Below are 72,089 nucleotides of genomic sequence, written 5' to 3' on the forward strand. Positions count from 1 at the left end.
GCGTGTGTGTGTGTGTGTGCGCCTTACCTTGTTAATGAGGGACCCCCTCCTCCCTCCCTCCCTCTCTCTCTCTCTCTCTCTCTCTCTCTCTCTCTCTCTCTCTCTCTCTCTCCCCTCCATACATCGGAGACTGTGAGCTGCAGCGGCGGCAGAACGCGGTGCGAATCCCGGTGTGTGTGTCGATCTCCGTAGGGGGAACAGGATAATCCTGGTCGGACCTGCAGTGGACTGGATCTCCGCTGTCTGCACACTCAGAGCCAAGGCGCTTCTCCCGTTTCCACCAGGGGATATTTCTCATCTACCCGCCACAGGTATGGTGTTTTTGCACAAGTGTGCATCGCTGCGGGGCTCTCCGCACCTCTGATCAGCCATGGATATAAAAACCTGTACGGGTCCATGGCACAGCTCGTGGCTCTCAGACTAAACCCACGTTGATTCATGTTGCTTTTTTTAATTATGGATGACAGGATAAAGGAAAAAGCTGCCATAGATTAACTTGGGAGTCACGTCTTTAGCAGCAGACACTCATATATTTCGGGTCTTTTCTTCACGTGTCAGAGAGCGGGACTAGAAGTTTTTATGGTCAGTAATGAGACGCGTCTGTCGGCCAGCTGTCACTAAAAGAGAGAAATAAATGATTAAATTGGACGTGTGGATGCTGAGCCGGTCTGTCGGTCTGGATGTGACTGAAATTGACTGCTGAGTTAATAACTGTTCACTTTAAAGTGGATGAAGTGTCCCGATTGAGAGTGCGTGGATTTATGTGGATGTATTATGTTGCAGCTTCTATAAAGCTTGTTTGCGTCGTTGGTGATGATTCGACAGATAAAACGTATCTAACACCACTGCAATTCATTATAATTTAGCAAAAACTAAATATTAAAATATGCGTAAAAGCACATTTTCTTTATTTTGCACACCAGCAGCAGCCTGGTCTGCGTCTTTACGCACCACGAGTTTTTGCCCCAAAAAGTTTGAAATCATACCAGTCGCGCTCTATGAGCCCTGACACACGATACTACTTGTATACAGCAGTTTCAACTGCTCCGTCCACCGCCAGTCACGCGCTTTTCCCCCTCATACTGAACTCCTATTGTTTAAAGATCATGATTTAAAACCGTATGCATGCACGTTTATACTTAATACACAGCGAGGTTGGCTATCTAAAGGTGTTGAGGACTCCTAACGGTTGAGTAGAGAGATATTATCAGCGCAATGAGATACAAATCCCAATAATCTGATCGTAGTGTGGCAGAGCCTGCTGCTCTATCAGGAGGAGGAGTTTGGTAAGTCATTAAGGTGAATAGAGTTATGTCAGCGCCTTATACCTGTGTGTGTGTGTGTGTGCGTGTGCGTGTGTGTGTGTGTGTGTGTGTGTGTGTGTGTGTGTGTGTGTGTGTGTGTGTGTGTAGGGGAGTGTTCTTCAAGTGACTCAAACTCTTTTAATAATGAAATAGAATTAAAGAGCCCATTGTGCTCATTAATTTTTTTATATTTCTGAAGGGCAACATCTCCCACATAGGCTGCACAACATTAAAAAAGTTTTAATGGCACCACAAAGGGGCCCCTCTGCCCTGGTAGAAGCCTAAAGAAGCATCTCCTGGTTTTATATATAGGACTCCTGAGCTGTGTGTCCAAATCTGTAGCCCATACAAACGCACCGTAGCACTCTACTGCAGCCTCTGGCGACCGGCGATAAGGCTGGAGGGGGGCCGGCTCCCACGCTGAACCCTTTGAGCGACCGTGCAGCTTTTTTTTGGGGTGGGGGGGGACAGGCTCTGTGACCACTTTGATTAGGGGATAATAAACCCATTTATAGAGGGCTTTCAGGTGACGTAGAGTTCCCCGCGTAAGCTCTTATTTCTTGTCCACCACCAAATATCATCACAAACTGCAGTGGAGGGACAAAAAAGAAAGAGTTAGCGCTCCGTGAATTTATGTTAATCGTAAAGTTAAGTCTGACTGCGAGTTCAACAAACACTGTGAAAAGTTTTGAGGACGATCAGTTGCTAATTGCATTTTGCTTCCTGTGTCGTTGGGCAGGTTATGTGTTTGGCAACAGACCAGAAGGTGGAATCTTTTTATTTTTTCTTACTATAGTATCGATTCAACAGTAAATTATACTGACAGAGTAAATATAAAAAAAATATGCTCCTTTATGGCCTCTTTAAATGTGCCCTCCGGCGATCGTTGGGCGACTTTGCAATTCTGTTGCCTGTCGATGTCGACCGCAGGTGACTTTACATCTCACCATCAACAAATCCGACAGCTTCCTCCAACCACAGGGAACAATTTTAATGTGTTGATGTGTTAACTCCCCGAGCAATAAAGCCTGTAATTCCAAAAAAGCACTGACAAGTCTCAGTGCAGCTCGTGCTGATACACATATAGCTGTCGTTTTGCAATGAGCAGGCAACTTTCAACTTGAGTTCTTTATGGAAACAAATCTCCACCGGTAGAATATTCACATGTAACTTGACTGAATCCATCAGCTCACACCACTGTGCAGTTACATTGAGCCATTTATGAACGGAGCACTGCGATCCATCTGCAGAGTCTCCTTAATCTGCCCCATCAGAGGCCGCCGCTTATTGATTATCCATTGATCTCCTCTGAGGATTTATTATCATTGGTTAGAGACGCAAGAGGAAGGTTCATCCAGCTGTAGAGTGCAGTTTGCTACACGTGCCCTCTTTGAAAGTTATCTGTATCTCTCGCCCCGTAAAGCGATGCGTTTCAGCCGTCTAGATATGATCTTACTTTTCATGTTTTAATTCAAGCTTTTCTTACTGACCGGTAGGTTTACACGTATTGGTGAACGTGGGCGAAGTGTCCCAAGAAACGCAGATTTTTCACAGAAGTTTTTGGCGTCTAGAAGACACAATTACGAGATTTCCTCTGGAAATAGGAATTTAATTTCTGTTGCAATAAAGTACATGTGATTTAATGGATAGAAAGTGTTCGGTCCCTTTTGGAGATCGCTTTTGTGGTTCATTTGGATTCAATAGAACTTTCTGTCTGTTTGCCATCTGCAGGACCCCTGAAAGTGCCCCGGACCGCACTTTGAGAACCCCCTGCCTTAAGTGAACACGAGATTGTCTGTTGCTGGAAAGATGTATGGGAAATGCTTGACAATTGACAAGTCGCTATGCTTCACCAGGGGTGTTTTTGATGCGTTTAATGTGTATGTGCAGTGAGAGAGAGAAACAGTGTGTGTGTGTGTGTGTGTGTGTGTGTGTGTGTGTGTGTGTGTGTGTGTGTGTGTGTGTGTGTGTGTGTGTGTGTGTGTGTGCAGCAGTATTAGTATGACTCTAAGATATTAGACCTGTCATGTTCGGTAAATAGCCATTCATCACGCATTCCTCTCCCTGTGATGGTACCCGCAAGATCCAATCCATTAGCCATACGCTGAGTGTCCACTCAGTGTGTGTGTGGGTGTGTGTGTGTGTGTGTGTGTGTGTGTGTGTGGGTGTGTGTGTGTGTGTGTGTGTGCATGCATGCATCATAATTCATTATAATGCCTAAGGAGTTGTGACATATGTGAAAGTGCACCTGCATTTGAAAGAGAGAGGGACAGATGTTGCAAAGAGAGAATAGTTCTGTAATATTCACGTTATAAGAAATGATCTGCGCCATAGATGTGTCTATTGTGTGTGTGTGTGTGTGTGTGTGTGTGTGTGTGTGTGTGTGTGTGTGTGTGTGTGTGTGTGTGTGTGTAACAAGGCAGAGGATTGATGGATGATAAGCTGAATTGATAACGACACGGCACAGCAACACACCTATTGTCGACCACTATGAGATGCCCAGTCTCCTCCTCTGCTGCTGCTGCTGCTGCTGCTGCTGCTGTGGGCAGAGTGTCGGCAGCTTCTTTTTCACGCGCTAGATGTGAAGACGCGGACGCTTCGCGCCGTCCCATCCGGTTACCTCCGACCACTCTTAATGCAAAAAAGTAGAAGTCGCAAGAGAGGTGACACAGCAGCTCTGTCAGCAGACAGGATGTTGATATTGGATGCTTCTGCAAAAAACGCTGAATTGTGTATAATAACAACAGGTTTTATTTGACCATTAAATGCCAACATATTCTCAATCCTTTACTTCTAGAGTATCCAGTGCACCACAGGATACAGTGGACAGTTATGTCATTCCAATATAAAACAATACAATCAAAAAGATTTTGTTGCCTTAAGTTAGGACATTATTCTACCTGCACACCCGGTCACGGTTTTGGGTTTTGTTTAGTTGGTTTCCTGTTTTATTTTGACTTTCCCTGCCTCTTGTGTCCCGTGTTCACTTCACTTCCTGCCTTTGTATGTTTTCCCGCCTGTGTGATTGTCTGCCCCTCATTGAATCCTCCTGTGTCTAATCACCTGCACCTCCCAGTGTATTTAAAACCTGTGTGTCTCTGTGTCAGTTCGTCTGGTCTGGTCTGGTCTGTTCTGATTCGATTCCCCTATATGTTCCCTGTTAAGCATTTTTGACTCCCCTGCTCTTTAAGTTTTGTTTTGAACATTGTCTTGATAAAGTCACCGTTATTCATCCCTCTGTTCCCTCGTGTCTCTCTGCGTTTGGGTCCATCCCTTGCTTCCATTTGTGCCTTAACCGTGACACACCCTATCAGCAAACACGCCGGTCTCTACACCAATCGGATATCATGTTTTCTCACTGCACAGGAACAAAGATACTTGCTGCACTTTTTGGCGAGAAACTTGAGTTTTCACAGCAATATTATTGTGTATTTTTAATGTGCTGGTATCAGATCGGTACGGTATCGGGAAGGAAAAAAATGGTATTGGGACCAGGCGGCAACCTCCGGTTCTACCGAATGAAGACGATTAGGAAGTATCTTAAAGCTGCATTCTCTCTAGTGTCCACCAGGGGGCGACTCCTCTGGTTGTATAGAAGTCTATGAGAAAATGACTCTACTTCTCTCTTGATTTATTACCTCAGTAAACATTGTAAACATGAGTTTATGGTCTCAATCTCTAGTTTCAAGTCTTCTTCAATACAGCATGATGTTCATTTAGTAAATGATGGTCCATTTATAGTAAAAAATCTCACTTACAACATGAACACACGTCTTTTCCTTAGCTTGTTGAAGAAGCCACCAAACAAACATTCAGCGGGTAAAGTGCACTTCTAACATCTGTTTGCAGGCTAAATAGCTAAAACGCTGCTCAGTTGCAGCACATCAAAAAACCACATGAATGAACCGGCGAATGTCACTCTGTTGGATGCTTACCTCGCGTTGCAAGATCGCCTGAAAATCCATCAGGTTTTAAGTAAAGCGTTCGTGGTTTTGACCGATCAGCCTTCTGTTAGGAGCATTCTACAAAAGCGTCGGTTATATCAGGACTGGAGGGTATTTATTCATTGAAAGAAGAGCAAAGAACGCCACTGAAGGATCTGTCTCGATGGAAAACATGTTTTCGCTCCCAACTGGCTTTTGGCAAGAGTTTGATAAACCAACTGGCTCTGATTGTTTGGATTGGTTGAAGTCAGCCCTTGATAGACGGTGATACACTTTCAATCGCCTGCCAAGTGTTTTTTTTGCCGGGTTAGTTAGATGCTGGTGCGTTCTTCACTCTTGAGGACCTCTAACAACGCCCATCACACGTATAGGCTACGGCCTTCTGTTTACTTTGTCTCTTGTTCCCCTGTCGGGGCTCAGCCCGCCAGCTGCTGTTGACCGAGCACAGACATCGACACGCCCCCTCCGGCTGCCTGAGGCGATGGATGTTTGCAGTGTTGCAAAAAAAAAAAATGCATCACACTTCTAAATGCTAAATATAACAGATTTAATGTGAGGATTGTCCACGCTATCATTAAGCGCCGACCGTCGCAGAAATGACCAGACGACAAACTTTATGTCGCGCAGAATCTCGCGGCTTCATGGAAAAGTTAAACTCTGGGTTTCTTTCTCTACCTTGTGGGGGTTCAATACTTCTTGCATTGACATTGAATGCTCGTACACTTCAGCATTATCCAAGAGAAACATTTTTGTTTCTTCGGACCGTTGCGAGGAGAACCCCTGGTTGGCTTCCCACCAAACAAACAGTGTTATTGCCACCGGGACTTGAACTTCAGATCGTCTGCAGTGGTAGAAAATAATTGTATCTCTTCACCACTGATGCACTGTATTCTTTCTGTCGTTCTTCCCCCTAAAACGTAATAAACCCTTCACCACCCATTTTCCATTACACTCATGATTTGTATTACGACCTCTCACAGAACGAGGCTACTCCTCTCTCTGTACCTGTAAACACTAAACTTCTTATTTCTTTCTTTCCTATTTTCTCCCTTCTTATCTACATACAGCACTCCCATAAGGCGAAGGAAAGCTTGTTAAAGACATCAGTGCTGAAGTTTGCTATTCTCAGAGGAGATAACGGGGATCAATTTTCACAGATCGCCTTCACAGCTTTCAGCAAGTTCACTGCATATAGCCTCTGAAAACACACATACACACACACACACACACAAAAAGGGCTTATAAACTCACACTGGGGCGGCGTCCAAATAATCTCTCTGTCTAAAGGCTTGTGATATTGCCTCCAGGCTTTATGTAGAGTGCATCCGCAGAAGCAAAAAGAAAAAATTGTCCGAGTCTGCATTTGTTCAGTTGTTTTTTGCGGGCACCACATAAATGCATATACATGGTATAAATCCAGTGTATTGTTGGTTCCAAATGAAAACACTTTGGGATGCATGAGTGATATTTTGTCCTCTGCTTTAGCTTGTTATTGCTTTAAAAAAAAAAAACACTGCAGAAGATCAGCTGATGCCTGCTGTGCTGTTTTGGTGAGACAGAGGACATCAATTCTTCCCCCGTCCTGTAAGACACAAAGCTAAGCTATGGTGATTGCCACCCTCTCCGTGCCCAGCTGATGATGCTCAAGTCCCTGCTCTGCTCTCCATTGATCCATCCACCCGGGCACATCGTCTCCCCCCCCCCCCCCAGCAGGGTGACTATCACCAATCAATCCAACAGCTTTCAGCCGACAAAGTGGAGCGCACGAGAATATGCTACTTTGTCACACTCTGCTGTTTGTAATCATGGGTTTTGTTGAAGGAAATCATCATATCACCTTGGATTGAACCGAACACAGTTGGTTTCATAAAAACATTCTTAAGAGAGTGATAAAGGCGGCGCCAGACAAACTGTAATATATCACTCCAATTGATTCCAAACATTTCCCGTATACATGAATCCTGTGGGCTGCCAAAAAGGTTATCACGAGCCAGATGAGAGCGTGACATAGTGAGGAGACCAGATGTACTTTGTTTGTGGTTCAACTGACCGGTTTGATTGGTGGAAAGCGACATAGGGGGGATGAATTTAGACTCTTAAGAGTGAGCTGTAACAACTAATACATTGGACTTGTTGGATGTTGGTAAAACACGTCCCGCTGGCTGCTACAACCACAACCTAACGGTAGTGTTTCTGCCACGACAGGATTCGGTTTTACCATCTCTGTCGACTTACAGCCCTCTTCCTTTCTCATTTTCTATTTTCATCGACAGGTCACCTGTAACTGGTTGGAGAGAGGAGAACAAATGGAGAGGCAGCGGAGAGACAGAGGATGAGAGAGCGAGAGCAGGACCCATGAGATTCCTCCTGCACAATGGGAGCCCTTCGCTTTGCTGGCTTTTGATTTGAAAAGAATAAAGGAGACTTTGCTTAAAGAGGGCCGACGGGATTTTTGACATCACTTCAGTGTTTTGCCCTTTGGTGGAAGTAATCATGGCTGCACACTCGACATAAAAACAACTTTCATCCCTTTGTCTGTCTACGCCCGGCTCCCACAGTACTTCTCGCCTGGTGTCAGCCCATTGCCATGGAGAAGACGTACTCACTAACTGCCCACTACGATGAGTTCCAGGAAGTGAAATATGGCGGCCGCTACAGCAGCGACATCCTCAGCAACGGCATGACCCTTCACCTGGGGGGCAGCCTGGACCGACACATGGGACGGACCCGGGGAGGGACGACGTCAAACGGCCGAAACCGAGACCTGAGCAGCACCAGCAGCGGCGGGGGGCTTCCCCGGTGGAGCCGGAGGGAGATCTGCCTCCTCTCCGCGCTGGTCTTCGCGGCGGGCATGTGCGTCATCTTGGGCAGCATGCTGGCGCTCAAGTACATTTCCCTGGACGCCCAGCAGGACCCGCAGTGCCGGCAGGACTGCCAACGCAAGCGATCCCTGCTGCGGGCGGCGCGCTTCGTTCAGGCCAATATTGACCCGACCATCCAACCCTGCCAGGACTTCTACTCCTTCGCGTGCGGCGGCTGGCTGAGGCGCCACGGCATCCCGGACGACAAGCTCAGCTACGGCATCATCACCGCCATCGGGGAGCACAACGAGGAGAAGCTGCAGCGCCTCCTGCTGGAGCCGATACGGCGGCGCGGCGCGGACTCGGCCGAGCGCAAGGTCAAGGAGTTCTATCGGTCCTGCGTGAGCATCCAGGAGATCGACAAGTTGGGATCTGACCCCATGACGGAGGTGATAGACAGCTGCGGCGGGTGGGACCTGGTCGGGGCTCCTCCCGGTGCCGCCGGGTGGGAGAGGGAGGACGCCCCGCTGAGGCCGGACTTCAACGAGCTTCTGTACAGGACCCAGGGTGTTTACAGCACCGCCGTCTTCTTCTCCCTCACTGTCAATGTGGACGACAAAAACTCCTCCAGGAACGCAATCAGGGTGAGAAAAGTTTGAGTTTCTGAGTGTGTTATTCTAGTAGCGTCACATGACACGTATTGGCTAGAAGCAGAGAGAACTAAAACATGTCTTTACTGCAGAATAACACAGTTATAATGCCATAAATCATAAAAAAGAACGCAAGTTGAATTTCTTTGATAATTTATTTTACAAAAATTGGAAAACAATGGAATCTGTGTGTCCAACATGTATCCAAGTTGCCACAAGTGTCATCACTGACTCTTTGTCGTGTAACTGTTGGTCTCATCCAAATCAATCTTGGCTTCCTCGTTACGCTGAGGAACTCAGAATTTAATATTTTTTACAGGATCTGGCTACTACGGAATTTTAAATGAGTCATGTAGAATAAAATGTTTTTGATGAAATATCACAATTGTAAGCTTAGATTCGGTTAAGTTTTCTGAGGGAAGCGTTGTCACACACGATGTGTTCAAGGACCGTCGGAAAGATGAAAAGCTGACGATTATGAGAGTTTTTACAGCGGTTGTGATGAACGGTGCAGGTTTGGCGAACATGCTTTTCTATCCCGCCGGCGGGTTTTGGGGTTCAGCCTTGAACTTAATATTTTAACTTTGGTTTCGTTTAAGTTTTTATAGACGGACATCCAGAGGTTTGTAACATCTGGTTTGATGCACAGTTTGAAAAAAGTCATTTTAACAGACTATTATCAGGGGGAACAACCAATACTGGATCTGGCCTTTGAAAACCATAAATCTCCAAGATATAAAAAAGAAAAGACCGTTTATCAAATGGACTTTAGAAGTCAGTGAGGCTCATAAAATAATAATTAATCATATAGTTTATATCAAACATTCAAACATTGTGCCGAACAGCAACCATATTAAAGTTAAAATAATATAAGATTTAATAAAAGATGACAGTTCGACACAGATATTGACTGATACAGATTTACAGATATACGGATTATTGAAATATTAACCGATCATCTGAGTGTACATCTGTTGAGAGCTGAGCGACACACATGTGACAACAGACCAGAATGAATGTGCTGACTGTGTGTGTGTGCAGGTGGATCAGGAGGGCCTCACGCTGCCCGAGAGGAGCCTCTACCTGGGAGAGGACGAGGACAGTATGAAGGTAAACATGCTCATCTTCAACGCCATCCCATCATCTCCCTCTTTCTGTCATCACCCTTCAATCTCTCCTTTTTTCCTTTCCTTTCTTCACAACTTTTCTTTTCCATTTTAGTTATCCCTCCCAAATGCTCTACTTCCAATCATCTTATTTTCTCCCTGAATTCTTCTTTATTTCCTCACTTCCTGTTTCCCTCAATCCCAGACGGCAACCTCCGGTTCTGAAAAGTGAAGCCGATGCTTCATGTGTTAAAGCTGCATTCTCTCTAGTGTCCACCAGGGGGCGACTCCTCTGGTTGTATAGAAGTCTATGAGAAAATGACTCTACTTCTCTCTTGATTTATTACCTCAGTAAACATTGTAAACATGAGTTTATGGTCTCAATCTCTAGTTTCAAGTCTTCTTCAATACAGCATGATGTTCATTTAGTAAATGATTGTCCATTTAGAGCAGGGGTGTCAAACATACGGCCCGCGGGCCGGATCCGGCCCGCCACGTCATTTTATGTGGCCCGCGAATCTACCAGCAAAAAAAAAAAAAATGGAAATCGCGCACGGCGGAGCTCCTCCCCGATCCGCGCGCACACACCTCCACCAGCGTATGTGGCGGCAGCACCCCCCCCCCCCCCCCCCGACGACGACGACGACGAAGGAGCAGCAGCACCCCCCCCCCCCCGGCGAAAACCGGCCCTTTGGGGGCAACCATGATGCCGATGCGGCCCCAGAGCAACAATGAGTTTGACACCCCTGATTTAGAGTCAAACAGACCATAAAGCAGGGGATGCTTTAGGGGCGGGGCTACACAGTGATTGACAGGTTTCTACCAGTGACATATACGGCGTCTCTATGTCAATCCTCCACATTCCAAATATGGTCACTTTCACTGTTCACCGGTTGCAAAAATTCAAGATGGCGCCGAACTCGAGGCTTCAAAACATCAGCCTACAAACCAATGAGTGGCGTCACGACGAGAACGTCCACTTCTTATCTACAGTCTATGCTCAACCCACACTCTTCCTCCCACCTTCTCTCCCTCCTTCCTTCATCTTTTCCTTCCTTTCCCTTATACTTGACTTCCTCTTATCTTCTTATCTCCTCCCCTCCTACCTCCCTCCTTTTCTTTTCTTTTTCCCCTCCTCCAGCTGTCCTCCGGACTCTCTCTCTTCCTCATCAATCCACCTGTTTTCCTCTGTCGCCCCGCTGTGCTTTTGTTATCCCGTCCACTTTGCCACATGTCACCCCGTCACCGGCCATTACCGGTGATGTCGCAGCTCCTCTCGTCTATTAGCGCTGATGTCATTGTGCCTCTCAGATCCTGGCGGCGTACAAGGCCCTGATGGAGCGCTTGCTGAGCATGCTGGGGGCTCACAACGCCACGCAGAAGTCCAAGGAGATCATACAGCTGGAGACGCGTCTGGCCAATGTGAGCTGATTTGCGTGTTGCTTGTTCATGCACATGCATGAGCGTGTGCGTGTGTGTGTGTGTGTGTGTGTGTGTGTGTGTGTGTGTGTGTGTGTGTGTGTGTGTGTGTGTGTGTGTTTGAGCAGTGTTGAGTAAAAATCTCCTCTCTCTCTCCAGATCACTGTGTCAGAATATGATGACCAAAGAAAGGACATCAGCACCATGTATAACCGCATCACCCTCCGGCAGTTACAGCGCCTCGCTCCCAGTGTGAGTGCTGCACACACACACACACACACACACACACATAAAAAAAACATCATCTATACGTGTGTGTGTGTGTGTGTATGTGTGTGTGCCGTGCATTTTGTGTAGAAGCAGACGTGATGGATTAAGACTTGAACTCCAACTGAGCATTTTAAGAAGTGTGGCGAATGTGTGTGTGTGTGTGTGTGTGTGTTTGGGTGAGGGAGGGAGTGGTGAAGCGCTACACACACACACACACACACACACACACACACAGAGGCCAAAGCGACTCACAAAAAGCTGTCCGCCCTGCGGGGATAGACGTGGAGGTTGAGCGATGGAATGAAAGGAGTAAGTAAAGAGAAAAGGAGGAAATGGTAAATGTTGGAAATGATGGAGGGAGGAGAGAGGAGAGGGGGAGACACTGGAGACCCAGGCAGGGGGGAGGAGAGGAGGGGGAGGAGGCTCTCCTCTGAAGCAGCGGGAACACTGACATGAAATCCTCAAGATGTTTCATGTTCGAGGGAGGGGAGGATGAGGAAAGGAGGGAAGGAGGGAAGGAGGAGAGATGGGAACTGGGCTTCTTGTGAGACGAAGATAAAGAGTTTGATTTTTAGGTCGTCGGACAGAAAAAACGACACGATGCTGACAAGACAAAGGAGAAGCAGATTAGAGGACAGAGATTCCAGCAGATGAATGGCTTCAGTGTTTTGCTGCAATTTATTTGCTTTTACTGTAAAAAAAAAAAAAAAAAATGTAATTAGAGTTACAAGGATGCTGGCAAGCAAACAGCTAACAACCAAAAACAACATTGTTCCCAAGAAGCAAAGTAAATAGAAAAAGTAAAACGATGGAATTTAAAGTAGATCGCTGTTGAGGATTTGAGGAAGTTCGTGCCGATCGCAATTAGTCTAGAATTGACCGGTTTCATGCATACAGTCTGTTTCAAATAAATATCCGTCTTCATCCGTCAGGTTTAGGCAACAGAAATACGTAGTTAGGTTTTAGAAAAGATCGTCGTTTGGGTTCAAATAGCCACCGAAGTGACGATACTTAAGTTGGCGAGTTACGTGTCAAAAACATGGACGGATCGAACATCAGCCTCCTGTCTGAACCATCGCTGGTTGTTGGAACGAGATGAAGGAGGTTTTTTTTTTTGATTGATTTAAATTTAAAGCCATCCATTTCGTCATTAAACCATGGGGCTTCTAATCGGGAGGCCGGGGTTCGTGTCCCATTTGAAACAAACATGACGACATGTTACGAGCCTGCAAACCATTTTTTTCTAAACTTCACGAACTTAACCGCGACCGTTTCACAACGTTAACCAAGCGCAAACCTTTAAGCGTCAAGATATGCAAAAGGCTGGCAAGAAAAAAAAAGACAATTCACATATATTTGTTTAATAACTGTTCCAAATCTCATAAATTCAACTTGGATGAAGTGACGTGGAAAAGGTCTCGGTGACGGACGTGACCACCGTCGAGCAGAGCCGAACTTCTAAAGACTTCTTCAAAGACAACAGACTAGAAAGCGAGATTATCAAGCAAATTGTTTGTTTTTAGTGTATGAAAGCAAATGACGTAATTACTAATATGTGCACGTATTATAAAGTTGGACACGATCTGTTTGATGTAGTGAACAAGTCAAATGAAGTCCATTTCACTTGTTGCATGTTTCTTTGTTCAGAGCTTGTGAATTTTAATTGAAGCAAACGAGAATCTTTCAGTCTCATTTATGAGAAGTGAGGCGGCGCTTTGATGAATTAATTCAATCTGTGGATTGATTACTTCTCCATAATTTAAAACCGATCAGACTGAATGTACTCAATGGGGTCAATATTTAAAAAAATGATTTATGACTCGACCTAAACTAAAACTTTGTTCCTCTTTTCTCTCCACAGCTTCACTGGAAACGCCTGCTGGACAAAATCTTCCACGACAACTTCTCAGAAGACGAGGAGATCGTGGTGCTCGCCACCGACTACATACAGAAGGTCTCTGACATCATCAAGACCACCTCGAAGAGGTAAAGAGAGAGAGGACGGGTGTGCTGGGGGGGGGGGGGGGGAGGCTGGGGGAGGCTGGGGGTGAGGGGGCAGAAGGTACGTGAAAAAAAATCAATGAAATTAGACGCAGGCATTTTTTGATGCTGTACTTTTTGAGCGTGAGTAAGCGCTTTTGTTTGAGTTGTTTTGTGTGTGTGTGTGTGTGTGTGTGTGTGTGTGTGTGTGTGTGTTGGTGTGTGTGGGTGTGTGTGTTGGTGTGTGGGTGTGTGTTTCCTTTGGTTCAGTGCTGCCACTTTAGTTTTGGGCTACGATGCAATGTCACGAGGTGTATGGATTGTTTTTTGAGTGCTGCTGCTGTGCATGTATTTGTGTGTGTGTGTGTGTGTGTGTGTGTGTGTGTGTGTGTGTGTGTGTGTGTGTGTGAGTGTGTGTGAGGTGAGTCTGTTGGGTGAACTTCCACTTCTACTGCAGCTGATTATTATTGATCTACACCCACACCGATCTACCACCTGCAGACGCAGACCAGACGCACATGGATGGACACACACACACACACACACACACACACAGACTTTCTCTCCCCCGTCTTGTTCTTGACAGCCTCCCGGGGAGGCCTCACGGCGCTGCTGCACGTCAGGATGTGTGTCACAGCGACTGACAGCTCGCCAATAGTCGCTGTGCTCGACACAAATACACAACGGCACTCGGCCCTCTCGCAGCGGCCGACCGGCCGGATGACTGGCGGCTGGATTACTCGCTTGTCATTTGCGTCTGAGACTTGATGCACGTCGTCCGTCCGTCCGTCCGTCCGTCCGTCCGAACATTCAGACATTTTGGTAATTTCATGAGTCACCAGCCATCGCGGCACCCTGAGTGTCGGTTCGTTTTTATTACCTCGTCTCACCATTTTTCAGATTTACAACCTGTGATTGATTTAATGCAGCGACTGGTGTCGTGTTGATCAATCATACGCTGGGATGTGTAATAAACTAATCAATTAAAGGAACAGTGTGGAGCATTTAGGGGGATTAATTGGCAGAAATGGAATATATTATTTATGACTATGTTTTAATTAAACACCTGAAACTAAGAATGAACGTGTGTTTGTTAGCTTAGAGACGTAGCTTTGTATCGACGTAGGGAGCCGAGCGACCAGCAGACTTCTGATTGTTATTTTTTAGGACTTAATTTGTTCTTATTATACGATGTTTTTATGAATTTCTTTAGACACGCTATGCTATGATTCATGTTTTTATTTCTTCTACATACTGTATCATAACTTTTTTGACGTACTATACTGTGACTTTTTATGAAGTTCTCGACCAAAAAATACTTTTTATTTTAAATTTTGAAATTTTTAGCTTTTTTTACTTTTTCCGAAATGCTATAATCTGACATTTTTGTTGCATATCAAATGCATTCTGAACTATGATATGTGAAATCCTGACTTTCTTATATTGTCATGAATTATATCGCCCTACAAAGGCCTTCGGTTACAAGTGACCCGAGTATTGAAAATGTGTTTAAAGTTGTTTAAGCTAAATGAGTTGTAAGCTTAGTTATGCTTAGTTAACTTCTGCTCGATCATTCACTTTGTCTTTGATCACAGTGAGCCATATATTATATAATAATCATTGATAATTAGAGATGATTTACGATCATTACCTGGTTGCTTTGAGCTCAGTTCTGATTGCTGGGAGCAGTTTTCCAGTTCTGTCTCTTTGCTAACATTAATGCTATTCATTTCTACATTAATGATAATCAACAGTCCCGTTCCTGTGTCTTAGTATCTGCATCCAAAATCATTTCCAACAAAGTTTGACCCCCAGGAGTCGGCTATTTTGATGAATGGCTATAGTTAGATTAACAACAAGAACAAACAATACTTTAATCAGTTTTAATCAGATATGACATTTGTGTACTGAACGACCTAAAACACTGAGTCAAAAACACCGAAACTTATGTGCAGGAAGACGATCAGTTCATGAGTGGGAAAAAAAGCATGATATGTTCATAGTTAAGGCAAACACAGCCCACTATGTTCTCAGTGTTTGTCCACATGGTACAGCAGGTCTTACAGTTCCAAAAATGATAAAACGTCATTTTTGACCAAAATGAAGTTTCTTTTGCCTTTTAAAAGACATTTTAATGTCAAACTATACGATGACTCTTTAATGACCTTTGTTCTATTTAAATTGCGTGATTAATTTCTGACTTTTTTTCCTTAACATACTCAGACTCTTTTGATATACAATGACATTCAAACAACATATTATACAGTGACATTTCATGACATACTTTAATATGAGTTTTTATATCTTAATGACAGATTATACTGCCTCAGAGTATCCTAACTCACCGAGATGTAGCGCTGAGAATTCTAGTAATGACGTAACTATACTTTCATTCTTTTATTACGTTTTCATGACATATTATAGAATGACTTGTTTTCTACATACGACACAGTAACTTTAAAGGATATTCAGCGGCATCATGCAACATGTTTGGCTTATTTCTGTCCTTTCACAGTTTTACAGGATACAAATAAAGATTATTCTTTAGCTCACGTGTGACAGCTGTGGTGTTCCTGATCTCTTCTATCTGGTCTCCTGCAGTTCTCCCTTTTTTTTTTTTTTGGTAAATTGAACTTTTTAATAAACACAACACTCCAACACACTGTACGCATTGAGTCACCGCCGTCGCGTCCATCTGCTCATTCACTCCTCAGGTTGTAGAAGCCGGACCGATGCTCCATCTCTCTCCTCCTTGTTTACCAATCTTCTCTTTGAGTTGTCCGTTCATCCATCCCCCCTCTGATGGCTTTAGAAATAGATTCTACACTAAACTTCAATCATCCTCTTGTCTTTGCCTTTTTTGTTCCCTTCATGATCGGACATCCTTTCTTCTCTCCCCTTTTATCGCGCTTTCACTCACTCAGCTGATCGTCCCGGAAGTTTAAATTGACCTCATTTTCCCTCGGTTGTATTTAGCGCTCCTCTGTTCAGGAATCAAATGAGTCACATTTGTAAAGCGAGTGATTACAAAAGATGCTGTGTTTATCTCTAAACATGTCTCGGTTCACCATTATCGGTTTTAATTGCTTTCGACAAATTTGTGTTTTAAATTGTGTAGAAGAGGTCAAAATAATCTTCTGAACTGCAGAAGCTCATTCTGCTCTTTGGTGATTAAATGTTGGTGAATAATACAGTTAGGAATAATAAACATAACAATAGTAAATAAAAACAACCACCAAAAGTGAATCACAATAATGACAATGTTAAAATCATATTTAAACATTGAAATGTATTATAAAAGCTCTCTGGTTGTTACACCTGCATTCTCTCTAATGTCCACCAGGGGGCGACTCCTCTGGTTGTATAGAAGTCTATGAGAAAATGACTCTACTTCTCTCTTGATTTATTACCTCAGTAAACATTGTAAACATGAGTTTATGGTCTCAATCTCTAGTTTCAAGTCTTCTTCAATACAGCATGATGTTCATTTAGTAAATGATGGTCCATTTAGAGTCAAACAGACCATAAAGCAGGGGATGCTTTAGGGGCGGGGCTACACAGTGATTGACAGGTCTCTACGTCACTCCTCGTCAGTCCAGATATGGTCACTTCCTGTTCACTGGTTGCGAAAAAAAAAACATGATTAGCAGACAGCCCCTTTTTAAAATCATACATTTTCGAGACTTTATATTTCCTAACATGAAATCTTTTTTTCCTCGTGGGTGTGGGCTGCTGTACAAAGACAGTGGGAGGTAGTTTTGGCAGTTTGAAGACATCGTCTCTGACTCCGTAACTTCTGTGACTCAGTGTTTCTCTTCACCAAACTCTTTTCTCTTCCGGCTGCAGCTCCCCAGCTCTCTCCATCTGTCTCCCTCTCAACTCTCTTTCCACCAATTCTGCCTCAAATCCTCCTCAACGCCGCTCTCCCTCATCTCCATCTGCCCCTCTTCCATTGTTTTCCATCCCTCCTCCTCATCTTCGCCTCTGTCACCTCTCCACCTCCCGTCATCCTCCTCTTCACCTGCTCCCCGTCTTTCACTTTCTCACTCTCCATCTTCCTCCCACCTCCAGACCGTCTCCAGGTTCCGTCTCCCAGGAAGTGCTTTATTGGGGTTTAAACACAGGTTTACACACACACACACACACACACACACACACACAAATGAAGGAATAGAGGTATTGGATTTCCTGAGGGGTGTTGCTCATTAGCATAGCTCATGAGAGCTAGAAAATGCCCCGGTTCCTCACATCAAGGGGTCTCTCCACCGCAGCGAGCAACAAGCCTTCGTGCAAGCAAATAAATACAGACACTGGGAAACTGAAGTTAGCACTCACAGTGGGATAACACCGGGAATCTGAACCCTGACGGTGCAGAAATCCTGTCGGAAATTTAAAAACAACACAATCCACTTCCTTCTCTAGCTGCTTCCTCTGTCAGGTGTATTATAGTTATATGTTTACTATTCTATTTATTTAATGAAACACAATTTCAATATCAGTAAGGAGTCTGTATAGAAAGTGAAAAACAAAACGTTCTTTCATCGGTATCGTCTATAAATGACATCATGGCAACGACGTTGCAACAACCAACGTTTACAAAAAGACGATTTTTTCCATTTTGAATTAGTGCAGAAAATAATCTCTGTGGCAAACAAACGTGTACGATACTTGTTTTGTTCATCGAGATAATCTTCACAAATGAAACCCATTCTCATGATGTTTGAAGTGTAAAGTAAAAAGCTCACGTTAGGCTATAAAGGAGCTCCACCGCGGTCACATGACTTCACGTCTCCACCACTAAGCTACAGGAGGACGAGCGTTCCAGTGTCGCCTCATTTATGCTCTTTTTTTAAGACACGTAGAAGCTAATATTTCCATCCCTAAAAACAGAACGACATAATGGCAACCAAGGCAAGTGCTCATATTTGGCTGTTTGTGTTCAAGGTCAATCATCCTCAGAAATGAGGATTTCCTTAAACACACCACTGTCTGCTGTGACTTCGGGTCCACATATTGGTATATTTGAACATGACAAAACAAGAACGATTAAAGAACGATTAAGCCATCCGCATAATTAGCCAAAGCGGCTAAGAACACGCGCAACAAGCCACGTCTGTGTTTATATGAACCTCCTGCACGTCTGAACCACAAAGAACGTAGAAAGAGTCCTGCAAACACACACACACACACACACACACACACACAGAAGCCATTGTTTGGCTTCATGCGGTGGGAGTCGGGGGGGTCGTGGCAGAGGTGTTGGCCCGTTGCATCATTGTCCAGTGGAGCAGATGGAGAGGAGGTTTGGTTCCTCTCAAGGCCACTAATGGACCACAGAAAGAACTCTCACACACGCTTTCCGAGAGTACACTTGAAGAGGTAACAAAGTTGAGAAATAACAGGAGAGGAAAAGTTTGGATTATTGTTAAATTGGAGGAACGGAGAGAATTTGCGCTGTGAGAGGTGAGAAGGTGACGGACAGTTGTGTGTTTCAGGATGACATGATGGACGGTTAAAAATCAATGGATCTTCCTTCCTTCTGCTATCCTGCTTGGCTTCTTTTTTACCCCTATTTCTTGCCACCTTATCTCCTTTCCTTCATCCATTCTTCTCTCTTTCGCGTCCCTCCTTTTTCTCCTGCTTCATGTTTTTGTCCACATTATTCTTCGCTTTGTTGCGTCCGTCTTTCACCCGTTTTTCTCCTCAGCCATCTCCATCATCCTCCCTTCCTTTTACTACCCTTCATTCTCCTTCTACACATCATTTCTTTTCTCTCCTCTTCATTCTTAGGTTGACAATTCGACCCATCCATCCTACTCCCATTTTCCCATCCGTCCCTTCCTCAATCAGTGGGAACACACACTCTCCTTCTTTACGGGTGCATCTATTGACCTCCTCCTCCTCCTCATTGTCCTCTCCCTCCACCCCTCACATGTTCTCCCATTGATGGGTTTCCTCATCATACGAGTCTACTGACAAGAGCAGTCACACCTCCATCTCCTCATCTGCCATCCATCTTTTCTTTTCTTCTCTCTGCCTCCTGTGTCTGTTTGTGTGTGTGTGTGTGTGTGTGTGTGTGTGTGTTTGTGTGCGCGCAGTCCCACACGCTCTGCAATGTCTGCAGCCAATCCCATTAGCCAGATGAGCAGGCCTCCAATGAAGGAGAAAGCATAATGACAACACCAGCGTCACACACACACACACACACACACACACATCCTCCCTCGCCTCTCTGGCTCTCCGTCTGCTAACTCCATCACTCTCGACGGAGTGTGTGTTTGTGTGTGGGTGAAGATTCAGTGTGTGTTTTTTTTCCTTAGTGGTTTGAAGGCCAGCAAAAGAGTGTGTTTATTCTGGTGTTTTTCAGGGTACATTATGTGTGTTCATGAGTGAAACCGCCGAGGATTCACCTTCTGCTGAGTCCGCCGCTTTGAAAAACACACACTAATGGTAGATTTAGAGCATTTGTCAGGTGAAGCGGCTCGACAAATGTTTGATTTCATGGAACTATAACGTTAAGCTGTCGAGGTTTGATTCCCAAGCGGGCAACGTATCCTCATAAGACAGTTCGTATGATATCTTGTGAAAAAGTTACTCATTTTCCTACAAAAGTCCAGCAGCACGTGTCAATCTCCACTCGTTACATGAATACAGGCTTGGGTATAGGAAAAGATCGTGAAATACTTAGTTAGGTTTAGGAAAAGATCGTGAAATACTTAGTTAGGTTTAGGAAAAGATCGTGAAATACTGAGTTAGGTTCAGGAAAAGATCGTGAAATACTTAGTTTAGGAAAAGATCGTGAAATACTTAGTTTAGAAAAAGATCGTGAAATACTTAGTTTAGAAAAAGATCGTGAAATACTTGGTTAGCTTTAGGAAAAGATCGTGAAATACTTAGTTTAGGAAAAGATCGTGAAATACTTAGTTAGGTTTAGGAAAAGATCGTGAAATACTTGGTTAGCTTTAGGAAAAGATTGCGAAAAATACTTAGTTCAGGAAAAGATTGTAGTTTGGTTTAAAATAACAGAAGTGGAGCTACTTCCGTACAGAAGTTACGTGATGAATAAATCAACGGTTTCTCGTTTCACACGGGGCACGAACAGCTGTCTCCTTTTGGTGAAAGACCGTTTTTAGTTTGACTCATCCTCCTCCAACTCCGTTTTCTCAGGTATAGCTACGTGCAGTCTGCAGCATTAAGTCTTCTCCGAAATAATAAATAAATAATACGGTTTTCTGCCTCTGTGCTGCTTGTGGGTGTAGATTTAACATATTCAAGTTTCTCCTTGCCGTCAGCCGGAAACTACCAAGTGAAGTTTGGAATAGAGGAGTCCCTCCCTCCTCCATTACCTACAGGGTCATTACCTGTGGTAATGTGTTGATGCAGTGCAAGGGGACAGTGTCTTTTCATCTTCCTAACTAGCCCCATTAAAATCCATTCAGCTAATGAGCCTTCACTCAGTCCTCCGGTGATTAAGACCCACTGCTTGATCTGTACGGCGCTCTCACCGTCAGGCCCTCTGCTTTCATTTAGCTCCGCTGCGACTCCATTACGGCACAAAGCGAACACCGGCGTATACAAGTGTGACCATGTAGGGGAGAGCGGGGTGATTTGAGCCCGGGGAGAAGTTTTCTAGGGAGCCGGAGACAAATGGATCGAGTTTTGGGAAATCATCCATTTTAGTCGGCGAAGGTTTCTTCTTTTTTTTAAGGAGGTGTAGGTCCAGCGTCAGAACAGGAATAGTTCAGTTAAAATGATGGACAAGTAGTCGGATGTTAGAAGTTGGGTCATCATTAGAGTCACTTCAAGGAACTTTCATTTAGTGTCGCCCCCTGTGGACTAAAGTGGTAGTGTCTCTGAGCGCCAGACTCTTTAGAAAACCTCTCATTTTACTGCAGCAGGTCTGACAGTCTGCCCCTCTCGGTCCTGGTTCTGGTTCTCCCGTTGCCTCCCTTCCCTCCAGCGGGTCCAGCAATACGTCCTGGGTCTCCAGCAGCGTGGTGTCGGTGTTGGCTCCCAGAGAGGAGAAGGAGGAGGAGGAGGAGGAGACGTTGCTGCTGCTGCTGCCAGGAGCTGAGCTCTCCTCCTCCCTCCGGAGCTCCGACTGTGGGTCCAAGGCTGCATGTGAAGCCGGATCTGGGTCTGTCCACGGTGGACCGGTCTCTGCTGGAGTCTGAGCTGAAGGAGGTTCTGGTGAACCTGCATGAGTTCATCTGGTTTCACCAGAATCCGACCCGGTGGCTCCGATGACGAGCTTTAAGAATAACTCTATAGAAACAGACCATCTTCTCTCTGATGGTCTATTTACTGATGGAGGTCTGATAGAGGATCAGGACTACACTGAGACTGGTTCAGGACCAGGTAAAAGTTCCTCACAGTAACTTTAGGTTGCTTGCACAAGTTTAGTTCTTTTTCTGATGATTTCATTCACAACATCCTGAAATAAATGTGAACAAACAACGGCCACGAAGACAACTTGATTCTTGTAATTAAAAAATGTAATCCCAGCAAACTGTTATCACGATACGACCTGAACACATCCGACTAATATTGCACTCGAGCTATCAGCAGGTGAATTCTGAATACTATGCATCCAAACCCTCCCGTTAACCCTCTCGCCACACGTTTGATTCCAGGTTATTGTCATCACTTTTTCTCAAAGATGCCTCAAGTAAACGATGTTCCCCACCTCTCCCACCCCAACACATGCTGAAGTTTCACCATTATCATATAGATGACTTCCATCACACACGTAGCCGCACGCACACACACACACACACACACACATTTATAAACTCACGCCTGTCCAAGTGTGACGATGAAAGCTAAACAAAACAAAAATTACACAAGCTAATCAAGCAAAAGCAGCCACACCTGTAACACACGCTGATATTAGTTGACGTGATGATGATCAAGGGCACCACCTGAGTCTCCTCATTCTTTTATTCACCCCCCCCCCCCCCCGTCAATTCAATTCACAAGCGGTACCTCGGGTTGTTGCTGTTGCCAAGGCGCTTTTGATTTAATATCTGTCATGCATACGGGAAAATTTAAGAAAAAAAACAAAAGAAAACAACATGCCTTGAGGTCCGCATGGAGCCTCGCAGTGGGAGAGAGGGGAGATGTGGGGAGATGGGGGAGGCATTTGTCCCCGCAGGGCAGAGTAGATGTGTGCACCCAGTGGGGGCACGAGGACTCACCAGCGCTCCGTCGTCTGGAGGGGGAAGAAGACACAGCTTGAATGCATAAATGAATGATCCATTTTTTCGCTGTGAGTCACTAAAGATTAGAGGGGAGCTGTTCTTAAAACCGTCGGGCCCTCTTGACTCCTCACCACTGGCTCTCCATCACTGTCTGCTTTTTTTGGGGGTTTTTGTCTCTTAACTTTGGTGACTCTTAAAAGGAGCTCAGAGGGCAGATGGCAAAAACAGAAGTGTGAGCCAGATGGAGGGAGATAACAGCGAGATGCAGTAGATGTCACTTTACAAAGAAGAGTCGAGGAACTGTTCCGCAGTCTGACAATAACTATGTAACTCTTGAAAGTAAAAATGAGAATGTTTTTGTTCCACTGTTTAATGTTTAATTCATAAGAAATAAAAATGCACCTTTGTTGAGTTCTATACACTCACATCTCCTACGAAATCACATGTACTCTCAATTACGTTTCGAGGGGAAACCTATTCTCTTCCAACTCGCAGTTTTAAACCATTTAGGCAACAAAACAGACTGTTTTCATACATTTGTTTTGTAATAACTGATCCATCCTCCTTCCTTGTTTCCTCCCTCCTAGGGTCCTCCATAACTACATGCTGTGGCGCATCGTGGCGGCGCTAAGTGAGCACCTGTCCACCGCCTTCCGCAGCACCATCCACGAGTTTTCTCGGGAGATCGACGGCACCGAGCAGCAGCTGGAGCTGGGCCGGCTCTGCCTCACTCAAGCCAACAAACACTTCGGCATGGCCCTGGGAGCCCTGTTCGTCCAGCAGCACTTCTCCTCGCAGAGCAAGGCCAAGGTATGGAGGGGTGAGGGGAGAGAGGGTGAGAGGGGGGAGTATAAAGGCCGCAAAAGCCAACAGAGTTTGGTGGATGTCCAACAACCGTCGCTCTATCAGCTAGGAGACGGCTGTTCAATGCCCATCTAAAACAAGACGTAAACGCTGATTTATTAGTCACGCAACTTGCGTACTTCAGTAAAAGCACTTCCATAGTTAATTTAACCCAAACAACGATCTTTTCCAAAACCCAACCAAGTAGTTTTGTTACCTAAACCTAATTAATATTTCCCGATCTTTTTTTAAAAGTAACTAAGTCGTTTTTGTGGCTAAATCTAACCAAATATTTCACGATCTTTTCCTGAATCTAACTTAAGTATTTAACAAGCTTTTCCTAAACCTAACTAAGTATTTTTCGCAATCTTTTCCTAAAGCTAACCAAGTATTTCACGATCTTTTTCTAAACTAAGTATGTCACGATCTTTTTCTAAACTAAGTATTTCACGATCTTTTCCTAAACTAAGTATTTCACGATCTTTTCCTAAACCTAACTAAGTATTTCACGATCTTTTCCTAAACTAAGTATTTCACGATCTTTTCCTAAACCTAACTAAGTATTTCCCGATCTTTTCCTAAACCTAACTAAGTATTTCCCGATCTTTTCCTAAACCTAAGTAGTTTCCTGTGAAGACAGAAGTTTATTTTGAAAGGACTGTATGAATGCAACAAGAGAAATGTGACACGTGTTGCATGTCTTCATAAAGAAAGGCTCAAGGAATGAGGAGTAACTTTTTGTCGGATATCATACGAACCGTTGTAAGAGGATACGTTGCGTAGATTGATGAATTCCGATGGCCTTTATTTTGTCCTGTTTTCAGAGGTTTTCTCCCTAGTCATTCAATTTATTGGATCCAGAAAGCAGCAAAATTCCACTCAAGTGGCCTTTAAATTTAAACCTTTTGACATTTAAATTACATTAAAAACTCAAATTGAGACGCGAGCCAGCTGAACATCTAAACTTGCCAAATTTGAAAACCGAACCAGGGCCAGACAATTCTATTTTTACTGAACTCCAACCATTACTGACTGTGAGCTCACCAGGCTAATGCAACCCATCGGCTGCACTCCAGGTGTTCCCCAATACCACTCACTGGTTGGGGTTTTGATTACAGAATGTAGTGTGTTCACAGAAGGTTTATCGGAACCTTTTTGCTAAAAACAAGTCAATTGTGGGCTGTAGAAGCAAATACAATGAGCCTAAAGACACTTTAAAGTGGGAACATTTCAGTTATTTAATTCCTTGTTAATTTGAAAATATTGATTAAAGCAGCTTTAACAACACTTAAAATAGTCAGCATCTAAAAACAGAAAACAAGCTTTGATTGTTCCACAAAGGAAATGGAAACGGAGGAGTTATTTACAGCTGAAAAAAATAAAGCAAACTGGGGTTAAAACAACTAGAGAAAGATCTATGAAAACACAATTGTGTTCAATTCTCATTCCAAAGTCACAGTTTGATCGATGTCCATCTGTGAGATTCACTTCCTGTTAGTACCGTAGAAGTGGTACATCTTTCACTTCAGTATTCTATAAAAATGTAAAGTTAAACATTAAAAGGGATGTAAGAAAAAAAGGCAATTCTGACACCGGTACAAACTGTACGTATTTAAATGTTGTGAGCTCAGTTTTCGTGTGGGCTTTGACTTACACACAAATATTGTTGACATTGAATTAAATTATCGTGACTTTACTTCTGACTGAAAAACATTTAACAACATTTTAAAATCTTAAAACATTTCTCTGATCTTGCGAATTTCATAACTTTTCCACAATTTCCGCGACTGGAACTCATCACCTTTTTTTGTTTCTTATAATATTGTTTCTTTATTTTCCTCTTCTGGTTCGTCACTTTGGCCGAATGATTTGGATTGATTCCTGCATCTAGTAAAATACCCTCCTTACCAATCAGAATCCTCTCTCTAGTCTCTAGACTTTTAAAATGTTTCTATTTTGTTCTCTCCGTCTTGGTCAGTCACTCTTCTGCCCTTCTCCTTCACCTTAATCCTCCCCATATGTATTCTTATCTCAGTGCCATGTCCACTCTGACGACATGGGGATACGGTTCCCAATAGCATTTCTAACCTCTGTAACCCCGCGCTCTCTCTTTAAGCTTCCCATCATCTCCCTTTCACCTTCTTCTTCTTATGCGCTACGCCCTTTATCCAACATGGAGCGGCCTTTCTTCTTCTCTCGCAATCGTTTTAAATCTCCGCTCGAAACCTCAGGACTTATAAAAGCATGAAGCAAGTCTGACACAACCGGAGACATTCATGGGCGCTAATCACTCTCTATGTAATTGATATTTAAGTTTCCCAATTTAAAATTCTACTGAGATACTAAAGTGGAAGTTTCAATAATGCTTCAAGCTATGTGGAGCCTTTTCTGATTAATTAAAGAGTAGAGTAAGTAAGATCTCGTCTACAGTGAATCCAGCATCTAAACATCATCCGTGTTGTATGTAACGTAGAATGTGGGCTGGATAGGAAATGTTATGCTGTGTTACTGCAGCTGTCCGTGCTCACGCTGATCATTGCTCATAGCTGAGTCCGTCTACATTGACATGTCCAAACAGGTTGGAGACCTCATTATCAACACCAGAGGTACCCAGACCGGCTCACTGATGCTGCTTACCGCAGCATGAACAGGAATTAATGAGTCTCGGGGAGCCGAGGCTGAGAGATGGGAGTCAAAGGGGAGGGCGGGGGTGGTGGGGGGGGGGCAAAAACGAGCTTTCTTGTTCTCCTGAATCGCTCACAACGCGTCCCGGTGTCAGACGTTGTTTTGCGGTAGTTTGAGGAAAATCACCGGAATAATTCTTTAAAAGTTTCTGGAAGTTTGGACGGTAAAAAATATTCCTCAAGAAGCACTGATGTCGGAAAAGTTTTGCACATTCAAAAAACCTTGAATATAGTTTAGTATGGGAAAAATTCAAAAAGGGGTGAAACAAAACAGGGTCCTGCTGTGTGTTTTAAAGTTTGGACGGCGAAACTGTTCCTTAGACATATCAATAACGTTGTTAGGTTCAGGGAAACGACACAAACAGTCTCTCACACAGAGGTCAGCCGCCCTACACACCATTTTGTCATATTCTTGGTTTTTGTTTAGTTTGTTTCCATGTTTTATTTTGAAGTTCCCTGCCTCTTGTGTCCTTTCACTTCCTGTCTTTGGGGGGTTTTTTCCCTCCTATTTCCCGAGCATCACCTGAGTTGTATCAGTTTCATCAGCTTTGCTCCGTTCCCTTGTGTTTCTTCCACCAATCAGCTTTCAGCATGACCTCCTGTCGTCTCACCTGAGTCTTGTTGTCTGATTAGTTTCTTGTGTATTTATAGTTTTGTCTTTTGTTGGTCGGTTTGTCTACTATGTTTTTCTGGCTGTGTACATGATCCTGTTTTATTTGTCATTTTGCTCATTTCTGGACAGAATTTTCAGTTGCTCACTTTTGAATGTTGGTAGTTTTATAGATTTTTGGGTTAATTGTTCCACTTTTGGGTCTTCTTGTTGCTTTTGAACTCATCGGCCTCACCTCCTGTGTTGTGTAAGTTTAGTTTGAACGTTTGCTTTATTAAAATCCCCTTTAATCTTCTTCTGCTTCCCGTTTGAGCCCGACTCTGTTTTCCTGGCTGCAGACGTTTAATCCTGACATTTTTTTTTACAATCTTTTACTGAACCGAACCAAGTTGTTTCCTGTGAAAACATAAGTTTATTTTAATAAGGTATAATGTATGCAAGTAACGAGCGCCATAGATGGAAGCGTAGGCCACAGACAAAGAGATAGAATGTGTTTCTGTGGTTCCAGCAGCTCCAACTTAACTCTTTAAAAAACTCTTTCATTCATATCAGATCCTTCATTTATTATGATGCAATTATTAGTTTTGAACCAAGAGCTTTGGTATTTCTATTTGGCAGCTCGTGAAAAATGTAGGTTTGCCAATGTTAGTATTTTAATATCAGTATTATAAATATGCTTCCTCAGGTTCATAGGTCTACTGGTGTGACAAACAAAAACAAGGATGTAAAAAAAGCCCAAATATTCTGCTTTGACAGCAGATTTCTAATATTTAATTCATGTGGAGGTGACTTCCTCTTTATGGATTCTTCTGGAATTTGGAAGAAAGAAAAAAGGACGTTGTCAGTACTTTAAAGTTTCTCGGTGGCTTTGCAGCTTACTCTCATTTGAACTTGTAACTTTACGCCATCGCAGACAAAGTCAAAGCGTCCCGTTCCGGTCACTTTGACTTGCGTCGGTGTTGGCAGCTGGAAAATAGAAGTGTCCCATGCTGGGTTTTTTGTTAACAAAATCGAAATTTCTCCGACGGTTGAACGCTTCCACTTGCGGTTTGTGGCGTGTTTCAGCTGCAAATAAGGTCAGCGGCAATTACATATTGGACGTGGGATTTCACGTTACACAGAAACTGCAGCAGTGGGTTCACGAAGGTGGAAGAAAGTCCACCGTTCGATCCAAATCGTCTGTTGGTAACACAACATGAAGTATGCGTGACCACTTTAATTGCACCTTTTAACTTTTTAGTTTCCTCTGCATTTCTCTAAAATATATGTATATATGACTAAATAACAGGATGGAATGAAGACGAGAATATTATGGAGTCAAGTACACAAGTAACAATGAATTACTTGGGTAAATATGAAGATAGAAGTCTGAGTAAGGAGAAAATGTTTTAGTGATCTATGATACTCTTATATTAAAGAACACAGTTCTTGCATTAAAGGCAGGGTTGTAATCTTCTTCAAAATCCTTTTTGAATATTTTACGTCCTGACAGCGATCAATGATGCTCTGACAAAAACAAAACCTGGTATCTGCGGCTGTCTCAGGAATTCAATAAGCTCGTCCAATTAATGGATTTGGTCCGAATGTAATGATTGGACGGTCTACCTGCCTTCATTCTGCCCGTTCACTCATCGCTCATCTTCCTCAAGCTGCTATCTTACAAGCTGTGAGAATCAATAATAGCCATGTTTGTTATTTACGTTCATTTTTGGGGTTTTCTGGTGAGATGTCGGTGTTGCCGTCACGCTAAATTTAGCAACTTTTGGAGCTACTCACTACTTTCATTTGGAAAAGAGTTTTTAGGTTTGGATCATTTTTAAATCTAGCGTGCTTCAACCTAGTTTCTCAACATTACCGACTCTACCTTTTTAAATGTCAACAGCACACCAGCAGCTTTCTGATCGTGCTCCTCGCTTTTGTTTTATTCTCACTCAGTGGGACTTTTTAGTGTGAGAAAAAAAATGCAGAATGCAGAAATATTTAATGTGAAATATGATCTAATGTGCTCAATAAAAGTGTATCTATAAATCCATGTGAAATCCCTCCAGGTCCAGGAGCTGGTAGAGGACATAAAGCACTCGCTGGACCTCCGGCTGCAGGATCTGGACTGGATGGATGAAGCCACCAAGGAGGCTGCCAGGGCAAAGGTTCAGAGCCTCACTCTGCTTCTGCATCCCACAACACCGCTCGCCGTCAGATCCGATTAGTATTTGAAAAAGGATTTCATTATTTCTTTTGCAATTCCTTTTTTTTTTTCTTTTTCCGGGGCGTTTGATTGATTGCTTGGTTAGATGGAAGTGTGTGATAGAATACATCAAGGGCTTGACATTGAGAAGTGGGGATCGACCTAATCCGGATCTCTCTGCGGTGCCGGTTTAGGGTCTGCACCGCAAGATATCCCGTCTAATACTTTTACAATCTGAAGTTATAATCCTTTTAGAGGGCCATGCTGAATACAAAGAGCTTCCCTGTAATCCTATTACATTGAGTTTGCTTGATTAGTTGATGTGCGTGTGTGTGTGTGTGTGTGTTTGTGTTTGTGTCTGGGTATTAGTTACCACAAGTGGATGTGGGGTGACGTTGGACCAGTTTTCTCCTCCACTTCCTCCATCCCTCTCTTCTTCTTCTTCTCTCCCAGCTGAAGCACATGATGGTGATGACGGGATACCCGGACTTCATGCTCAAACCTGAGCTCATAGATCAAGAATACGGGGTGAGTCATGAACTTCCTGTCCTCACCACACACAAGCAAATTCTCTCTCTCTCTGTCTCTCTCTGTCTCTCTCTCTCTGTCTCTCTCTCTCTCTGTCTCTCTCTCTGTCTCTCTCTCTGTCTCTCTCTCTCTCTGTCTCTCTCTCTCTCTGTCTCTCTCTCTGTGTCTCTCTCTCTCTCTGTCTCTCTCTCTGTCTCTCTCTCTCTGTCTCTCTCTCTCTCTGTCTCTCTCTCTCTCTGTCTCTCTCTCTGTCTCTCTCTCTGTCTCTCTCTCTCTCTGTCTCTCTCTCTCTCTGTCTCTCTCTCTGTGTCTCTCTCTCTCTCTGTCTCTCTCTCTCTCTCTCTCGCTCTCTCTCTCTCTGGTATTAAATTAACTCGAATCAATATCCTACTTTAAGTATGTCGATGCAACCAGGAGGCGAATGTAAAACCTCAGCTGTCAAAAAACTAGCCGGGGGGGCAATGGTATAAACAGACACATGTGCTGAACATCTTGGGACGAGTGGAATGAGTTTAAATGTGGGACGGAAAGGTGAAAGTGTAATAATAATCCTGTCAATAACATGTCAAACTCCTCCTATAATACGTAGCAAACAGACAAACTCACAATAACTTCATATCTGTTGTTTCCGCAGTTCGATGTGGACGAGAAGACGTATTTCAAGAACATCCTCAACAGCATCAACTTCAACATCAAGCTGTCAGTCAAGAAGATCCGGGAAGAAGTGGACAAGAATGCGTGAGTGTCATCGTCTCCTCCCCGCGGTAACACGAGCTTCCCCCGGCCTGTTAATCTCATTTTACCGACATGCGGCGCCAAGCAATTAAAGGAAGTTAATATATGTGAAATCCAGCCTGAGCTCACGCAGCTGAGGCCTCACGCCGGACGCCACGGTCGCGTCTCTTAATATGTTTGACACGCCTTAACGTCTGTCCCTTCTTTTTTTTTTTTAAGTTTGACACGTTTGTTGATGCGCCTCTAAATTAAACCAACAGATACCGAAATCGACACACTCAGCTGGAGAAAATCCATTTGATTTACTTATCTACAGCAAGCCAGGCTGCATGAAAAGTGCTGTGGGACATGCGGTTTCATTTTTTCAACAGAAAATAAACTGAAACCCCTGGATTGAGTGTTCTCTCTGCCACAACAACACATTACAGTCACATTAGTATTCCAAGGTGCTGGAAACCACGGCGTCATTAGCCCACACTTGACGCCCTGAAGAGTTAAATCACACACTCCTTTCCTTTATCACCCAAAATAAAGTGAACCTTTCATCACTCACTCTTGTGTTGTCGCCGGGAAATAAATAAAGGAGAAACACATCTCCTCCTCCTCCTCCTCTTCGTCGCGGTGTTTTGTCTCCACAGTCACTGCAGAGCCATCAGTCTTTCACTCCTATAGAACACAAGGGCATCGCACACTCTCACAGCGAGACATTTTTTGGGGGGATTTTTGCAGCCAATCGATTGGTCTGGCTTTAAGTGGATTACTATAAAGGAACTGTCCGGTTTGAGCGGAGGAACTTTTGCCGTGGGACCGCACACACTGAGTATTTCCCACCAGGGGGGTTTAGAGAGAAACCCGATCCCAATGTCCATAAACCAATTAACAGGTGACGCCAATTAAGTTCCAGGGGTTCAGGTCTTCCAGGCTCTTTGCCTCACGAGACAGCAAATAATCGATTTACTTGTTTACGTCAGAACAGCTTCGATAAATAAGGTGTGTATGTTCCACCTTTAATCCTCATTGTTTCAGAGTATATGTAATTTGCCAGGCTGATCCTCTTTGTTTACCTTGTTTTTTTATGTTTCCTGCTTCCACTAATAACCCTGTGTTTAACGTCATATTGCTATGAATTGTGGGTAATTCCCTTTGGGCAAAGTCTGCAGAAATGCGGGCTTACGGAAAGCGTATAATAAAGGGCTCAAACACTCAAAGACAAACAGAGAAGTGTTCGGGATTTTGTTCAGGTATCAGCTGTTTTTTCAAGTAAATTGGTGATTTTAGTGTTTGTGTGTGTGTGTGTGTGTGTGTGTGTGTGTGTGTGTGTGTGTGTGTGTGTGTGTGTGTGTGTGTGTGTGTGTGTGTGTGTGAGGGATCCCATCTTTTAAAACCCTGTTTGTTTGATGCTACTCTCCCCAGGTGGCTTCTCCCCCCTCAGGCCCTTAATGCCTACTACCTCCCTAACAAGAACCAAATGGGTGAGTGCGTGACTCTTCATTGCCATTCTGCACCACAACACGGACCGCGCATTAGTTACACGCAATTACACCATGTTGACGCCTGTTTTTTTCAAACATGTCAAACATGCCGTTCGCTTAGAGGGAAATAAAAAAAAAAGCGTCCACCTCCTCATATCATATTCCGTCTCATCGCTCACTTTCTCCTCTGATCTGCACCTCACATGCTTAATACCTCCCCGGAGCTAAAAACAAGCGGCAACACCGTCCCGAGTTTTTAACAAATCTGGCCTTGCACTGTCACCCCCTCCCTTCTCCACTCCCCCCCCCCTCATCTTCCACCGTGATCGGCCTGCTCGTCTGTGTCTGCCTGCCAGCTGGATTAAATCTCTCGCAAAAAAATCGATGGCGTGCTCGCAAGCTGATGCTAGAGGACAGGAGGAGTCGGAGAAAAACACAGTCATCAGAGCCCCCTGGGTCATTTCTTTTTCCTTTTTTCTGAACCCACACACATTATTTCACTCACTTCAACCAGCCACTTCAGTTCTCATCTCTGTATTCACTTTCCTACTCTTCTTTTTATTTAAATCAAATTAATATTGCCCACTTAAGTTTTTACCTCCATCTCTTTATTACATTTCTAGAATCAGGTTCAGGTTTGAAGATAAGGAGACGAGGAAAGAGATTAAATTTAAAGTAGCTCCCGAACATGGTGGATTTTTTTAAATATATACTGTATAAAGTAAATGAATTATGCTAAATCCGAACTACCTACATGCACATACTTTACGACTGCAGTCATAGTTATTGAAATTACCAAATTAATTCGTAACTATTTTTTTTCGATTATTTTATTTGTCCATAAAAATATGAACAGAGAGTCTACAGCCTTGCTAGCAGCCACGTGAGGCTGTGGTGCTTTGTGCTAAACTATAATGCTAACATGCTAACGCCATCCTAGTTCAGCATGCTAATATTTGCTTATTAGTACAAAGTACAGCTGAGGCCAATCCCCCGGGAACTAGAGGTCAACCGATTAGGACATTTTACATTATCGGCGGAGCTAGTACCTTTTTAAAGAATGACCGATATCCTCGGTTACAACTGTTCTCGCTCTTACAGTAAAAAATTAAAAAGGAAATGAACATTCGGTAAACATTCTTCTCTAAAGGTAGTTTCCCTTTTATAATCCGTATTTCTTTGCATAACAATGCAGAATCTGTTTATAGAGATTAAGCTGAGGCTGATGGGAAGTGTTGCAGATAGATCCACTGGGAAAAGTCAGAGGATCACCGAAGTTATTAAGATTCATTACAACTCATCCTGAGGGGAATGTGAATGTCTGTACTAATATTTTTCTTAAACCTCCTTGTAGATTTCACAGGAAAAGTGAAAACTCTGACCTGCTGGTGGCGCTAGATGAAAAGTCAGGGGATCACTTAAGTCATTAGGAGTCATCCTCTGGGGAAAATGAATATTGAAGAAGACTTGAAACTAGAGATTGAGACCATAAACTCATGTTTACAATGTTTACTGAGGTAATAAATCAAGAGAGAAGTAGAGTCATTTTCTCATAGACTTCTATACAACCAGAGGAGTCGCCCCCTGGTGGACATTAGAGAGAATGCAGCTTTAACACATGAAGCATCAGTTTCAATTGGTAGAACCGGAGGTTGCCGCCTTGCTGGAACCAATCAATTATCAAAATGTAGATAGTAGATTATCAGTCCATTACCAAATTCCACACCAATACAATCTTTTGCATCTTTTTCTATGAGACACATATTCTTATTTTGTTAAATTAATCTTAAATTAACTCAACGTGCCGCTGTCATCCTGTGATAAGTCCAATGATAATACTCTGTATATGATGATTTTAAAGCTACTGGAAGAGGTTAAGAAGTCGTTGGTGAATGCAGATTCCTCTGCATGAAGCAAATAGTTGCTGCTGCTGAGGAGACTGATTTGTATTTGTGCTCTGTGCTCACAGAAATTTGGGCAAATCGAGAGACTTTCTGTCATCGTCCTCTATAGCAGCTGCACTATCGCGGCTTTAAGGCATCAGTGATTTCCATTTCCTCCTAACTGTCGTTTTCCATCTAAAGGAGACTGTATCACTGTGACTTTGATAAAAAAAAAAACATTTCCTACTTATTCTGAAACCAGAGTGTGTGATATTCATACGAGCTGTATCTGGACCACCTCCCTCATGTTGGTTTCTTTATCTCTTTTCCAGTCTTTCCTGCCGGCATTCTCCAGCCCACTCTCTATAACCCTGAGTTCCCACAGTAAGTAGTGCCTGCTTCAGTCCTATAGGGAGGCACCAGCATCACCACGGCCACAACAACAAAGGTCATTAACGGCTACGTTAGTCTGGCAAAGCTCTGCCTCCCCGAAGTCCCAACAAACCAATTTAACTACCCACCAAGAGCTCAATTACTGAACAAGGTGCCGCTAATGGAACAGGTGTCATTGAGAGGTCGCCTCCCTAAATTTGAGTCCATCGAGTAATTTGATGGCGCATGAAAGTAGATAGCCTCCCCCGTCTGACTCGATCGCTTCTATTTATCTCAGTGAGCTCTTTGTGATGAGAAATTCGTAAATTAGAGTCACGGCGTTATTGGACGGAACTTTAATCAGAGCACAAAAGATCCCCCTGTGCAGAAGTACGTTTAGAAAAAAAAGCTTATTTTAATCAAGGTGTGACAGATATGGGAGTATTTCATGGCCGATAATATTTTTACAAATATACAGCTGCTGAAAGGCAATGCAGCATTTTGTGATGCATAACATCTTTAAAAGTATATCATCATGCCAAACATGGACCGAGTATTTTCCCCAACAGTTCTACTCTTGTCACGGGAGAAAAGCTTTTGAAGTAACATTTAAATCATTATGCCATTAAACACTGAAAACTTCAAAAGTAGCTACAATTTATACAGAAGCAAATAATTGCCATGATTGTTTGTTAAAGATTAAATACATCATTTTGAAATGTAATCACCGTAGATATATACGAATTTCATGACTTAAGACTCCACTTGACAAAATCAAAACAAACTTTAACACCAACGACTCAGTATTTTGCGTAGATGTAAACTTTTAGACTTGAAAATACTTGATATCTTCTCCCAAGCCCTAAGATTTATAGTTATTTTTGAAGTGTGTCAAAAATATATTCAAGGTTTCGTTAAGCAAAGGAGGACAAACTTCTCAAGTGTTAAATGTTTTCTTACAAAGTCTGACCAGACATTCAATTTATACATTTCACATTTCATTTCAGTCTGTACCAAAAAGGTTTTGAGGTTTAATACAAACTCCATCTGAAAAACAATCATTGTATTTCTACCTTTCTCTAATGTTTCAAAGTTCCATGCATGTTTTACTATTAACTGTGCATATAAACTTATATAAATTATACCTCTTAATTATTAATTATGACTCCTGACCATCTATCCAATACGTCATACCATACATGTATTATTTGACTTCCTGTGTGTCAAAAAATCTGATTTGAAAAAGGTTCCCATGGTTATTACATGAAAAAATGTAAATGAAGCAGAGAATTTTGTGAACATTGACATTGAACACTCAAACAAAAACGTGTTTCCACCGAGTTATTTAACAGTTACCATTGGCAACTGAAAATAATTGACCTTCAGAATATAGAAAACTAATTGTTTTCAGTGATGAATTACCTGTCACAAGTAAGTTTCAACTCTCTGCAAGCTGATTTTCATACAATACTGGCATGAATTCAAAACAAACGGCTGCCTGGAAGGTATAAAATCAATCTACAACATTTTTTGGCGTGGTTTAGAAAATGGCCAGTTAGAAACCAATGCAGCGTAGCACCGAGGAATGAACTACCTTCTTTGTTTTTTCACATACCCTTTGTTAACCAAAGCTCCTCGCTGAGGGGCAAACCTACTGCTGCCAGTATTGAGTATTATTCCAAACCAGTAAATACTACAGTCCAAAATGCTGCAACTCCCCCGAGTAGCCCCCCCCCCCCTCACACACACACACACACACACACACACACACTACCTCTCTTCAATTAGCAGTTTATACACCCAACATTAGCGAACACTTCTATGTCTTCATTAGAGGTGATCACCACCACTACTTGTACTACCTGCTGCCATGCATGCTGATCAATATGAATTAATCATATGGTAAAGTGTGTGTGGGCGTGTTTTTACAGGTCTAGTAAATGTTAAAGATACATTGTGGGGACCGGCGTTTTTTGGGGTACAAATGGGGACAAATTGCTCGTCCCCATTAAAAAAAATCATTGCATTTTAGGGTGAAGAGTCGGTCTCTGGTTAAGATAAGGGTAAGGGTTAAGATTAGGCTGGTAGCGGTTATGGTCATGGTAAGTCTCCAGGAAATGAAATGTCCCCAAAAGTCATGAAAACATGACTGTGTGTGTGTGTACCTGTCTCCTTGAAGTTATTACTGCAGTAGCCCTAACCTCCCATAAACTCTCTCACTCACACACACACACACACCCACCTCTCCACCACCACCACCTCGAGTATAATGAAGCTTCAATCAGCCAGTTAGTTTAGCAGGAGAGTCAGGCCCGGTGTGAGGCAGCGTATCGACTAGCTGTCAGAAAGTCATTTTCAGATGTAGCCATGTGAATAGCCCCGAGTCTGCCCTTTCATCCTTCTCTATATCTGCATGTGGCGCAAAAGACAGCACTCGAGCTTCAGCCCAGGGTCAAGGAGAGGTTGAGCAACCCGCTGCTTTTTGGAAGCATTGGGGACACGAGCAGGTTCTGGCGACGTGTTACGGAGTGTTGCATTTTGTTTTCAACGACTTGGGAAATTAAGATTTATGCTCACACTGCAGCCAGAAAGGTCCCAATGCGGATTTTCCCTCACATGTAAAACAGATGTTTTCTAATCAGTGCGAGCAGGAAAGAAATGTGGCATTGAGCTTTTTTTATACCAATCTGAGCCACATGGACCCGAAATTAGATCCCGAGTGCAACTTACATTTTAAATGGCTCGGCTGAGCAGAATTAGCAATGAGGACAACGGGACAAAACCAGAGAAGAAAGCCACAGAGCTGTCTGTGATGAGACGACTGGAATCAGTCAAACGGCATATTGCTTTGTTCTTCAGTAAGTGGATAAGCACAGACCTAACTTTGGGCATCTGTCAAGCAAGTAACGGTAAACTAGATATTTCTACTTTAGAACAAATGCAAATATCTCCAATTTCATGATCCGCGATGACCTCTAAAGCTGTGTACAACGTGCATGAGTTTCGGACTTCAAATCTATGATTTATCTTCGAAAGTCCCACATCAATACCACTCTCCTGTCAGGAGATGCATAGCTTACCTTAGCTTAGCATGAACGATGGGGAAACACGCTAGCCTGGCTCTGTCCAAAGGTAACAAAAGCCACCTAAAAGCAACTATAAAGCGCAGTAATTAACATGTTACATCTCATTTGTTTACTTTATACAAAAACCACGAGCCAGGCTTTCCCCCGTTTCCAATGTTTTATGGTAAGCTAACTGTGTCTTGGATCTTTTCTGATGCGAGGTTCCAAGAACAGAGGATGTCTCAAGTTGTGTGGATTGTAAAGCCCTCAGAGGCAAATTTGTGATATTTGTCTATACATGTAAAATGTAATTGAAAAGAAAGCGTAGTGTTCTTTTGTAACGAAACTAAGTACCTTTTGCTGAACATTGGCCACTGTGGCAGTTGCAGATTAATTGTAAAAATTTAAATATAGCATTACCGTAGCACTACTAGAGAAGAGTCACAAAGTCAGCAAACTAATTAAATAATTTCAGAAAACTTTAGATTTTGCTTTGTAACTAACATTAGCTAACTAACATAGTGGTCATACTGCGTGATTATGAATCCATAGAAGTATGGACGCCTGGCCAATCCGAGCGCTTAAATGCTGCACAAGGCGGGTTTTGCCAAGAAGAGCAGTGGGATTAATAACAGCGTGGTCATACCAGTCCAGACCAGACCAAGTACGACTGTAGCACCGAAATTCATAAGTGCATTCACTTATGAAACGCTATGAAACTTATTTACTGTAGATACCTAGAAAGTTTTAGTTTTGTGTAATGGTCCATATTTCTCCTTCCTGCTGCCAGGTCTCTGAACTACGGAGGAATAGGAGCGATCATTGGCCATGAGCTAACACATGGATATGACGACTGGGGTAAGAATTTACAGCCTCTTCACCTACAATCCATCACAACAACGCCCCATCCGCCCATGCTTTCACCATTCAGAGTCCTCCCGCTATTGCACTGAACTATTCTATTCCACAGAAGCAGCAAAGGGTCCCCTGATGATTTGTGTAATTTGTACGATCTACCCCCCCAAAAAAGACTATTTCGAGCCACAATCTCCTGACTTTCATTTCCAGTCAAAAGTGCTGCCCTTTCCGACACATCAGAAGACTTTTAAATACTTCTGCGAACCACCTACCAAATAAATACTGGAATATCTTTGCCAAAGAAGCTGGTAGTTCACAAACCTATTAGTCAAACGCTTATTTTACAAATTTATTTTGCTGGAAAAGTTCTTGAACGGAATACATCAGCCAAAGTCATCCAGAAAACGTTTTGCCTCCTACTGGTTTGACTCCCGCAGCAACAAAAAAAAAAGGCTTCAGAGATGGCGTGCTGGGCAGCTTTTTTGACTGTGAAGGAAAGTTGCAGGTTGTGTTGTCTCCACGCTAACACTGCCCCCCCCTTGCCCTTTTGCCCTTCATCTTAGTGATGCAATGGTTCATGTCCCTAGGGGGCCAGTACGACCGCCACGGCAACCTCAAACAGTGGTGGACAGAGGAGTCCTACAGAAAGTTCCAGAAGAAGGCCGAATGCATCGTCAAGCTCTACGATAACTTCACCGTTTACAACCAGAGGGTTGGTCTGCGCGCACACACACACACACACACACACTGCACAAACAATCATTTCATAGATGGGTCAGCTGATATTTATGTTTAAAACTGTGTGTCAGCAAGTCTGTGTCCATCTCTAATATGATGCAGCTTGATTTATTGTTATTGCTGATTACATCAAATGTTCTCTGGGGAAGACTTTTGTAATATTGTGTGCAGGTTACACAAAGATACACTTGATTACATGGATGTTCCCTTAAAGAGCACTTCGCCAATGAAAACCGCTAGGCCGCTTCATCTGGGGACTTAACTTGTAACTCTTTGGTTTTTGTACAGACTAAGCTAACAGGCTAGCTGTTTCCAGTTTTCATGCTAAGCTAAGGTAACAGTCTCCCGGCTCCAGCTTCATATTTAGCGTACAGACAACAGAGATGAGCAGAAAATGATTGTCTCTAACTCTTGGTAGGAAAGCAAATTTCCTAAAACACGGAATTTTTCTTAAAATGTCTTTTTATCACAGGCCAGATCCAGGATCGAAGTACATCCTTGAAGTACATGTACATACTAGCACAGAAGTATAGGGGCAGAGACTGTAAGACCTTTCAGCGTTTCAGATGTTTCCTTTCTGTGTGTCTAGGTGAACGGTCGTCTGACGCTGGGGGAGAACATAGCAGACATGGGAGGACTCAAACTGTCGTACTATGTAAGTAATATTGGACAATCAATGTACAAATTCATGGCTTCACAAACTCTATCAGTAGCACCTGAAAATATGTGTCTTTACTCATAAATTACTTTTCTTTATTCTGTTTGAAAAGGATCCCTTGTTTTCTGTGTATTTGACTTGTAGTTTTGTTGCCGAAACATAACTGTTCGTAGTTATGTTGCCGAAACATAACTGTTCGTAGTTATGTTGCCGAAACATAACTTTTTGTAGTTTTGTTGCCGAAACATAACTTTTTGTAGTTTTGTTGCCAAAACATAACTTTTTGTAGTTTTGTTGCCGAAATATAACTTTTTGTAGTTTTGTTGCCAAAACATAACTTTTCCTAGTTATGTTGCCGAAACATAACTTTTTGTAGTTTTGTTGCCGAAACATAACTTTTTGTAGTTTTGTTGCCGAAACATAACTGTTCGTAGTTTTGTTGCCGAAACATAACTTTTTGTAGTTTTGTTGCCGAAACATAACTGTTCGTAGTTTTGTTGCCGAAACATAACTTTTTGTAGTTTTGTTGCCGAAACATAACTTTTTGTAGTTTTGTTGCCGAAACATAACTTTTTGTAGTTTTGTTGCCAAAACATAACTTTTCCTACTTATGTTGCCGAAACATAACTGTTTGTAGTTTTGTTGCCAAAACATAACTGTTCGTAGTTTTGTTGCCGAAACATAACTGTTCGTAGTTTTGTTGCCGAAACATAACTTTTTGTAGTTTTGTTGCCGAAACATAACTGTTCGTAGTTATGTTACCGAAACATAACTTTTTGTAGTTTTGTTGCCGAAACATAACTTTTCCTAGTTATGTTGCCTAAACATAACTGTTTGTAGTTTTGTTGCCGAAACATAACTTTTTGTAGTTTTGTTGCCGAAACATAACTTTTTGTAGTTTTGTTGCCAAAACATAACTTTTCCTAGTTATGTTGCCGAAACATAACTTTTTGTAGTTTTGTTGACGAAAGATAACTTTTTGTAGTTTTGTTGCCGAAACATAACTTTTTGTAGTTTTGTTGCCGAAAGATAACTTTTTGTAGTTTTGTTGCCGAAAGATAACTTTTTGTAGTTTTGTTGCCGAAACATAACTTTTTGTAGTTTTGTTGCCAAAACATAACTGTTAGTTTCATTTTATAAAATTCTAACAGATTAACTTAAAACTATTTTAAGGCCAACCGTGATGTTTTTCCTGAACCCAACGAGGTGGCTTTGCTACGTAAACCTAACTGTTGGTGGTTTTGTTGCCTAAACCGAACCAACAGATTACATTTCTTGACTATTTCACAAACAGCTGTGAGACTGTTGGTCCATCAGTTAGATCAGCTGAGATATCTACAAGGGGAAGTTGTGTGTTCTTTATTCACTCCCTCCTCTCTCTCTCTCTCTCTCTCTCTCTCTCTCTCTCTCTTTCTTTCTTTCTTTCTTTCTTTCTTTCTTTCTTTCTTTCTTTTTTTTTTTCTTTTTTTTTTTTTTTCTTTCTCTCTCTCTCTCTCTCTCTCTCTCTCTCTCTCTCTCTCTCTCTCCAGGCGTATCAGAAGTGGGTGAGGGAACATGGACCTGAGAGGCCGCTGCCTGGGCTCAAATACACACATGAACAGCTGGTCTTCATTGCCTTTGCACAGGTACAGAAGCCTCCCAGTGGTTCTTACGCTATCGTCTTTCATTACATTTACATGTTAAATCGTTTTAGCCGCCGCTCTCCGCCGGAGTGACGGCTCACAGGGAGCAGGTAGGAGTTATGTATTATCCCGGCATTAGCTGATGGATCCGTTAACCGCTGGACGGATCACAAAACGCTGCGTTGATGACGGCGCAGTGGCTCGAAGCACTAGACCACCCCGGCTCTTTGTAACTATTACCACTATCATTGAAATTCAATGGTTTCATTGAAATTCATGGCTTAATGTAACCGAAAATCTAGACGCACTTTTTAATGCAATTTGCAGTGTTTTTAGCTTTCAACTTTAAAGCTCTTGCTCCGGGGAAGTGATGTGAAACCCAAGTACAGTATATGTGCAAACATTCATATATAATGTATTGTATTACATTAAAATAGTACTAATTAATCAATGCATCTGTAGCATTTAGCTGTTGTGGCTGTTCGAGGTGGAGCCAGTTCTACTAACTACTTTATATACAGTTATGTAGTTTAGTCCAGAGGTGGCCAAACTAAGGGTCGGGCCCCTCTAAAGGGTCCCGAGATAAATCTGAGGGGTCGTGACATGATTACTGAGGAGGAAATAAAGATATGCACAATATATGTTCTTTAATCTTTGCTTTTCTTGAAATATTGGATAATTTTCCCTATTTGGGACTCAAACAGCTATTACTTAATGTAATCCACGTAATCATGGACCAGGAGGTCTAACGAGGAATAAAAAAATGGTCTTTTATCCAGGAGACTGTTGTTCGTGCCCACGAGTGAAACGAGAAGTCAACGTTGATTTATTTGTGAAGTAACTTCCTTAAGTATTGTCACTTCTGCAGTTATTTTTACCCGAACCACAATCTTTTGCTAAACCTAACTAAGTAGTTTCCTGTGAAGACAGATGTTTATTTTGAAAAGAATGCATGAAACGACTGGAAACACATTGGAGGTTTAGAGGGGGACTAACAACAAGTGGTTGCCAAAAAGTTTGTTCAACACTGGTTTGATCTTTAAACATGAATTTTATAAGCTCATCACATCAGTTTCATCAGAAACGTAGCTCGTAGGCCTAAAGCGCTTAAAACAACTGTAGTGTATTAAATAAAGTCTAACATTTCCCTCTGAGATGAAGTAGAAGTCCCGCTCTGGCTCAACTGTCTCCGGGTCGGGTCACTGTTGTGTTATTGTCGTATTTCCAGAACTGGTGCATGAAGAGAAGATCTCAGTCCATCTACCTGCAGCTGCTGACTGACAAACACGCGCCGGAGCACTACAGGTACAGTTTACTCACTCGCATAACTAAATGTGATCTTTTATCTTTTAAGAAAGATCTCAACTGATCACTATGATGAAACCCAATCAAAACAGAGATGGTGATGTGGAAAATATAACAATCACATTTGTGCGATTGTTATATTTTGGAGTTTTATGTAAACATTTGACTTTTCTGATGTTGATTAAACTAGTTTACTGACATTTCTATTGTTCAACATGTAACTAACTTGAGAGAGAGAAACTACCCTGATGCATGAAAGGAAAAGCAAAAAACTATATTTAACAACAAAGAAATATGTTCTCAGGTAGATCTAAATAAGATGTGTACGGCTGTAATGTTAAAGAAATGCGTGATCGTTTGCACTTAAACTGCATCGTGACTGCAGATGTTTCCCGATCTCAACATTACTGGACGTTCCCGTGTTTTCTCCCCCTGCAGGGTGATTGGCAGCGTTTCCCAGTTTGATGAGTTTTCCCGTGTTTTCCACTGTCCGAAGAGCTCCCCAATGAACCCCGCGGACAAATGCTCCGTGTGGTGACCTCCCTCCCTCCCTCCCTCATCACATTCATCAGAGCCGACAGGATGATACAGAAAGCCTCTTCTTGCCTATAACATTATCAGAACACTTGTTTTCAATTAGGAAGCCTATACAACCGTTTGTCTGTATTAACCAATCTAGAGCATGGGTCACATGACCGCTGATCACGTGCATATATATCATTTGATTATATATATATTTTTCTATGTTTAAATTTACTTTCAAATCATCTATTTTTGTATTTTAGCAGATATATCCCGTGCATAGAATTCATAAGCTATATTTGTTTTAATTAAGCAACATGTTTCCTCAGTTTCTCTTCTTTGTAGCTTAAACACTTAAATATAATCAGACACTAAAAGATTTGGCAGCAAACCAGTGATTTCAGTCCCCGACAGATTTTAAGAAATGGACTGAGATCCGTAGCATCCTGTGCTTTGCCACCACGCTGGTGTCCTTTTTCCGTTTGCTATCGGAGGTTTTGATTTGTGTCGCGAGGCTGCCCTCTCGTGGCCGCAGAGAGCCATGACCACCGTTCAGCCGTCACCATGATGTATCGTTTGCCTGCATTTGGTCTCTCTTGTTGCTGTGAGTGTTTGTACGGTTTATAAAGATTTGTCCAACTTTTCTAAAAAAAAAAACTAAAAAAGCTAAACTAAAAAATAGAAAGGCGAATGTTTCTTTTCTCAGGATTTGTAGCAAAGTGCAACATCAGACGGAGGATCTTTGCGTCTCTCATCTACATTCAACTCTTCAGCCTGAAGTACAATCACAAAGGAGACGCGTGTTCATCAGACAGTGGACGGTGAAGAAGAGGAAATCACAGCAACAGCTCGACCCGATTTAAGAACAATTTCTACTGGAAACGGAAGAGTTTCACATGATACAAGTTAACTCACCAAATAACAAGCCAACACTCTGTACGTATGAGATGTTATTTAAAAAAAAAAAAATACTTTTGTATAAATAATCTGTTGGCACAAAAAAAAAACTAAGAATCTTTGTACAGTGGAGAAGTATATCAGATGTTATGGTTGTACAGTTTGTTTTTGATGCGCGTGCATGTTTCCCTCCTGAACATTATTAAATCTGGATCGATATAGATGGAGGACAACACACACACACACACACACACGTCTGACTCTATAGCTGCTATTTCACACGTGGCTGCTATCTCTTCCTTCTCTGTTGGTCATCGGTTAACGTTTGAATAAACACAAAGGATCACTGTGTGTCGCTGCGTTAGTCTGTGTGAGATACGTTGGTGTATTATCGGTGTGATTGTGTCCTCACGGGGCAAAGGATCCTCCAGCGGTGTGAGCCAGCTCTCTCTCTCTCTCTCTCTCTCTCTTTCTCTCTCTCTCTCTCAAGCTGTGCAAACCGGAGGGTTGGCTCATAAAGATTACCAGTTACAATCAGCCTGCCAGATGAAACACTGGTCCTATCTGAAGGTGCTGTTTAAAGTGCACATTATTTCAGGAAATATGTTACAGTTAAAACAAAGCCAATGCTCGGTTTTGGCCAATGACAGAAGCCTCATAGGAGCATTTTCACTGTTTGTTCTTTCTTTAAAGTTACTACGAGGAATTTTCATTTAGTGTTGACTCTGTCGCCCCCTGTGGACTAAAGTGGTAGTGTCTCTGAGCACCAGAGTCCCTTTAGAAAACCTCTCAGTACTGGTTCTGGTTCTCCCGTTGCTTCCCTTCCCTCCAGAGGGTCCAGCAACACGTCCTGGGTCTCCAGCAGCGTGGTGTCGGTGTTGGAGAGTTCCAGAGAGGAGAAGCTCTGCTCCTGGAGGAGGAGGAGGAGGAGGAGGAGGAGGAGGAGGAGGAGGAGGAGGAGGAGGAGGAGGAGGAGGGAGGAGGAGATGCTGCTGCTGCTGGGAGCTGAGCTCTCCTCCTCCCTCCGGAGCTCCGACTGCAGGTGAAGCCGGATCTGGGTCTGTTCACGGTGGATCGGTCTCTGCTGGAGGATCCGGGTCTGTAAACTAACTTTATATATATATATATATATATATATATATATATATATATATATAAAGTTTGTTCTTTCAAACAAACACGAGCATCCGTGCAAGACCGTCAGATGAAGGTGAACCTCAGATTTCATTAAATGTGAAGTGAAAAACGGATTCATATCATAGATGGATAACAGAGGCTGGCTTTGATTTATATTTTAATAAAGGACAAATATCAAATATCAGTGTGAGACTTTTAGAACCTGTCTCACTCTTTTGATGTTGCTTTCTTTCTTTCTTTCCTCCCACATGAACACTCGTCTCTTATGAGACAGTCAACTCAGGGAAACAAGAACAACAGAGACGGATGATTGTATCTCATTGTTGTGTTTTAGAAAATAAAATAAATTGTGTTCATTGTATGGTAATAAAATGCAAAGACGTGCACGATCAACTGCAACCTGAAACATTGCAACATGTGACAAAGATAAAAAATATGAACTATAAAGAAAACGCCAGATGTGAATGTTTGGCTGCTGAGGAGCTTAAGATTTTCAAAATCTTTGAAAAGTATAAAATGATATATTATACATATTTGTTTCCTATTTTAGTTGTATTCGATAGTAGAACGCAGAGCTGTGTTCATCACGTGACCCAGCAGTACAGACACAGCTGATGCTATAGCAGCGCCATCTGCTGGTCAACCCAAAAACAACAACAAACTATTTAATGCTGAGATTTAAACATATAATATAAATATCAGACATATCCTGATAAATATCAACAAAAGAGAATATTGGTATTAAAATGTGAATTTCAGTGAAATATCTTACCTTATCAAAAACGAGCCTGTTTTATGTGTCTTGCTATAAAAATAATATTTTACAAACAGTCGGTCACTTTTTTTAAGTTTCCTGCAGTTTATATCATAACAACAATAAGATGGTTTGTTAGTAACAATCAAAGTGATTTAACACATGAAGAAATGAATATCATTTATTAGAAGTGTCAGGTTGGAGCGTAGGGGTTGAAGATGCGTGGTATATATACACACACACACACACACACACATATATTTGCGCCACCTTGTGTCAGGTGCGCAACATAACAGCACGTGACGGCGCAGAATGATTTCACTTTCTGTTTTGCTGAACTGAGACTGAAGTTCGATCCTCTGTCTTCAAGCGGATCTTTGTTTCTAGGATTTATTTTCGATGGATGACAAACAGGCAACACGCATCTGCGGCACGTGGTGAGAGTTTAAATTACTTTTAAAAGTCGTTTAAAGTTTCAGCTAAATCAATCAGATGTCATGTCCGTGGGGCGTGAACCAATGTGGATTTCTTACACGTTGGTTGCTGTTAAAGTTCAGCCTCATTTAGCTGTATATTGAATATTAAAAATAATCTAATGAGGTTGAGGGAGCGGTGGGATAAAGTGCTGCTTGTTTCTATGTAGTTTTCCTATTTATTGCTCTTTAACTGGGAGGTTAGACCACAGCTGAAGACGATATGATGACAAAGTCACTTTCACTTTCTATGTTTTGCTTTTGGGGTTTTGAAAACAGGACAGATGACCTGAGTTCAGAGGTCATGTGAACAAAACAGTTCACTTTTATGATTTCAAGAAGAAGAAGAAAGAAAGATGTTTAGTGATAGTTTTAAAGGGTGAGTCTCATGTTCTAGTGCGAACTGATTCTGCATTAACAACACCAGTTAAATCAGTAACTCAGCAGTGATGTTTCCCCATCAACGCATAATGTAACAACTTCCTGTCTACTGTATTGATCAGAGTGAAGCCAAAGCTTCATGTGTTAAAGTTGCATTCTCTCTACTGTCCACCAGGGGGCGACTCCTCTGGTTGTATAGAAGTCTATGAGAAAATGACTACTTCTCTCTTGATTTATTACCTCAGTAAACATTGTAAACATGAGTTTATGGTCTCAATCTCTAGTTTCAAGTCTTCTTCAATACAGCATGATGTTCATTTAGTAAATGATGGTCCATTTAGAGTCAAACAGACCATAAAGCAGGGGATGCTTTCGTCTCTTTCAGCCACAAAGACGTTGCCGAGGCAAACTTCGCTCTGCATGAAACGCACTGCAGACGCTTCCTGTGTCTCTGCCCCGACTGCGATGAACCAGTTCCTAGAGAGCAACTGGACGAACACAGAGAGGAGCAGCACACCGAGGTGCGCGCACACACACACACACACACACACACACAAGCGCACACACACGGTGGTGTATTCTCTGCAGGTTTAAACTGTTTGTTTGCAGGTGAGATGCTCCAAGTGTTACCTGAAGATGGAACGTCGTCACCTCCTGGATCACGAGGTGAGTGAAGCGGTTCTGTTGGTGTTGTTTTCCTGGACATAAAGGTATGAGGGAAGTATAGCGTACATACACACATATATATATATATACACACACACACACATATACATAGTGTAGAGAAGCGAGGTCCCGCCCCCTTTCTGGTGGACCACCACGGGACTTACTTTTGGAATAAATATGAACAGTAGTTAACGGTGAGAGACAAATAACTTTTTGATCCCGTTTCAATTGTGCCATAAATTAAACATATGATGGGCGGGACTTTGCCTCTCTATATGAACCACCTCTAATGATCCTGTTGCATTATGGGAAATGTAGAATCCATTTGTTTGTGGAGCTTGTGGACGAGAAGACAGGATATTTAGGGTGCCGTTCCTTTTTAACCATACTTAAAAAAATAATCAAGGATTGACAATATTTCTGGATATAAAAAACATGTAGTTCATCATTTAATTTCCACTCTAATGCCAAAGAAACCCAGAATATGCAACTATTCAGCTTTACCCAATAACTTAACTCCTGTCAAGGTGGGAAAAAGAGCACCGCTGTCTGTCTGCTGTCAGATTATTAGTAAAAGGTTTAATAACTCTGCTCCGCCTCTCAGTCCGATGAGTGTGAGGAGCGTCTGCAGAGCTGTCCGTTCTGCGAGCTGGAGCTGCCGTCTAAAGATGTGGACGAGCACCGTCTGGTCTGCGGGAGTCGCACCGAGCTCTGCCGGGACTGCGGCCGCTACGTCACCCTGAAGGACCTGCCCGGCCACGGCGCCAGCTGCTCGGCTACCAACGGCGGCTCGGGTCCTCCTCCAACCGCCAGCGAAGTAGTGCCGCCGAACAAGAGTAAGGAGATGTTGGATACTAAACACAGCTATCGCCATGTATTTACGCTTTAAACCATGACCAAGTCTTGTTTTCTTTTTCACAGCAAAAACAACGGCGAGTTGCAGCAGATGTTTGGCATCTTTTCCAGCTGAGGACATAGAAGAACATGAGGTAAACGGTTATGTGGGGGCATTTTTCTCTTACATATTATGGGAATATACATATTATTAGCTATAGAGACCAAAACAGGTTTTTTTACCAGGCTGTAAACGTGTTTATTTCTGCTGTTAAGTTGAGCAGTTTAACATAGAGGTCTATGGACTATTGACTCGCTTTGCCTCAAGTGGCCGTTTGAGGAACTGCAGTTTTTGGCACATCCAGACCAAGTTATTCTGTGGCAGTAAAACCTCAGAGTGTAACGATGGAGCAAAAGTGTGTTTCTCTGCTTCGCAAATTCAGCTTTTAATTTTGCAAACGAAAGAAATTTGTTTTCTTCCCATAATTTATTTCGCTGAAAGCTCAAAATCCCATTTTCAGCATTTTTTCCAATTAAAATAACACATTTGTTTGTATCCTCCAAACCAGCTGGTGTGTCTTCTAGCAACCAGGTTGGACGACGAAGAGGCCGCGTCAGAGGAGGAAGAAGAGGGTGAGGATGAGGATTATTTCACCTGGCAGAGGGCCACCCCTTGGCTGTCGAGGGGCTACCAGGCCGACTCCCTGTCAGACAGGCCCGGCAGAAGAACCGGTGCCGATGCAGGAGACCCGGACCAGATCAGCACCTGCCCCCACTGTCACCTGGCCCTGCCCGTCTTCACACTGCGCTGGCACGAGGTAACGCTTCCTACATCACGCAGGATTTTGTATTTGTTTAAAAAAGTCGCCTACTTGTACAATGTTTCACCCGTCCTCTGTTTGTTTTTAGGTGAAGTGCCAAATCCTCATTAACCTGAAATAAAAAGAGAGAGAGAGCTGCTTCATCAGCAAAGGGATGGAAGACGAGTGTTTGAGCGCATCACTGTCAGCCCACTTTAGATTGTTTTAATGTTTAAATGAAGGTAAATATTTTGTTTTTAGTTTTATTCACCTTTAGTTTTAATCATTGTGTAAATAACTTTGTGCTTGCATGGAAAGAAAGTGACTTAAATAATTAAACTCTGTATTTAAGTAAATATTACACACTTTGTAGTGCTGCTTTTGTTAAATACAAACACAGCTACTAAACTGTAACGCTGTAATTGCCTCTTGTTGAAATCTGTGATTTTAATCAGAAACATGTTTAGGAATTTTCATTAGTGTAAAAATGGAACCGTTGCTGCTAACGTTTACATTATAATAAAATATTTACATGTAAAAAATCTGAGATGCATTCGTTTAAAATACATATAAAATTAAAGTAGTGTATGGAGTATAATGTTTAGTTACTAGTATAAATGTAATTTAGAGTAAATCGACAAATTTAAATTAATCTGACATGACCAACAACATTCAGCTTAATGCTATTGGCATTATGTAATTTGAGGTACGTTGTGTTACTTTATGAAATGTAATTTTTAGGGCCCGAGCACCGACAACGTCGGGTCCGCGAGGTCCCTATTGTATCTGTAGGAATTATTATTATACCCTATGATGAAAAACCGTTTAAGGGTATCTGACATGTCCCCAACCTCCCCATATTTGGCGAGCATATCGGGACTGCGGGAAATTTTGATATTTTATGGGTCCAATGCTCGAGCATACAAAATTACTCGCTAGCGCCACCTAGATAATGGAAAGGCAAGCCCCAACAGCCCGTATGTCCAAATTACTTAAGATTTTACAGACATGAGCAACTGAATGAGTTCTACAAAAAATCCTCTTGGGACCCTAAGCTCCGCCTACCAACATTTTCCACCATTTTGAATTTTGTAAAAAAAAAAAAAAATCACTTCTCCTAGACCCTGGGTCTGATTGGTACCAATTTTGCTGTGAATCATTATTGGATATATATCATCAAAAGTTATGAAAAGTTTCTTGATATCTTATTGCATTAAGAATATATGGACCAATGAATTTCATGAGGAGTTGGCCTTCTACAGCAATATATATAACTTCAAAACCATGTGGCTTATCATCACGAAATCTGTAGCATATGTTCACATTGTGTCCTGTAACATACCCTCAAATTTTTATTCCATACAACCACTAGGGGCCAATGCAGTAATACTCTCATTTCTTCGCATTTTTCGGCATTTTTCATAGTTTTCAGGCATTGTACTTTAATGAACTCCTCCCACAGAATTTATACAATCAACTTCAAATTTGGTCTAGATGATCTAAAGACATTAATGATGAAAAGTTACTGAAATGGTGTACTGACATTGAACGACCTTCGTTTTATGTGGCGCCCATGTCAGGCACATTTCGTGCCGTTCGCCATGAAAGAGGAAGTTGTTGTAACTACAAGGTACTTTATTCAATCTGCCCCAAACTTGTTTTGCATGATGCTGGTCCAGGCCTGAACACATCTCCATGCCAACATTTTCACAAAGTCATAGCGCCACCTACTGGCACAAGGAAATGACAAGTTTTATACTTTGATGTACTTCGACTAGGAAGTTGCCCAGATCACTCTCAAATATGGTAAGGTAATTTGTAAGACAATGATGATGCTTCATCATGAATATTGTGAGTAATCGTTAAACTTACTTTACTTTTAAAGTTACTTTTTTAGTTACTTTACTTTTAAAGTTACTTTTTTAGTTACTTTACTTTTTTAGTTACTTTTAAAGTTACTTTACTTTTAAAGTTACTTTTTTAGTTACTTTACTTTTAAAGTTACTTTTTTAGTTACTTTACTTTTAAAGTTACTTTTTTAGTTACTTTACCTTTAACGTTACTTTTTTAGTTACTTTACTTTTAAAGTTACTTTTTTAGTTACTTTACTTTTAAAGTTACTTTTTTAGTTACTTTACTTTTTTAGTTACTTTTAAAGTTACTTTACCTTTAAAGTTACTTTTTTAGTTACTTTACTTTTAAAGTTACTTTACTTTTGAAGTTACTTTTTTAGTTACTTTACTTTTAAAGTTACTTTTTTAGTTACTTTACTTTTAAAGTTACTTTTTTAGTTACTTTACTTTTTTAGTTACTTTTAAAGTTACTTTACTTTTAAAGTTACTTTTTTAGTTACTTTACTTTTTAGTTACTTTTTTAGTTACTTTACTTTTTTAGTTACTTTACTTTTTTAGTTACTTTTAAAGTTACTTTACTTTTAAAGTTACTTTTTTAGTTACTTTACTTTTAAAGTTACTTTTTTAGTTACTTTACTTTTAAAGTTACTTTTTTAGTTACTTTACTTTTAAAGTTATTTTACTTTTAAAGTTACTTTTTTAGTTACTTTATTTTTATTTGAAAAACTCTTATTCCGTATCCCTGTAGTGTTGATTCAGAGTAAGCACTGCATTAATTACAACACCTTGCACATTTGGAAAACCAAAACTACACATATCTTTAATTTCAACCAACATATAAACAGTACAGTACACTACCTTACAGGTTTGGCGAATAGAAGTCTGTGTTCAGTGCATAATGTGCATGGCATGGGAGAAGATACATTCATCACCAGGTTGACCACAGCTGGCCGCTTCACTCCTCTGTGTCGGAGCTGTCTGCTGCGTCGGTATTGTGGGTCAGCATGTAGTTGTCGATGGAGGGGCAGTTGTGGATGGAGTAACGCAGACGCTCAGCGACTATGACCTGGCTCGTGTAAGGGGGCAGGCGAAACAGGAAGAAGCAGGTCTGTGCAGTAGGGAGGCCGTTGACGGGCTGTAGGACATGATAGGGGGAAAAAGTTTAGTAGTTTGTACTATTGATATGTTTGCCCTCGTCAACAGGCTCGTTATTTCCGTTAGCGATGACCTCACCCTTTCAACCTTGATTATTTGGAACTTCTGCGTGATATCAGCTGGGTTGGAAGGCAACCTGGACCGGCCAGAGACGAAACGGAGGAAAAGCACTCGCTCCTCATTGGTGAACTCCTCCAGGCTACCTAATGTTCATCAGGCCTTATCCCGCCTTTCTGTCCTGCTGTAAAACTGTCACCTTACTCTCCTGATATCAAAGCCTTTTTGTACTACTGCACCTGACCTGCATATAGTTTGATTTATTTATAGGTACTGAAGTTGTAAAAGTTCCTTTTAAAAGAAAATGCCTTTTGTAAATAGTAATTACTGCAATTTAAATATTTTCCTTTATTGTTTTTATATTATGCATATAAGAACATGAAAGTGTATTTTATTACAGACGTATTGTTTTTACCTTGTTTTCATCGGTCAGTTTATGTATTGGATGCTTCTGGACTTCCGTGTGTTCAGTGAATTATGTGCAAATGCAGTAAAGAAAAGAATTTAATGATGAAACCCAATTGTGTTTTTTCAGTTTGTTCTACTGGGGTTAAAGTCGAAAAACAGTCAAAAAAGTCATTCAATCAGGAGAGACTTCATTAGAATTTCACAATAATTTATTACACATTGTACAAATGTGAATAGTGCAACGTCTTTGGCGATTGGACTCCATCCTGAAGGAAGACAATCGATGTTGATGAAGGGAGTTGCTGCGGAGTTATAAACAGCATAGTATAGGATGTTGAAAAAAGTCATGAAAAAGTCAGTGCACCATGTCGAAAAGTCATAACTTTACTTAAGTTACTTTATTTTTAAAGTTGCTTTTTTAGTTACTTTACTTTTAAAGTTACTTTTTTAGTTACTTTACTTTTTTAGTTACTTTTAAAGTTACTTTACTTTTAAAGTTACTTTTTTAGTTACTTTACTTTTAAAGTTACTTTTTTAGTTACTTTACTTTTTTAGTTACTTTTTTAGTTACTTTACTTTTAAAGTTACTTTTTTAGTTACTTTACTTTTTTAGTTACTTTTAAAGTTACTTTACTTTTTTAGTTACTTTTTTAGTTACTTTACTTTTAAAGTTACTTTTTTAGTTACTTTACTTTTAGCTATTTTACTTTTAAAGTTACTTTTTTAGTTACTTTATTTTTATTTGAAAAACTCTTATTCCGTATCCCTGTAGTGTTGATTCAGAGTAAGCACTGCATTAATTACAACACCTTGCACATTTGGAAAACCAAAACTACACATATCTTTAATTTCAACCAACATATAAACAGTACAGTACACTGCCTTACAGGTTTGGCGAATAGAAGTCTGTGTTCAGTGCATAATGTGCATGGCATGGGAGATGCCCTCGTCAACAGGCTCGTTATTTCCGTTAGCGATGACCTCACCCTTTCAACCTTGATGATTTGGAACTTCTGCGTGATATCAGCTGGGTTGGAAGGCAACCTGGACCGGCCAGAGACGAAACGGAGGAAAAGCACTCGCTCCTCATTGGTGAACTCCTCCAGGCTACCTAATGTTCATCAGGCCTTATCCCGCCTTTCTGTCCTGCTGTAAAACTGTCACCTTACTCTCCTGATATCAAAGCCTTTTTGTACTACTGCACCTGACCTGCATATAGTTTGATTTATTTTAGGTACTGAAGTTGTAAAAGTTCCTTTTAAAAGAAAATGCCTTTTGTAAATAGTAATTACTGCAATTTAAATATTTTCCTTTATTGTTTTTATATTATGCATATAAGAACATGAAAGTGTATTTTATTACAGACGTATTGTTTTTACCTTGTTTTCATCGGTCAGTTTATGTATTGGATGCTTCTGGACTTCCGTGTGTTCAGTGAATTATGTGCAAATGCAGTAAAGAAAAGAATTTAATGATGAAACCCAATTGTGTTTTTTCAGTTTGTTCTACTGGGGTTAAAGTCGAAAAACAGTCAAAAAAGTCATTCAATCAGGAGAGACTTCATTAGAATTTCACAATAATTTATTACACATTGTACAAATGTGAATAGTGCAACGTCTTTGGCGATTGGACTCCATCCTGAAGGAAGACAATCGATGTTGATGAAGGGAGTTGCTGCGGAGTTATAAACAGCATAGTATAGGATGTTGAAAAAAGTCATGAAAAAGTCAGTGCACCATGTCGAAAAGTCATAACTTTACTTAAGTTACTTTATTTTTAAAGTTGCTTTTTTAGTTACTTTACTTTTAAAGTTACTTTTTTAGTTACTTTACTTTTTTAGTTACTTTTAAAGTTACTTTACTTTTAAAGTTACTTTTTTAGTTACTTTACTTTTAAAGTTACTTTTTTAGTTACTTTACTTTTTTAGTTACTTTTAAAGTTACTTTACTTTTAAAGTTACTTTTTTAGTTACTTTACTTTTTTAGTTACTTTATTAGTTACTTTACTTTTAAAGTTACTTTTTTAGTTACTTTACTTTTTTAGTTACTTTTAAAGTTACTTTACTTTTTTAGTTACTTTTTTAGTTACTTTACTTTTAAAGTTACTTTTTTAGTTACTTTACTTTTAAAGTTATTTTACTTTTAAAGTTACTTTTTTAGTTACTTTATTTTTATTTGAAAAACTCTTATTCCGTATCCCTGTAGTGTTGATTCAGAGTAAGCACTGCATTAATTACAACACCTTGCACATTTGGAAAACCAAAACTACACATATCTTTAATTTCAACCAACATATAAACAGTACAGTACACTGCCTTACAGGTTTGGCGAATAGAAGTCTGTGTTCATTGCATAATGTGCATGGCATGGGAGATGCCCTCGTCAACAGGCTCGTTATTTCCGTTAGCGATGACCTCACCCTTTCAACCTTGATGATTTGGAACTTCTGCGTGATATCAGCTGGGTTGGAAGGCAACCTGGACCGGCCAGAGACGAAACGGAGGAAAAGCACTCGCTCCTCATTGGTGAACTCCTCCAGGCTACCTAATGTTCATCAGGCCTTATCCCGCCTTTCTGTCCTGCTGTAAAACTGTCACCTTACTCTCCTGATATCAAAGCCTTTTTGTACTACTGCACCTGACCTGCATATAGTTTGATTTATTTATAGGTACTGAAGTTGTAAAAGTTCCTTTTAAAAGAAAATGCCTTTTGTAAATAGTAATTACTGCAATTTAAATATTTTCCTTTATTGTTTTTATATTATGCATATAAGAACATGAAAGTGTATTTTATTACAGACGTATTGTTTTTACCTTGTTTTCATCGGTCAGTTTATGTATTGGATGCTTCTGGACTTCCGTGTGTTCAGTGAATTATGTGCAAATGCAGTAAAGAAAAGAATTTAATGATGAAACCCAATTGTGTTTTTTCAGTTTGTTCTACTGGGGTTAAAGTCGAAAAACAGTCAAAAAAGTCATTCAATCAGGAGAGACTTCATTAGAATTTCACAATAATTTATTACACATTGTACAAATGTGAATAGTGCAACGTCTTTGGCGATTGGACTCCATCCTGAAGGAAGACAATCGATGTTGATGAAGGGAGTTGCTGCGGAGTTATAAACAGCATAGTATAGGATGTTGAAAAAAGTCATGAAAAAGTCAGTGCACCATGTCGAAAAGTCATAACTTTACTTAAGTTACTTTATTTTTAAAGTTGCTTTTTTAGTTACTTTACTTTTAAAGTTACTTTTTTAGTTACTTTACTTTTTTAGTTACTTTTAAAGTTACTTTACTTTTAAAGTTACTTTTTTAGTTACTTTACTTTTAAAGTTACTTTTTTAGTTACTTTACTTTTTTAGTTACTTTTAAAGTTACTTTACTTTTAAAGTTACTTTTTTAGTTACTTTACTTTTTTAGTTACTTTATTAGTTACTTTACTTTTAAAGTTACTTTTTTAGTTACTTTACTTTTTTAGTTACTTTTAAAGTTACTTTACTTTTTTAGTTACTTTTTTAGTTACTTTACTTTTAAAGTTACTTTTTTAGTTACTTTACTTTTAAAGTTATTTTACTTTTAAAGTTACTTTTTTAGTTACTTTATTTTTATTTGAAAAACTCTTATTCCGTATCCCTGTAGTGTTGATTCAGAGTAAGCACTGCATTAATTACAACACCTTGCACATTTGGAAAACCAAAACTACACATATCTTTAATTTCAACCAACATATAAACAGTACAGTACACTGCCTTACAGGTTTGGCGAATAGAAGTCTGTGTTCATTGCATAATGTGCATGGCATGGGAGATGCCCTCGTCAACAGGCTCGTTATTTCCGTTAGCGATGACCTCACCCTTTCAACCTTGATGATTTGGAACTTCTGCGTGATATCAGCTGGGTTGGAAGGCAACCTGGACCGGCCAGAGACGAAACGGAGGAAAAGCACTCGCTCCTCATTGGTGAACTCCTCCAGGCTACCTAATGTTCATCAGGCCTTATCCCGCCTTTCTGTCCTGCTGTAAAACTGTCACCTTACTCTCCTGATATCAAAGCCTTTTTGTACTACTGCACCTGACCTGCATATAGTTTGATTTATTTATAGGTACTGAAGTTGTAAAAGTTCCTTTTAAAAGAAAATGCCTTTTGTAAATAGTAATTACTGCAATTTAAATATTTTCCTTTATTGTTTTTATATTATGCATATAAGAACATGAAAGTGTATTTTATTACAGACGTATTGTTTTTACCTTGTTTTCATCGGTCAGTTTATGTATTGGATGCTTCTGGACTTCCGTGTGTTCAGTGAATTATGTGCAAATGCAGTAAAGAAAAGAATTTAATGATGAAACCCAATTGTGTTTTTTCAGTTTGTTCTACTGGGGTTAAAGTCGAAAAACAGTCAAAAAAGTCATTCAATCAGGAGAGACTTCATTAGAATTTCACAATAATTTATTACACATTGTACAAATGTGAATAGTGCAACGTCTTTGGCGATTGGACTCCATCCTGAAGGAAGACAATCGATGTTGATGAAGGGAGTTGCTGCGGAGTTATAAACAGCATAGTATAGGATGTTGAAAAAAGTCATGAAAAAGTCAGTGCACCATGTCGAAAAGTCATAACTTTACTTAAGTTACTTTATTTTTAAAGTTGCTTTTTTAGTTACTTTACTTTTAAAGTTACTTTTTTAGTTACTTTACTTTTTTAGTTACTTTTAAAGTTACTTTACTTTTAAAGTTACTTTTTTAGTTACTTTACTTTTAAAGTTACTTTTTTAGTTACTTTACTTTTTTAGTTACTTTTAAAGTTACTTTACTTTTAAAGTTACTTTTTTAGTTACTTTACTTTTTTAGTTACTTTATTAGTTACTTTACTTTTAAAGTTACTTTTTTAGTTACTTTACTTTTTTAGTTACTTTTAAAGTTACTTTACTTTTTTAGTTACTTTTTTAGTTACTTTACTTTTAAAGTTACTTTTTTAGTTACTTTACTTTTAAAGTTATTTTACTTTTAAAGTTACTTTTTTAGTTACTTTATTTTTATTTGAAAAACTCTTATTCCGTATCCCTGTAGTGTTGATTCAGAGTAAGCACTGCATTAATTACAACACCTTGCACATTTGGAAAACCAAAACTACACATATCTTTAATTTCAACCAACATATAAACAGTACAGTACACTGCCTTACAGGTTTGGCGAATAGAAGTCTGTGTTCATTGCATAATGTGCATGGCATGGGAGATGCCCTCGTCAACAGGCTCGTTATTTCCGTTAGCGATGACCTCACCCTTTCAACCTTGATGATTTGGAACTTCTGCGTGATATCAGCTGGGTTGGAAGGCAACCTGGACCGGCCAGAGACGAAACGGAGGAAAAGCACTCGCTCCTCATTGGTGAACTCCTCCAGGCTACCTAATGTTCATCAGGCCTTATCCCGCCTTTCTGTCCTGCTGTAAAACTGTCACCTTACTCTCCTGATATCAAAGCCTTTTTGTACTACTGCACCTGACCTGCATATAGTTTGATTTATTTATAGGTACTGAAGTTGTAAAAGTTCCTTTTAAAAGAAAATGCCTTTTGTAAATAGTAATTACTGCAATTTAAATATTTTCCTTTATTGTTTTTATATTATGCATATAAGAACATGAAAGTGTATTTTATTACAGACGTATTGTTTTTACCTTGTTTTCATCGGTCAGTTTATGTATTGGATGCTTCTGGACTTCCGTGTGTTCAGTGAATTATGTGCAAATGCAGTAAAGAAAAGAATTTAATGATGAAACCCAATTGTGTTTTTTCAGTTTGTTCTACTGGGGTTAAAGTCGAAAAACAGTCAAAAAAGTCATTCAATCAGGAGAGACTTCATTAGAATTTCACAATAATTTATTACACATTGTACAAATGTGAATAGTGCAACGTCTTTGGCGATTGGACTCCATCCTGAAGGAAGACAATCGATGTTGATGAAGGGAGTTGCTGCGGAGTTATAAACAGCATAGTATAGGATGTTGAAAAAAGTCATGAAAAAGTCAGTGTACCATGTCGAAAAGTCATAACTTTACTTAAGTTACTTTATTTTTAAAGTTGCTTTTTTAGTTACTTTACTTTTAAAGTTACTTTTTTAGTTACTTTACTTTTTTAGTTACTTTTAAAGTTACTTTACTTTTAAAGTTACTTTTTTAGTTACTTTACTTTTAAAGTTACTCTTTTAGTTACTTTACTTTTTTAGTTACTTTTAAAGTTACTTTACTTTTAAAGTTACTTTTTTAGTTACTTTACTTTTTTAGTTACTTTTAAAGTTACTTTACTTTTTTAGTTACTTTTTTAGTTACTTTACTTTTAAAGTTACTTTTTTAGTTACTTTATTTTTAAAGTTACTTTTTTAGTTACTTTACTTTTAAAGTTATTTTACTTTTAAAGTTACTTTTTTAGTTACTTTATTTTTATTTGAAAAACTCTTATTCCGTATCCCTGTAGTGTTGATTCAGAGTAAGCACTGCATTAATTACAACACCTTGCACATTTGGAAAACCAAAACTACACATATCTTTAATTTCAACCAACATATAAACAGTACAGTACACTGCCTTACAGGTTTGGCGAATAGAAGTCTGTGTTCAGTGCATAATGTGCATGGCATGGGAGATGCCCTCGTCAACAGGCTCGTTATTTCCGTTAGCGATGACCTCACCCTTTCAACCTTGATGATTTGGAACTTCTGCGTGATATCAGCTGGGTTGGAAGGCAACCTGGACCGGCCAGAGACGAAACGGAGGAAAAGCACTCGCTCCTCATTGGTGAACTCCTCCAGGCTACCTAATGTTCATCAGGCCTTATCCCGCCTTTCTGTCCTGCTGTAAAACTGTCACCTTACTCTCCTGATATCAAAGCCTTTTTGTACTACTGCACCTGACCTGCATATAGTTTGATTTATTTATAGGTACTGAAGTTGTAAAAGTTCCTTTTAAAAGAAAATGCCTTTTGTAAATAGTAATTACTGCAATTTAAATATTTTCCTTTATTGTTTTTATATTATGCATATAAGAACATGAAAGTGTATTTTATTACAGACGTATTGTTTTTACCTTGTTTTCATCGGTCAGTTTATGTATTGGATGCTTCTGGACTTCCGTGTGTTCAGTGAATTATGTGCAAATGCAGTAAAGAAAAGAATTTAATGATGAAACCCAATTGTGTTTTTTCAGTTTGTTCTACTGGGGTTAAAGTCGAAAAACAGTCAAAAAAGTCATTCAATCAGGAGAGACTTCATTAGAATTTCACAATAATTTATTACACATTGTACAAATGTGAATAGTGCAACGTCTTTGGCGATTGGACTCCATCCTGAAGGAAGACAATCGATGTTGATGAAGGGAGTTGCTGCGGAGTTATAAACAGCATAGTATAGGATGTTGAAAAAAGTCATGAAAAAGTCAGTGCACCATGTCGAAAAGTCATAACTTTACTTAAGTTACTTTATTTTTAAAGTTGCTTTTTTAGTTACTTTACTTTTAAAGTTACTTTTTTAGTTACTTTACTTTTTTAGTTACTTTTAAAGTTACTTTACTTTTAAAGTTACTTTTTTAGTTACTTTACTTTTAAAGTTACTTTTTTAGTTACTTTACTTTTTTAGTTACTTTTAAAGTTACTTTACTTTTAAAGTTACTTTTTTAGTTACTTTACTTTTTTAGTTACTTTATTAGTTACTTTACTTTTAAAGTTACTTTTTTAGTTACTTTACTTTTTTAGTTACTTTTAAAGTTACTTTACTTTTTTAGTTACTTTTTTAGTTACTTTACTTTTAAAGTTACTTTTTTAGTTACTTTACTTTTAAAGTTATTTTACTTTTAAAGTTACTTTTTTAGTTACTTTATTTTTATTTGAAAAACTCTTATTCCGTATCCCTGTAGTGTTGATTCAGAGTAAGCACTGCATTAATTACAACACCTTGCACATTTGGAAAACCAAAACTACACATATCTTTAATTTCAACCAACATATAAACAGTACAGTACACTGCCTTACAGGTTTGGCGAATAGAAGTCTGTGTTCATTGCATAATGTGCATGGCATGGGAGATGCCCTCGTCAACAGGCTCGTTATTTCCGTTAGCGATGACCTCACCCTTTCAACCTTGATGATTTGGAACTTCTGCGTGATATCAGCTGGGTTGGAAGGCAACCTGGACCGGCCAGAGACGAAACGGAGGAAAAGCACTCGCTCCTCATTGGTGAACTCCTCCAGGCTACCTAATGTTCATCAGGCCTTATCCCGCCTTTCTGTCCTGCTGTAAAACTGTCACCTTACTCTCCTGATATCAAAGCCTTTTTGTACTACTGCACCTGACCTGCATATAGTTTGATTTATTTATAGGTACTGAAGTTGTAAAAGTTCCTTTTAAAAGAAAATGCCTTTTGTAAATAGTAATTACTGCAATTTAAATATTTTCCTTTATTGTTTTTATATTATGCATATAAGAACATGAAAGTGTATTTTATTACAGACGTATTGTTTTTACCTTGTTTTCATCGGTCAGTTTATGTATTGGATGCTTCTGGACTTCCGTGTGTTCAGTGAATTATGTGCAAATGCAGTAAAGAAAAGAATTTAATGATGAAACCCAATTGTGTTTTTTCAGTTTGTTCTACTGGGGTTAAAGTCGAAAAACAGTCAAAAAAGTCATTCAATCAGGAGAGACTTCATTAGAATTTCACAATAATTTATTACACATTGTACAAATGTGAATAGTGCAACGTCTTTGGCGATTGGACTCCATCCTGAAGGAAGACAATCGATGTTGATGAAGGGAGTTGCTGCGGAGTTATAAACAGCATAGTATAGGATGTTGAAAAAAGTCATGAAAAAGTCAGTGCACCATGTCGAAAAGTCATAACTTTACTTAAGTTACTTTATTTTTAAAGTTGCTTTTTTAGTTACTTTACTTTTAAAGTTACTTTTTTAGTTACTTTACTTTTTTAGTTACTTTTAAAGTTACTTTACTTTTAAAGTTACTTTTTTAGTTACTTTACTTTTAAAGTTACTTTTTTAGTTACTTTACTTTTTTAGTTACTTTTAAAGTTACTTTACTTTTAAAGTTACTTTTTTAGTTACTTTACTTTTTTAGTTACTTTATTAGTTACTTTACTTTTAAAGTTACTTTTTTAGTTACTTTACTTTTTTAGTTACTTTTAAAGTTACTTTACTTTTTTAGTTACTTTTTTAGTTACTTTACTTTTAAAGTTACTTTTTTAGTTACTTTACTTTTAAAGTTATTTTACTTTTAAAGTTACTTTTTTAGTTACTTTATTTTTATTTGAAAAACTCTTATTCCGTATCCCTGTAGTGTTGATTCAGAGTAAGCACTGCATTAATTACAACACCTTGCACATTTGGAAAACCAAAACTACACATATCTTTAATTTCAACCAACATATAAACAGTACAGTACACTGCCTTACAGGTTTGGCGAATAGAAGTCTGTGTTCATTGCATAATGTGCATGGCATGGGAGATGCCCTCGTCAACAGGCTCGTTATTTCCGTTAGCGATGACCTCACCCTTTCAACCTTGATGATTTGGAACTTCTGCGTGATATCAGCTGGGTTGGAAGGCAACCTGGACCGGCCAGAGACGAAACGGAGGAAAAGCACTCGCTCCTCATTGGTGAACTCCTCCAGGCTACCTAATGTTCATCAGGCCTTATCCCGCCTTTCTGTCCTGCTGTAAAACTGTCACCTTACTCTCCTGATATCAAAGCCTTTTTGTACTACTGCACCTGACCTGCATATAGTTTGATTTATTTATAGGTACTGAAGTTGTAAAAGTTCCTTTTAAAAGAAAATGCCTTTTGTAAATAGTAATTACTGCAATTTAAATATTTTCCTTTATTGTTTTTATATTATGCATATAAGAACATGAAAGTGTATTTTATTACAGACGTATTGTTTTTACCTTGTTTTCATCGGTCAGTTTATGTATTGGATGCTTCTGGACTTCCGTGTGTTCAGTGAATTATGTGCAAATGCAGTAAAGAAAAGAATTTAATGATGAAACCCAATTGTGTTTTTTCAGTTTGTTCTACTGGGGTTAAAGTCGAAAAACAGTCAAAAAAGTCATTCAATCAGGAGAGACTTCATTAGAATTTCACAATAATTTATTACACATTGTACAAATGTGAATAGTGCAACGTCTTTGGCGATTGGACTCCATCCTGAAGGAAGACAATCGATGTTGATGAAGGGAGTTGCTGCGGAGTTATAAACAGCATAGTATAGGATGTTGAAAAAAGTCATGAAAAAGTCAGTGTACCATGTCGAAAAGTCATAACTTTACTTAAGTTACTTTATTTTTAAAGTTGCTTTTTTAGTTACTTTACTTTTAAAGTTACTTTTTTAGTTACTTTACTTTTTTAGTTACTTTTAAAGTTACTTTACTTTTAAAGTTACTTTTTTAGTTACTTTACTTTTAAAGTTACTTTTTTAGTTACTTTACTTTTTTAGTTACTTTTAAAGTTACTTTACTTTTAAAGTTACTTTTTTAGTTACTTTACTTTTTTAGTTACTTTTTTAGTTACTTTACTTTTAAAGTTACTTTTTTAGTTACTTTACTTTTTTAGTTACTTTTAAAGTTACTTTACTTTTTTAGTTACTTTTTTAGTTACTTTACTTTTAAAGTTACTTTTTTAGTTACTTTACTTTTAAAGTTACTTTTTTAGTTACTTTACTTTTAAAGTTATTTTACTTTTAAAGTTACTTTTTTAGTTACTTTATTTTTATTTGAAAAACTCTTATTCCGTATCCCTGTAGTGTTGATTCAGAGTAAGCACTGCATTAATTACAACACCTTGCACATTTGGAAAACCAAAACTACACATATCTTTAATTTCAACCAACATATAAACAGTACAGTACACTGCCTTACAGGTTTGGCGAATAGAAGTCTGTGTTCAGTGCATAATGTGCATGGCATGGGAGATGCCCTCGTCAACAGGCTCGTTATTTCCGTTAGCGATGACCTCACCCTTTCAACCTTGATGATTTGGAACTTCTGCGTGATATCAGCTGGGTTGGAAGGCAACCTGGACCGGCCAGAGACGAAACGGAGGAAAAGCACTCGCTCCTCATTGGTGAACTCCTCCAGGCTACCTAATGTTCATCAGGCCTTATCCCGCCTTTCTGTCCTGCTGTAAAACTGTCACCTTACTCTCCTGATATCAAAGCCTTTTTGTACTACTGCACCTGACCTGCATATAGTTTGATTTATTTATAGGTACTGAAGTTGTAAAAGTTCCTTTTAAAAGAAAATGCCTTTTGTAAATAGTAATTACTGCAATTTAAATATTTTCCTTTATTGTTTTTATATTATGCATATAAGAACATGAAAGTGTATTTTATTACAGACGTATTGTTTTTACCTTGTTTTCATCGGTCAGTTTATGTATTGGATGCTTCTGGACTTCCGTGTGTTCAGTGAATTATGTGCAAATGCAGTAAAGAAAAGAATTTAATGATGAAACCCAATTGTGTTTTTTCAGTTTGTTCTACTGGGGTTAAAGTCGAAAAACAGTCAAAAAAGTCATTCAATCAGGAGAGACTTCATTAGAATTTCACAATAATTTATTACACATTGTACAAATGTGAATAGTGCAACGTCTTTGGCGATTGGACTCCATCCTGAAGGAAGACAATCGATGTTGATGAAGGGAGTTGCTGCGGAGTTATAAACAGCATAGTATAGGATGTTGAAAAAAGTCATGAAAAAGTCAGTGTACCATGTCGAAAAGTCATAACTTTACTTAAGTTACTTTATTTTTAAAGTTGCTTTTTTAGTTACTTTACTTTTAAAGTTACTTTTTTAGTTACTTTACTTTTTTAGTTACTTTTAAAGTTACTTTACTTTTAAAGTTACTTTTTTAGTTACTTTACTTTTAAAGTTACTTTTTTAGTTACTTTACTTTTTTAGTTACTTTTAAAGTTACTTTACTTTTAAAGTTACTTTTTTAGTTACTTTACTTTTTTAGTTACTTTTTTAGTTACTTTACTTTTAAAGTTACTTTTTTAGTTACTTTACTTTTTTAGTTACTTTTAAAGTTACTTTACTTTTTTAGTTACTTTTTTAGTTACTTTACTTTTAAAGTTACTTTTTTAGTTACTTTACTTTTAAAGTTACTTTTTTAGTTACTTTACTTTTAAAGTTATTTTACTTTTAAAGTTACTTTTTTAGTTACTTTATTTTTATTTGAAAAACTCTTATTCCGTATCCCTGTAGTGTTGATTCAGAGTAAGCACTGCATTAATTACAACACCTTGCACATTTGGAAAACCAAAACTACACATATCTTTAATTTCAACCAACATATAAACAGTACAGTACACTGCCTTACAGGTTTGGCGAATAGAAGTCTGTGTTCAGTGCATAATGTGCATGGCATGGGAGATGCCCTCGTCAACAGGCTCGTTATTTCCGTTAGCGATGACCTCACCCTTTCAACCTTGATGATTTGGAACTTCTGCGTGATATCAGCTGGGTTGGAAGGCAACCTGGACCGGCCAGAGACGAAACGGAGGAAAAGCACTCGCTCCTCATTGGTGAACTCCTCCAGGCTACCTAATGTTCATCAGGCCTTATCCCGCCTTTCTGTCCTGCTGTAAAACTGTCACCTTACTCTCCTGATATCAAAGCCTTTTTGTACTACTGCACCTGACCTGCATATAGTTTGATTTATTTATAGGTACTGAAGTTGTAAAAGTTCCTTTTAAAAGAAAATGCCTTTTGTAAATAGTAATTACTGCAATTTAAATATTTTCCTTTATTGTTTTTATATTATGCATATAAGAACATGAAAGTGTATTTTATTACAGACGTATTGTTTTTACCTTGTTTTCATCGGTCAGTTTATGTATTGGATGCTTCTGGACTTCCGTGTGTTCAGTGAATTATGTGCAAATGCAGTAAAGAAAAGAATTTAATGATGAAACCCAATTGTGTTTTTTCAGTTTGTTCTACTGGGGTTAAAGTCGAAAAACAGTCAAAAAAGTCATTCAATCAGGAGAGACTTCATTAGAATTTCACAATAATTTATTACACATTGTACAAATGTGAATAGTGCAACGTCTTTGGCGATTGGACTCCATCCTGAAGGAAGACAATCGATGTTGATGAAGGGAGTTGCTGCGGAGTTATAAACAGCATAGTATAGGATGTTGAAAAAAGTCATGAAAAAGTCAGTGTACCATGTCGAAAAGTCATAACTTTACTTAAGTTACTTTATTTTTAAAGTTGCTTTTTTAGTTACTTTACTTTTAAAGTTACTTTTTTAGTTACTTTACTTTTTTAGTTACTTTTTTAGTTACTTTACTTTTAAAGTTACTTTTTTAGTTACTTTACTTTTTTAGTTACTTTTAAAGTTACTTTACTTTTTTAGTTACTTTTTTAGTTACTTTACTTTTAAAGTTACTTTTTTAGTTACTTTACTTTTAAAGTTACTTTTTTAGTTACTTTACTTTTAAAGTTATTTTACTTTTAAAGTTACTTTTTTAGTTACTTTATTTTTATTTGAAAAACTCTTATTCCGTATCCCTGTAGTGTTGATTCAGAGTAAGCACTGCATTAATTACAACACCTTGCACATTTGGAAAACCAAAACTACACATATCTTTAATTTCAACCAACATATAAACAGTACAGTACACTGCCTTACAGGTTTGGCGAATAGAAGTCTGTGTTCAGTGCATAATGTGCATGGCATGGGAGATGCCCTCGTCAACAGGCTCGTTATTTCCGTTAGCGATGACCTCACCCTTTCAACCTTGATGATTTGGAACTTCTGCGTGATATCAGCTGGGTTGGAAGGCAACCTGGACCGGCCAGAGACGAAACAGAGGAAAAGCACTCGCTCCTCATTGGTGAACTCCTCCAGGCTACCTAATGTTCATCAGGCCTTATCCCGCCTTTCTGTCCTGCTGTAAAACTGTCACCTTACTCTCCTGATATCAAAGCCTTTTTGTACTACTGCACCTGACCTGCATATAGTTTGATTTATTTATAGGTACTGAAGTTGTAAAAGTTCCTTTTAAAAGAAAATGCCTTTTGTAAATAGTAATTACTGCAATTTAAATATTTTCCTTTATTGTTTTTATATTATGCATATAAGAACATGAAAGTGTATTTTATTACAGACGTATTGTTTTTACCTTGTTTTCATCGGTCAGTTTATGTATTGGATGCTTCTGGACTTCCGTGTGTTCAGTGAATTATGTGCAAATGCAGTAAAGAAAAGAATTTAATGATGAAACCCAATTGTGTTTTTTCAGTTTGTTCTACTGGGGTTAAAGTCGAAAAACAGTCAAAAAAGTCATTCAATCAGGAGAGACTTCATTAGAATTTCACAATAATTTATTACACATTGTACAAATGTGAATAGTGCAACGTCTTTGGCGATTGGACTCCATCCTGAAGGAAGACAATCGATGTTGATGAAGGGAGTTGCTGCGGAGTTATAAACAGCATAGTATAGGATGTTGAAAAAAGTCATGAAAAAGTCAGTGTACCATGTCGAAAAGTCATAACTTTACTTAAGTTACTTTATTTTTAAAGTTGCTTTTTTAGTTACTTTACTTTTAAAGTTACTTTTTTAGTTACTTTACTTTTTTAGTTACTTTTAAAGTTACTTTACTTTTAAAGTTACTTTTTTAGTTACTTTACTTTTAAAGTTACTTTTTTAGTTACTTTACTTTTTTAGTTACTTTTAAAGTTACTTTACTTTTAAAGTTACTTTTTTAGTTACTTTACTTTTTTAGTTACTTTTTTAGTTACTTTACTTTTAAAGTTACTTTTTTAGTTACTTTACTTTTTTAGTTACTTTTAAAGTTACTTTACTTTTTTAGTTACTTTTTTAGTTACTTTACTTTTAAAGTTACTTTTTTAGTTACTTTACTTTTTTAGTTACTTTTAAAGTTACTTTACTTTTTTAGTTACTTTTTTAGTTACTTTACTTTTAAAGTTACTTTTTTAGTTACTTTACTTTTAAAGTTACTTTTTTAGTTACTTTACTTTTAAAGTTATTTTACTTTTAAAGTTACTTTTTTAGTTACTTTATTTTTATTTGAAAAACTCTTATTCCGTATCCCTGTAGTGTTGATTCAGAGTAAGCACTGCATTAATTACAACACCTTGCACATTTGGAAAACCAAAACTACACATATCTTTAATTTCAACCAACATATAAACAGTACAGTACACTGCCTTACAGGTTTGGCGAATAGAAGTCTGTGTTCAGTGCATAATGTGCATGGCATGGGAGATGCCCTCGTCAACAGGCTCGTTATTTCCGTTAGCGATGACCTCACCCTTTCAACCTTGATGATTTGGAACTTCTGCGTGATATCAGCTGGGTTGGAAGGCAACCTGGACCGGCCAGAGACGAAACGGAGGAAAAGCACTCGCTCCTCATTGGTGAACTCCTCCAGGCTACCTAATGTTCATCAGGCCTTATCCCGCCTTTCTGTCCTGCTGTAAAACTGTCACCTTACTCTCCTGATATCAAAGCCTTTTTGTACTACTGCACCTGACCCGCATATAGTTTGATTTATTTATAGGTACTGAAGTTGTAAAAGTTCCTTTTAAAAGAAAATGCCTTTTGTAAATAGTAATTACTGCAATTTAAATATTTTCCTTTATTGTTTTTATATTATGCATATAAGAACATGAAAGTGTATTTTATTACAGACGTATTGTTTTTACCTTGTTTTCATCGGTCAGTTTATGTATTGGATGCTTCTGGACTTCCGTGTGTTCAGTGAATTATGTGCAAATGCAGTAAAGAAAAGAATTTAATGATGAAACCCAATTGTGTTTTTTCAGTTTGTTCTACTGGGGTTAAAGTCGAAAAACAGTCAAAAAAGTCATTCAATCAGGAGAGACTTCATTAGAATTTCACAATAATTTATTACACATTGTACAAATGTGAATAGTGCAACGTCTTTGGCGATTGGACTCCATCCTGAAGGAAGACAATCGATGTTGATGAAGGGAGTTGCTGCGGAGTTATAAACAGCATAGTATAGGATGTTGAAAAAAGTCATGAAAAAGTCAGTGTACCATGTCGAAAAGTCATAACTTTACTTAAGTTACTTTATTTTTAAAGTTTCTTTTTTAGTTACTTTACTTTTAAAGTTACTTTTTTAGTTACTTTACTTTTTTAGTTACTTTTAAAGTTACTTTACTTTTAAAGTTACTTTTTTAGTTACTTTACTTTTAAAGTTACTTTTTTAGTTACTTTACTTTTTTAGTTACTTTTAAAGTTACTTTACTTTTAAAGTTACTTTTTTAGTTACTTTACTTTTTTAGTTACTTTACTTTTAAAGTTACTTTTTTAGTTACTTTACTTTTTTAGTTACTTTTAAAGTTACTTTACTTTTTTAGTTACTTTTTTAGTTACTTTACTTTTAAAGTTACTTTTTTAGTTACTTTACTTTTAAAGTTACTTTACTTTTAAAGTTACTTTTTTAGTTACTTTACTTTTAAAGTTACTTTTTTAAGTTACTTTACTTTTAAAGTTACTTTTTTAGTTACTTTACTTTTAAAGTTACTTTTTTAGTTACTTTACTTTTAGAGTTACTTCTTTAGTTACTTTACTTTTAAAGTTACTTTTTTAGTTACTTTATTTTTATTTGAAAAACTCTTATTCCGTATCCCTGTAGTGTTGATTCAGAGTAAGCACTGCATTAATTACAACACCTTGCACATTTGGAAAACCAAAACTACACATTTTTTAATTTCAACCAACATATAAACAGTACAGTACACTGCCTTACAGGTTTGGCGAATAGAAGTCTGTGTTCAGTGCATAATGTGCATGGCATGGGAGAAGATACATTCATCACCAGGTTGACCACAGCTGGCCGCTTCACTCCTCTGTGTCAGAGTCTCTGCAGACCGGCAGACCTCTGGAATCTAGAGGACAGAGACATAAAGGAGAATTTGATCAAGCTACTCGGACACCAAACTGTAAAAGTACGTCAATCTGAGCTCAGAGAGTGTGACGTGTCAAAGAATGTCCATTCCATTACTATAAACTTTATTATAAATACTGTTTTGAATCTCTGCTTGCAAAAGAATCCCAAGACTGAAACATTGGAATGGACGAGCAGATTAAAGATACCAACATACTTAAATTACAGACAAAAAGACACTTATTACAAATTAATACAAACATTTAAAAGGCCTCTGAAATAAAATAAAATAGAAATAATGTTTAAATTTCTTCACAACTTCTTTGTAAGTACCAGACTTTGACCGTACCCTGTTACGTAAAGTTGAAACCAAATGTATCCGTTTGTCCGTCTTCTGTCCGTCGACAAACGGTTACTACGACACGTCACATCTTCATTTGACTGTTTTAACATTTAAATCAAAGTGATTAGCTAGAAGGTAAAAAAAACAATTAAGACACCCAATGACAATAACTAATACATAATGCTATAATACAATTATTACTATTATTAAAAATAGAAAAGTAAACCACACAACAACTGAAGTGAGACTTATTTAATATTTGCAAAGCTATACATCTGTTGGTATTCTCTTATGGTACACTTACATTTCATTTTACCTCTTTTAGTACAAAATATAAAACGGGAAAAATGCAAATTGGCTAATAATTGATTCCAGCAAGCCAATACCAATAACATTCCACTGAAAGTTTAGAACCGCAATGTTTATAATCAAGAGGAGGTCGTGAACATCTCGCTGTTATGATAAATAATCTAAAGAATATTAACGATACACATCGCACCAAACTAGAGTACAGTACACTAAAGCTACGATCATTTCAAAGGCACTTGCTGAATCCATATAGTTTTTGTAAAACTAAATCTTTATATTCGTTCAGTACACACCAACAATAAAGTGAACATTAAATAAGTTTGCTTCCACAGTAAACAGTGCAACATCTCTTCATGTTCTCCAATTCACTGTGATACCTTGAAGGGTATTAAAGGGAATGAACAATATATGTTTTAACAACTGCAAGCTAAAAAAATGAGCCTCAGGTAATCTGCTCCACAAAAACAGTTGTATTAAATAGTCACGTGTCAAGTCCTCCAGGAACAACTGGAGTAAATTAAAATCCAAACCGCTGTATCTTCTCTTATCGTCCTAAAGCAGCCAAGTCACAATATATGATGTATGAATATCTTAAAATATGCTAAAGCCCAGAAGAGGTTAAACGTACGTGCTACAGCAATGCTTTCAGGACTGAGCAGATTCATATTTATCTCGTATTTATCAGCACGTTTCTAAATAGAAAATTACTTTAAAAGCCAATAATACGTTTTTTTTTTAAACAGTCAAATCGTCAACTTCTTCGTTCAATAAACGATACATTTGAATCTCTTTATTTCTGCCTTTAAGGGTTTATTCTAGTCATTAACTCATATTTGTGTCTGCAGGACCATCAAACACACAAAGTTCTTGAACGCACAAAACTCCTGAATTTGGGCTGAATAGTCTGCAAAAATGCGGCATGAAAAAATAGCCGTAACATTTCTCCAAAAACTGCATAATACAAAGATATTGTTGTGACGTGGGATCCGTCTAACTGACGCTCTGATTATCTCCTGAACGAGCACTTTATTTTAAAGCTTTTAAAGGGACAGTGTGTGGGATTTGTTGCTGACATCTAGTGGTGAGGCTGCAGATTGCAACCAACTAAATACCGCTTCAATCAGGCCGTGCTGCACACTGGCCCTTTAAATGAGACTGAAGAGAACATGCAGAAAATATAGATTAACTATAAATATGTAAGCGGCTGTTCCAGCATCATATTGTCACTAACATGCAAATTAGTCTTTAAATCCATAAACTGGCTTCGAGGACATTCATTTCTTCATATTTTCAAATAGCAATTCCCTTTTTTTTGTTCCTAATCGTGGCCGTCAGGGGAAGATAAATATTCAAAGTTTTCTTTTCAGCCGCTTTGAGAGCATGAAGTTCTGCATTCAAACAGAGTTTTTCCTCTAACGGAGAACTTCCCTTCATCAACTGACTGGCTTCACCTTCTGTTTCATCAAACCAACGAGTGACGCCTCGATGACTCCGTCCACTTCTTATAAACACTTTTGGAAACTGTGCTGGACTTTGATTCATTTAAGCTTCCTGTTTAATTAATGTTTGTACGGACTTGGGTTGACACACACAGTTTGTGGTTTTATTACACAAAGCTGGCACTTCTTCTTTCCACCTGAAACAAATGTAAATTTGAGTTTCCATTCTAGGGAAACGTTACTCTCAGGTTTGTCAGTCAGGTGATGAAGGGCTGCTCATAGTTTCCATGATACCGTAAGACTCTGGTCAACATATGGAGAAGAAGATTATTCATATAAAAACGTGTCGTAACTTAACAGCCACACCGGCAGCAGTGAAGACGTGTAACAGCAAGAACAAGCAGCACTTCCTAACCTCTCTCCTTTGGGGGGTGAGTTAGGAAACCACAGGAATTAAAAGCCTCGGACAATCCAGGCCCAAATACATCCAGATACAACCACACTGATGGATCAGTTCTACAGGTCTTCTCTCCATACGGTTTTGTCGAGAGCGTCGATCTTCTCGGGGACCAATCCTTCCTCACTGGCTACCTTCGACTCCTGGACCTACGAGAGAGCAGCAGGTTAATAGGGGCGACACGGACCACCGATCTCTGTAAATGCTACATTGTTAACAACTAAGAGCATCACTAACTAACTAACTTACATCATGATGCCTTCAGGCTCTGCTCAGTGAACATGAGTACTGGCTGAAGGTACATTACAACGTTATCATGATGTGTTCACATGTGATCTTGTAAAATTTAGTTTTGGTGATGAACTTGAATAAATCCAGTAGTTTGAAGGAGATGTTTTCACTTGAATATAAAATAGATGTTAG

General features: G+C 39.4%; 3 protein-coding genes across 4 annotated transcripts in view; 2 read left to right on the forward strand and 1 right to left on the reverse strand.

The window, feature by feature from the left end:
* Positions 1–7,835: 7,835 nt before the first annotated feature.
* On the forward strand, positions 7,836–42,770 carry ecel1 (endothelin converting enzyme-like 1; the record flags this gene model as incomplete). The annotated part of the gene is made up of 17 exons (XM_079166802.1): positions 7,836–8,693; positions 9,741–9,809; positions 11,117–11,227; positions 11,384–11,476; positions 13,356–13,480; positions 23,262–23,484; positions 28,860–28,958; positions 29,450–29,524; positions 30,159–30,262; positions 31,673–31,731; positions 33,947–33,998; positions 37,842–37,909; positions 38,473–38,621; positions 39,237–39,302; positions 40,835–40,930; positions 42,156–42,232; positions 42,671–42,770. 17 exons carry the CDS (start codon positions 7,836–7,838, stop codon positions 42,768–42,770), a joined length of 2,424 nt encoding a protein of 807 aa, XP_079022928.1.
* Positions 42,771–45,852: 3,082 nt separating this feature from the next.
* On the forward strand, positions 45,853–49,184 carry xaf1 (XIAP associated factor 1). Its single transcript, XM_079166929.1, has 7 exons — positions 45,853–45,979; positions 46,782–46,917; positions 47,006–47,062; positions 47,667–47,898; positions 47,984–48,051; positions 48,466–48,714; positions 48,806–49,184. Exons 1-7 carry the CDS (start codon positions 45,942–45,944, stop codon positions 48,836–48,838), a joined length of 813 nt encoding a protein of 270 aa, XP_079023055.1. The 5' UTR covers positions 45,853–45,941; the 3' UTR covers positions 48,839–49,184.
* Positions 49,185–69,602: 20,418 nt separating this feature from the next.
* Positions 69,603–72,089, reverse strand: part of LOC306700992 (inositol polyphosphate 5-phosphatase K-like) — an 11,426-nt gene continuing 8,939 nt past the window's right edge. For both annotated transcript variants that reach the window (XM_079166183.1, XM_079166182.1), the window contains one exon: positions 69,603–71,815. In XM_079166183.1, the coding sequence (XP_079022309.1) occupies positions 71,726–71,815 (90 nt within the window). In that variant the 3' untranslated portion in view covers positions 69,603–71,725. The remainder of the gene's footprint in view (positions 71,816–72,089) is intronic.

Source organism: Pholis gunnellus (genome assembly GCF_910591455.1).
Source record: "Pholis gunnellus genome assembly, chromosome: 9".
Lineage (NCBI taxonomy): Eukaryota > Metazoa > Chordata > Actinopteri > Perciformes > Pholidae > Pholis > Pholis gunnellus.

Coding starts and splice junctions, on each gene's coding strand:
- xaf1 (XM_079166929.1), top strand. CDS start 45,942: ATGGATGACAAACAGGCAACACGCATCTGCGGCACGTG. Junction 46,918..47,005: donor GAGAGGAGCAGCACACCGAG/GTGCGCGCACAC, acceptor GTTTGTTTGCAG/GTGAGATGCTCCAAGTGTTA. Junction 47,899..47,983: donor AGTAGTGCCGCCGAACAAGA/GTAAGGAGATGT, acceptor TCTTTTTCACAG/CAAAAACAACGGCGAGTTGC.